This window comes from Temnothorax longispinosus, chromosome 2 (genome assembly GCF_030848805.1).
Source record: "Temnothorax longispinosus isolate EJ_2023e chromosome 2, Tlon_JGU_v1, whole genome shotgun sequence".
Lineage (NCBI taxonomy): Eukaryota > Metazoa > Arthropoda > Insecta > Hymenoptera > Formicidae > Temnothorax > Temnothorax longispinosus.
Window position 1 is genome coordinate 16918319 of NC_092359.1, and position 72089 is coordinate 16990407.

The 72089-nt window shown below is 35.7% G+C and overlaps 5 protein-coding genes, 1 long non-coding RNA gene and 2 pseudogenes across 6 annotated transcripts in view; 6 read left to right on the forward strand and 2 right to left on the reverse strand.

The window, feature by feature from the left end:
* Positions 1-8637: 8637 nt before the first annotated feature.
* Positions 8638-9917, reverse strand: LOC139808142 (uncharacterized; annotated as a pseudogene).
* A 3713-nt stretch (positions 9918-13630) lies between these two features.
* LOC139808330 (uncharacterized) lies at positions 13631-19777 on the forward strand. Its single transcript, XM_071770185.1, has 7 exons — positions 13631-14574; positions 14828-14911; positions 15002-15088; positions 15633-15746; positions 16584-16685; positions 17420-17637; positions 18396-19777. Exons 1-7 carry the CDS (start codon positions 14448-14450, stop codon positions 18513-18515), a joined length of 852 nt encoding a protein of 283 aa, XP_071626286.1. The 5' UTR covers positions 13631-14447; the 3' UTR covers positions 18516-19777.
* A 4921-nt stretch (positions 19778-24698) lies between these two features.
* Positions 24699-26527, forward strand: LOC139808143 (proclotting enzyme-like). The gene is made up of 4 exons (XM_071769806.1): positions 24699-24722; positions 24837-25053; positions 25930-26159; positions 26363-26527. The coding sequence occupies exons 1-4, from the start codon at positions 24699-24701 to the stop codon at positions 26525-26527; spliced, it is 636 nt and encodes a 211-aa protein (XP_071625907.1).
* On the forward strand, positions 25849-31312 carry LOC139808747 (uncharacterized). The gene is made up of 2 exons (XM_071771084.1): positions 25849-26159; positions 26363-31312. Exon 2 carries the CDS (start codon positions 29249-29251, stop codon positions 29666-29668), a length of 420 nt encoding a protein of 139 aa, XP_071627185.1. The 5' UTR covers positions 25849-26159; positions 26363-29248; the 3' UTR covers positions 29669-31312.
* A 7490-nt stretch (positions 31313-38802) lies between these two features.
* On the reverse strand, positions 38803-41746 carry LOC139808144 (T-box protein 2-like; annotated as a pseudogene).
* Positions 41747-50110: 8364 nt separating this feature from the next.
* On the forward strand, positions 50111-51342 carry LOC139808325 (uncharacterized). Its single transcript, XR_011730838.1, has 2 exons — positions 50111-50721; positions 50812-51342. It is a non-coding gene; the product is annotated as an uncharacterized lncRNA (long non-coding RNA).
* Positions 51343-53052: 1710 nt separating this feature from the next.
* Positions 53053-56494, forward strand: LOC139808324 (uncharacterized). The gene is made up of 4 exons (XM_071770169.1): positions 53053-54010; positions 54932-55073; positions 55164-55456; positions 56183-56494. The coding sequence occupies exons 2-4, from the start codon at positions 54932-54934 to the stop codon at positions 56480-56482; spliced, it is 735 nt and encodes a 244-aa protein (XP_071626270.1). The 5' UTR covers positions 53053-54010; the 3' UTR covers positions 56483-56494.
* A 14947-nt stretch (positions 56495-71441) lies between these two features.
* Positions 71442-72089, forward strand: part of LOC139808145 (ABC transporter G family member 23-like) — a 1081-nt gene continuing 433 nt past the window's right edge. The window contains exons 1-2 of the mRNA XM_071769808.1: positions 71442-71592; positions 71804-72036. Coding sequence (XP_071625909.1) covers positions 71473-71592; positions 71804-72036 — 353 coding nt within the window. The 5' untranslated portion in view covers positions 71442-71472. The remainder of the gene's footprint in view (positions 71593-71803; positions 72037-72089) is intronic.

Below are 72089 nucleotides of genomic sequence, written 5' to 3' on the forward strand. Positions count from 1 at the left end.
TTGCCCCCGGAGTAAGAGTGGAGACCTCTGTCGGCCGGTCGGGAATGACGGATTCCGCTTTTCCCAAAGTTTAGCCTAATTAATTAACGAACCTCACTTTACTTATGCTCGTTTTAAATCAGTAAGATCAGCCGCAAGCCGGATTTTGGAAAAAGGATCGAAATAAAATTTATAATAAATGTGCGGGAAACGCGCAGCTAGACACGGGTCAGGTTGGGTCAGCTGCGAGTCCGTATTTTATTTATAATAAATTTTTAAGAGCCAAAATGCAAAATCCGGCTCTGTACCAGCTTGCGGCTGATCTTACTGATTAAAATGAGCCTAATTTTAATGAGATTCATTACGTAATTAGGCTAAACTTTGGGACAAACGATTCTCACTAGTAAGAGCAGCTTATGGGGAATTTCCGTGGTAACAATACTGACAAGGGCTGTGTTCAGAGGTGCCAATGGTGCTGTTTGCCCGCTGCCTGCGCGACCTCTATGAAGTTGGCCGGACAACTTCAACGTATCGAACTTTCATTAATTGGAATCGATTGGTGGTCGTTTGGTGGTGTTTGGTAGTCTAGTCCGATCGTTTGGTGGTTAGTCGTTTTCCTGTAAAATAAAAATGAAATTTCCGGTGTGAAGTTAGCCGGACAATTTTTATTTTTCAACCAATTTAACTTTTTTATAGCTCATTCGATGCGGAATCGTTTGGTGGTCACGAATATCATCGGTAAAACGTTTGGTGGTCAACCGTTTTCCCAGAAAATAAAAAAAATCGTATGCGCATAATGCTGGACATATCACCACTGTGCCATTAGCCGGAAAAATTGTATTTATCACCCAAATTGACTTTGATAGGGCTCAATCGACGCGGAATCGTTTGGTGGTCACGAATATCGTCATTAAAACGTTTGGTGGTCAATCGTTTTCCTAAGAAATAGATAAAACCGTACTCTCACGCCATTGGTCGTATGACTCCGTGACGTTAGCTCGGTAATTTAATGGATAAACATTATTTATCAATCAAATTGACTTTCATACGGCTCAATCGACGCGGAATCGTTTGGTGGTCACGAATAATAAATACAATAAATACAATATAATAAATACAATAATAAATATAATAAATACAATTGTTCCGACTAGTGCCATGGCACAGAGGTGATATGTCCGGCATTATGCGCATACGTTTTTTTCTATTTTCTGGGAAAACGGTTGACCACCAAACGTTTTACTGATTATATTCGTGACCACCAAACGATTCCGCGTCGATTGAGACCTATCAAAGTCAATTTGGGTGATAAATACAATTTTTCCGACTAATGGCACAAAGGTGATATGTCCGCGGCGGCATTATGCGCATACGGTTTTTTCTATTTTCTAGGAAAACGGTTGACCACCAAACGTTTTACTGATTATATTCGTGACCACCAAACGATTCCGCGTCGATTGAGCCGTATGAAAGTCAATTTGACTGATAAATAATGTTTATCCATCAAATTACCGAGCTAACGTCACGAAGTGTCATAGTCTAAGAGCTGGCTACATAAAAATGCAAGGTATAAGGTACATGAAATATTTATAGCTAGAGAGGTTCCATTAGCACTCCCGAACACTGAGTGACCAGTCTGCCTGCGCGCTTAGGAAGATTAAGGCGGGGGTGGACGGTCAAAAGTGGGACAAATTTTAACAATGAAAAAAATGATAAAAGCTCACGGGATAAAAATCATAGGAATGGTTCAGTATTTGTTTGCTACGAAACGCGGAAAATTATTGGCAGACGATTTCGTGGAAGAGAATGGCCGGCAACTGCAACAAAGCGGCGTTAACTTTTGTGAAAAAAAAATGAGAAGGTACATGATTAAAAAATTGTTAGTAATAATTACTAAACTGTTAACGAAGCTATTGTGCTACATGGCAGACGCAAAAACTGAAGACAACATCGAGGCAGATTGTAATGAAGAGCGCGGTTTCGATCGCGCTTATGAGTTAGTTTCGTACGATGCGTTTCCTAACTATTGTTATTTTGTTTATATATATAATATATATATATATATATGAGATATAATATATATATATATATCGATCTATTAATCATGTCGACAATAAGATAACAATTTCTATATTATATATATAATAAGTGCTAAAAGATATGTTTAACATTAGAATAATTTTTTTATTAACAAAAAAATACTATTAAAAATTGTAGAGTTATTCTATTTCGCTGTTTGCATCGGATTCATCGTACTGCATATCTTCTTCGCTTTTGCAATCGATATCATTCTCAGATTCGATTTCGTTGATATCTGCTGAAAAACGACATTAGATGAGGCAATCGATTCGTTATTAGCTACATAAAATAAACAATAAATTAGTTTTATTATTTATCAACAATGTATTGAAAAAGTCATATAAGAATTTATGTACTTACTAGGATCAGACTCCGGTATTGTATTTCCAGACTGCTGTAATTTCACCAATTCACTATAATTGTCAACATACTTTCTTTTAATAGCCGTGAAATTTCTATAACAATTTCCATGATACCTATTGATTTTATCTGGAGTTGTGGGTAAAATAAGTTCATTATACTTTAGCTTGTAGGTCACACGAATTTTTTAAAATCTTCCTGCATTTTTTCCCAAAATTTATAAAAAGTGTGATTTTAGTTTTACTGCTGTGTTGTTACAAAATACACACTTTTGCTCCGAACTCATTTTGCGAATAGTTCACTGACATTTGCAAAATATAAATAATAAATAAAGATTATATAAATAATAAATAATAAATAAACAATAAATAAAGATTCTAAAAGTCATTGAAGAAAAATAAAATTCGGTACAACACACGTTGGACGCCTGTTCATTGTCGAGTTTTCGAGTATATACTGAACTCTCTTATATTTATTATCTTTATTATCATAAATGACCTTCTCCAGCCTCTACTATACAGCTGTTTCTCGGCCGCTTGGTCCCTCTGAACCGTTTCAAACGGTTTTTATACCTGCGTTGAATTTTCGAATATAATTTTCGAATCTCTCAATCTATTAAAACCTTAATATATTATTTTAAAATTTGTAGAAAAATGTTTATATATAGTTTTCAACTGCAGATAAAAAATGTTATGAGATTAATTAGTAACAATTTAGATTCAATATAATAAATAAATATTAATCATTTTATTTTTAACAATAAAAGAATAAATACAAACTGAATCCATTAATGAAAAAAAGAAACACGTAATATATTCATATAAATAACAAAATAACATATCGTAGTAACGCATCGTACAACGAACTACCTCATTAAGCGCGATCGAAACCGCGTTCTTTCTCATTACACATCTGCCTCGATGTTGTCTTCAATTTTTCGTCTGCCATTTAGCACATAGCTTCGTTAACAGTTTTAGTAATTATTACCAATAATTTTTAATCATGTACCTTATCATTTTTTTTTTTCCCAAAAGTTAAAGCCGCTTTGTTGCAGTCTGCCGGCCCTTTCCTCTTCCACGAAATCGTCCTGCCAATAATTTTCCGCGTTTTGTAGCAACAAATACTTAACCTTCCTATAATTTTTATCCCTGAGCTTTATCATTTTTTTTCCTTGTAAAATTTGTCATTTTTGACCGTCCACCCCCGCCTTCATCTTCTTAAAGCGCGCAGGCAGACTGTCACTCAGTGTTCGAGAGTGCTAATGGAACCTCTCTAGCTATAAATATTTCATGTACCTTATACCTTGCATTTTTATGTAGCCAGCTCTCCGTCTATCATACGACCAATGGCGTGAGAGTACGGTTTTATCTATTTCTTAGGAAAACGATTGACCACCAAACGTTTTAATGACGATATGTTATTAATGTAGAAAATAAATTATTGTTAACACAAGAAAAGTGAAATAAAACATTAAATTATATATTGTTTGTTTTAGAAATATTGTTTTGATAGTATAATTACTTCGCTAATGGCAAATACATGTAATATAAAATTTAAAAAAGTAATAAATTATTTGTGCAACAATATGATAAATTTATCGTAATATTTGTTCTCAAATAAATGCATGGACAACGTACATATTGTTGCTCAACGGAAACCGCGAGAAGGTGGTGGTCTCTTCCGTCAAGAGAAATGTAAAAATTGTTTTCTTTAATATTAAAGAAAACAATTCTTTACATTTCCTACGAATACAGATAGAACAAAGAAAGAGAGAGATAGAAAGAGAGATAGAATTGGTATAAAGGATAGACATAAAAAAAATATAAAAGAATAGACAAGAATATACAGGACAGAACATAGAAAAAGAAAAAATATTAAAAGAGTATTAGTTTTAATTTACACGATTTATAATTCACGACAGTTTGTGACAAAATTGCATATATAAAAAAACATTCAAAAAATTAGAGGTATAATACATGTAAAAAAATATATACAGATACAGACATATTTATACATACATACATTAATTATACATCTTCAAATGTTCTCTAGATTACAAAATACAAAACATAACAAATAGAATTATATAATTCTTCTGACGTGAATTATATTAGATTGTCTAAAGTAACCTTTACACTAGAAATACCAAATAATTTTCTACCGTTTCAATTTTTAAAAGTAATGTTACATTAATTATGTTAAACATCGAATAATTTTTTTATTATAATCTACATTTTCTACTTTTACAATAAAAAACAGGATATTAAAAAATAGAAACGGTTGAAAATAGCTTTTGGTATTTCTAGTGTTTAATCGAAAAAAAGTGCACATGTTTTATTTATTATAATACTGAAAATAATAACATATTTATAGCAAAAATATTTCCAAAATCATCCAAACTATTACAACTACAGTCAATTTTTGAAATTAACAAAAGAAATATGTTATAATCACGTGGTTATAATAAAATCAAAATCGATATAAATAATGTTATTACAAAAAAAAAACAGATATAAAACTTAATTTATAACCACGGATTACATACACATATATACATATATGTATTTAATGAAATAATAATATATATATTTCTTCCACATTTTTTACACAATTTAAAATAGAAAAAGTTGTTTGATTTTGCCAAGGGAAACATTCTATAGGAATGTCGTACTTAAAAGTACAATTTTGTGCAAAATTATGTACAGCTGTTTAAAAAAACAACGTTTTAAAGGACTGTCATTCAAAACCCGTTTTTATCTTGAAAAACTAACATGAAATACGTACATTACGTCCGTACATTCAACGTACGTTGAATACCTCGTCAAATAATAATTTATTTTCTTCTTTACCAATGACTATTTTAAACATTTTGTACAATATATTGTAATACAGGCCGTAGAGCTGTGTTCCGAAATTGACTGCCAGTGCTGAAAATCTATAATACATGTGACGTGATCTATAGATTTTTAGTACTGGCAGTTTCGGAACACGACCAAGAGTGACATAATTTATATTATATTATTTATTATATTTCTTTATTTGACAAATACATAAAATATATAAATGTAATATACAATATATATAAAAGCAATATAAAGACTGAAATGATTAATAAAGTGAAAAAAATTATATAATACTGTTTTGGAATTTATATAATAAAAAAATATGATGTAAAACATCATTCATAATTTGTATGGAAATAGGCAAGCAACAAAAAGAAAAGAAAAAAATTATTAGAGGTTCAAGAGATGCAGTAGCTCAATTTATTTATGCTTTCAAATTATTAGTACTTACAATAAACAAATGTATAGTAAGTACTTATAATAAGCAATTTTTTTTCACGTGGGGGAAATCTTCAAAAGGCACCTCCGTTGTCCGGGGTAGTGTGAGATTCTTACTCACTAAAACCCCCACTGTGCACACGTTACCTGCTGCAATATAATGGCGTTGAGTCAGTAGTATCCACGCCTCTCCATTTAAAGTGTTCCGCCTTTTAAATATGGTGACTCCACCTACAACAATAAGCAACTCTATGCTGCGTGCATAGACTAATTATAATAACAATAAAATAAATTATTAATTTATAAATCTGAAAAAAAACAATGAAATTATGTGAATAAACAACACGAATTATAATTCGAGTGGATCGCAATTTAAACTAAGTTAAATGATTGCGTCGCAAAGTGACCTCAACCATATTATGGGAAGTATACTTTATAAAATATTTCTTGTTATTTTACATGCAACTTTGGTTTTGTATTTTGTAATTTGTTTCATATACCTGTTACTATGTATTTTTAAAAATAGTACATTGCAAAACAAAAAAAACCTATCTCATATTAACACTTTACGACGCAATCACCTCAGTTCAAATTGCGATCAGATTTGCAATGCACTATTTTCAAACAAAAGTATAACATAAAATAATTGTCATAATAATATTACATATATGAAATATAGAATGGGCCCCTCCAACGCCCATTCCCGTGAAAACGCAACCAATTTCTTTTATCGTCTCTCCGAAATTTTTATTTGCATGCGAGATACAGTAACAATTACATGTTACTATATGTTCTATACAATGACAATTATTTAGTAATATTTAACAAATGTTAATTTAACAATTATTGAGCAATATTTAGCAATAAAAAGCTTATAAAGATGTGTTAAATAATGAAAAATATTAATTCGGGAAAGGCAATAATTTTTTGTTTTCTAGAATTTTAAATAAATGACGTCTCATGCATTTTACGTCAGTAGAATATTTTTCATTACAAGGATTTCCTTTCAAGGCTACAGTTGTAGCAAAAGCCACAGCATAAATTCCGCAAGAAATGGAATCCTGTTGTTTTATTTGTACTTTTTCACAAATTATATCATATTTCGTTATCTTGGGATAACGAAGGCGAATATATTCTTTCACTTTAGCAGCCAATTTATCATACGTAGTACCAGATAGGCTGTCGTACACATGAAGTTTGGTGCCATCAAAATAAATACATCGCCAATGATCTGTGCAAATTCCGCCAATAATTTGTAAGTTTTTATTGCTACGACTAGCTTCAATTAAGTGCGGGTATTGTAAGTATAACACACTTTGTGTTTCAAAGCAAGAAGTCTCTCTTACAATGCGTAAAAATAGATCTAACGATTCATCATTTAATTTATTATTTATAGACAAAATATTATCCTTCACTAAGCGGAGAGAAGTTATTACATTATCTAACATTTTTTTTTTTACTTTTTATGTCATCCTCAGTTAAATCTCGTATATAATAATCAGTTATAATGCAATCGTCATCTTGCTCTGGAACAGCAACAGTGGTAGTAGTGTTCGACAATAATTGTTTGCTAGCTTCAATACTACTTTCTACTTTTATATCTTTTTTTCTAGCTGCTTCTTGTGCTTCGATGACATACTGCGGTTCCCGAATAGGCATTTTTCGTGCTGCTCTACTATCTATTATTTCAGGAACCAAGCAGTCCTCGTAGAATCGTTTAAGCAGCGATAACATTTTTGTTTCCCAAAATCTGTCATCACGCTCGACAATCGTGTACTTCAATCCAAAGGGTGTCCACAAAGCAAAAATGCAATACTTATTTCTTTGCGTTATGTGGAGTTGTCCCTGCACTTGGAAGTAGTACGCGTGTCTTTGATTCATTTGAGTATTATCTATTTTATCAAATATTGTACGAGTGGAAGCAATCTTATTCAGCATTGCATCGGTGGGAGACACTTGCCGCGCCGCGTAAGGACATTTTATCTCAACGATAGTATCGTCTCCGACAATGCCGTCAGGCATTGCGGCAAGATATGGGATATTATCATCAATAAATATTCCACAATCATTAATTTTTATTCCCAACTCCACCAGCAATTGCTCTCGTGCCACTATTTCTTTTTCTTTACCCCACTCAACAGCCACATTCGTCAATTGAGGAGGGTAACAGATTGCTTTAACAAGATTTTGACACGAAGTTGTTTCTCTTCTACTACAAACTTTTGCAAAGTTTGAAGCAGTGAGAAGATTTCGCCGTACGTTGTGCCACATCGGGTTTTCATGCTGACCCCGTGTAGCACATTCCAATACAACATTATTGCATTGCTGATCTTTAGCATTCGATAATGATTAGATTTCAATTGTTCGTACATATGACCTTCTATATCTGGTCGTTCCGCATTTGGTCCGTAATCTTTATCGGACGTAAATGTTTTAGCAAAATATTTTGATGTACGAACAGAGAACCTAATTCTTTTTGCCGCGTGTGTGCGTTCTTGATAAGTCTCAATTTTTTTAATATTTTGATTTTCTACAACATTTGTACATGCAGGTGGTTCTTTACTCATTACATGACAAGTAGAACTCAATGCTTTCCTACTATTAAATTGTACTACAGAAGCTTTCACGCGCGTTTGATAAGAGCTTCTTCTCGCAAAATGTATACGTTTACCGCCCAATAAATTTACTAATAATTCCATTGCAACTTTCCACGGAATTACTAGTAAATTGATATAATAAACTATTAGCATTGTCTATAACGCGTTTCATTGCAATTTCTAATTTTAAAAATAACCCTGCCTTCTGCAATTGGGGCACAAGATTTATTTCACCGTCTTTTCGTTCGCCAGTACAAAAATATTGAAGGGAAGCGCAATCTTTATGTTCACCAAATACATGGCTCAGTACATTTGTAAATCTGTTATTAAATCTGCGACTTTTTGCTTCCAGGATGCTTTACTATTGCGGCGATACGTTATAGCCTTTACTACAGCGTTACGAATTTTCATCACGCTGTTTGTAACAATTTTTTTAATTTTGCGATATTTCTACCACCACTACTACCCGCTTCGCGAATTTTATTACACAGATTGCGGAGAAGATGATTCGTGCATTCAATCTTCTCCACAACAATATTCGGGTACGGTGGAAAATCTCTCAATTTTTTTGCTACATTACTATCTCCGTCACCGATATATCTATCATAAATTAATCCATGTATTTCTAAGCTAAGCCGGAAGCCTTCGAGGATTATATCGCTTTCCATACTTGTTGAGCTTTGATTATTTCCCCAATTTTTAAAACATTTATGTTCTTTCGGTTTTACAGAAAGTTTTGCTGCTCTTGCGCAAATAACGCAATATTTATTTCTAACGCCAACAAATAAAACTTTTTGCGAATAATGTCCCGTAATAATAGCTGCTCCAGATGAAGAATCATAACTACCGCTGCGGTAGGATCTCTTCATCCACGAGCCGTCTGTTATTACGGGTATATGTGGAACACCATCAATAACATCTCCTCTTTCAATTGCTAAACGTCTTGCCTCTTCTCCAGCCATGCGCATTTCTTCTTCCGCAGCGGCGGCAAAGGCTTCCGACATTTCATTATGAAAACTTATGTACGTTTTATTACTCATGCATAGAACATCCACAGCAGCAAGAAGTTCTTCGAGCTGCTTGTACCAATCCCTGTCAATATAGTATCGGCTACGATACCTCTATTGACATCTAATTTTCTGTCGTCTGTCGGTTCACTCCAAAAGCTACTTCTGTAGTGACACATTCGACATTCTACAATAAATTTGATTTTCAGACCGACACGCTTTATTTTAGTTATGACAAGATCAGTGAAACGACATTCATTGATCCAGTGAGCGGACAGTCTCTGCAATTCAGCAAAAACATGTCCGAAATCGACGAAGCATCGTCCACCAATTTGTGCAGAACATAATCTTCCAGCGTCAATGTTCCCATGTTCAACATGCAAATCATAATTTTCAATATCTTCGACATTTTCGACATTTTCAACGTCTTCGATATCTTGATGAACGTCTTCGACGTCGTTGACGTCTTCGACATCTGCGTTATCTTGGACGTTATCAACGTCTTCGACATGTGCGATATCTTGGACGTTTTCAACGTCTTCGACATGTTCGATATCTTGGACGTTTTCAACGTTTTCGACATCTTCGATATCATCCATTATACTGTTTTGCATTCTGAATTCTTTGATTTCACATTCCGTCACATTCGTAATACAATATTCACGAACGTCTGATAGAGATCCCATTGAATCATTATCATTAAAAATATCTTCTATTGATTGACATTTTTGTGTCACGCATGCATCGACAGATTGCAAAAATGTATCCATAGAAGATAATGTTTGCGATGTCGACGTGTCATCATCAACATTTCTCTCATCCACGCATGCATGTAATGATTACACGTACCTGGGAACTTCCGATCTTCCCTCGATAATTCTTTCTTCATTGATGAAAGACTTCTTATTCAAAATTTGTCGTGCTAAACGCAGTCTCTTTTTCATAGAGATACGTTTTGCCGACCGAATTTTCCGAATATATAAGTATATTTAGACATAATGAGAGTATTATATATAATTTCTCATATGTCTATAAATAATACTAATAAAATTACACTCCAAACAACAGTCAATAATAACAAAACTAAGCGCTAAGAATAAAACACTCCGTACGCTGTACTGTTCTCTAACAGACTGCAGTAAAAACAATATACTCGAGATATATCAATATATATACATATATAAGTCAACAAACCAATGACGACATAAAAGTTCTTGATTGGTCGCGCGGCGCGCGACTACCGCGACTACCTTTATGTTGGTTGTTGGTTGAGTAATGGCGAACCAAGAGCATGGTGAGTAATCGTTTCTTTCATTTATATATATGTATTATGTATTATTATATATGTACATGTACATATGTACATACTAAATACATATTTAGTACATGTAATTTATAAAATGTAATGTAAAGCATTATTTACATACGATATTTAGAATTTCCCATAAACCTAACCCTCAACTTGTCAATTTTTCGATATAGGTATATACTTATATTTATACAAGTGTACACATATAATATTTTGTATGTATTTCATATATTGATACAACATATGAAACATTTTTTTGCAGCAATACCGCTACCGGCCCCGGGACTACCCGTGCCGGTTGATCACGTGCCGAATCAACTGAATGAGATTGCCGTGCCGCACGGCCTCCTTGCACACGGCCTACCGGTTCACGGCCCACCTGTGCATGGCCTACCGATGTACGGCCCACCGGTGCACGGCCTCGCGGTGCGCGGTCTACCGCCCAGGCCGCCATGCATTATTATAATGCCTAGCGCACAACATCAAGCTGTAAGTAATTTGTAGAAACATTTTTTATACTAATATAACTAATATAATAATCAAAATTAAAATAATAAAATAATAATTCATATTATTTTTTGTACAGCTGCCTCAGTCGGAGCGAAGAAGGCGGTATCGCCAACGCCGCCGCGAGCGACGGCTACAACAGCCGCCGCCACCACCGCAGCACCCTCATTGCAACCACCTCCGCCACCCTCATTGCAACCACTTCCGCCACCCTCATTGCAACCACCTCCGCCACCCTCATTGCAACCACCTTCAGCACTATCTCAACTAAGAGGCCGGGGAAGAGGTCGGGAAACAGGTCGCGGAGGAGGAAATAATGGAAAAGTATATGTGTGGAACATATTCTAGCTGGTTACCCGGGGCTTTGCCCGGGCGTCTTTTTTTCATATTATATGTATAATCTTATATGTTCCAATATATAATTCATAAAAACATATTTTCAATAACTTTTTTACATCGCCCATGATCCTCACCGAATTCAATAACAACCTTCCTAATGATACTCCATCTATAAAAAAAATTAGCTCGATATCTCAAAATTTACGGATATTAGAGCAATCACGTAGATTTTTTTTAGACAGAAATCGGTAACACCTTTATTATTAACAATTTTTTGAATTTTATTATATTCCTTAGTTTTTCTACCTCTGTTTTATATATATAATACTTTAAGATTTGGTTGATAAGTTTTTAAGAATAACGTTCAAACATACACCACCCGTAAGAATGTTATATATTAGTACATTATTTCCGAAAAGTTAGACAAATTTTGGCACCAGTTTCCAGTAAATCGGTCCATTAATAAATGAGTAGTTCGCAGTAAGTCAGACAGACAGACAGACATTATGAATATTTTAGAACCGATATCCCAAAAAATCGGTAATGATGCGGTTCTCAAAATACGTCTACGGTCTAAGTTAGAGCATCATAAAATAGTATACCAAATTAGGTTGATTTAATTTCAAAACTGTAGATTTGCATAGCGGACAAACACATACATTCATTTATATAGAGATAGAGATAAAAATATGATTTTATTACAATTATATGTATTTCTTGTGCTAATAATATAATAATTTTTAACAAGTATAATTGCTTATCCATTCTTATTAGTAAGCTTAATTTTTTTTAAATGTATGGATGCAAATTTTTAGTAGCTTCGGTCACTGCTTTTTCTATATACGTCCCAAAATCTTGTGACACATGTGTAGATTTCATACTGGCAATTAACATGGATTTGAATCCTTTAATAGGTCTTTGATTTGCATTAAAAATTTGTAGAACGACATCCATCCAGATTTGTACATTGAATGCATTATAAACCATCTCCTATATAGTTCCTAATAATTTTTTTTTGTTTTTTTTTGTTGCTTGCCTATTTATTTTCATACAAATAAAATGAATTATGTTTTACATCATTCATTTATATTACAAGAAAAAAAATTATTAGAAGTGCAAGAGATGCAGTAACTCTTTACATACATTATATTAGTTATGCAGGAAATGAATGAAAACATAGATGAATTTTGTGTTTTGCTAATATATTTAGAAAATCCACAATAAATTGAATGATTTATTATCAAAATGATTTTATATACAATTTTATATACAATTTTATATACAATTATACATACAGTCGAAGTAATTATAAATTTTCAACACCAAACTCCTTGGCATTATTATCAATGGTAAGATTAAAGTAAATAATGCTATAAATATATCTGTCATATTCTCTGTGATTAAAATATGATGTAACTTGAAAATAATATCTATTTTATATATTATAGGTGAATGAGTTATAAATAAAAATTCCAAAACTACAAAATTTAATATTAGAAAAGCAGTAAACATCAATAAAATATTAAATAGTACCAATGAAGTCGGTATTATATTGGATAAGACTGTGTGCTCTATGCATTAGAAGGTGGCCAGAGAGGTGCAGTATCTCAACATACATGCAAGACATAAATAAAAACCTAAATGAATTTTGTGTTTTGCTGATGTATTTAGAAAATCCACAATAAACTAGAATGATTTATCAAAATGATTTATATCAGCGGTGCACATGTACTTTTGTTGTTAAAATTTTGCAGCAAATATTCAGAGCCTGATGTATTTAAAAATTAGATGGATAATAATGTTGATTAAACACTCCGTTTTTTGTTCTTTTTTTTAATGTTATAAAACTTCATTTCATATTATACGAAAATATTTCACAATAAGTTTGATTTCTGTAATATATTATAAGTAAGTATATATATATACATACTTATTGCAAAGTGTTCTCGTAATAATATGTTTCTAATTCTCATTTATTTAACATTTCTGATATTGTCGTATTTGAGACAGTGATTATAGAAACTATAGCAAGTAAAAAAGTCGTTATTTTATTTTTCTTCTAATTTTTTTCAATACAGAACTGCCTAATTGCGTAGTTTTGTAATAAAATTATTTTAAAAATTATTTAACGAAAAATTGTCACATTACTTGCATGATTGCATCTGTTCCTGCAATCTATGACGAAATCAAGTTTTTTCTTATGCTTCTCTAATTTATTTTTTTATGACTCAATGTAATTTTCATTGAAATAAGTATGTAGTTTAAAATTTTGATCTTATACATTGTCTAATATAGATTATTTATATTGATCCTCTCAGCATATATTGTAAACAAACTTATTTTACAATTGCAGTTGTATCAAAAGATGTCGAGTGATACATTTTATGTTGTGGTCACTGAGGAGTGGGCTGCTGCAGTGCCATCAACGTGGGTACTCCCTGACGTAATGACAGTGTGGTGGCCCAAGGGAGAAGTAGTAACATTGGCTGCATCTAAAAAGCGAAAGCCTGAAAGCTCTTGGAGTAAAACAACGTACCAGTATTTGGTAGGACCTTTTGGTATGTATATTTTTGGTACACTTCAACTATGTATTAATACCCAGATAGAAAAATTCCAGTTATATGTTTGCTGCATGTCTCAGAGAACTATTCAAGAACTATTCTCTATAATGGCTCGCCAAAAGTTGTCTACATTAAGGGAACTCGTGTCATTCGAATAAAAAATGAGGAAGGATAGATGACTGATTTCTCTTAATAAGAAGGTCGTAATCCGGATAAAGGTCAAAGTTTTATGATGGAGCGATTCGCTAGCGTTTGTACACCGTTATCTTTATTGATACAGTTCCCTAAATGTATGCATCACTCTAGGAAAATATACATCCAAATTGGTCGCTTTCACTGTCGACATTTTTGGCTATCTGGGTAACTGTTATTGAATCGGTTTCTTGAAATTATTATTTGTTTCGGATACATATATCGAAGCCCGGAAGATGGAGAAAAAAGCTATTTGCATCAGCACGGATGACGATACCGAAGCATTATTAAGCAAATTTCCGTCAGACAGAAGCAAAAGGGAAAAAAAGGACAATAAACAGGATGATTTTCTGTATGGTTCGGGTAAATTAATTTTCAAGATTTAATTATTATATTACACTTATACAAAATGTATAATCGTATAATACATATGTTTCCAGGATTTTAATTTATTTAATGTCCTACTCAACATAATAATCTCACTTTCTTTTCTACATTTTCTATTCTTTCTTCGACTACTGCTTTTTTCCTCTTCTATCCCCCTTTTCTTTCTTTTACGTCTGTTATTTATAATGCGTTAATGAAAAATACATTAATTTAATGTTTTTAATTTCAGATCTTGCAACAAAATCATCCAGTGATGATAACGATGACGATGATAGCGATGACGATAATGCCGCCCGTCGACCGCAAGTTAAATGTACGTATGGAGTGTGCATATGTGTATCACATACATATAGTGTCACGTTTTATGAATTCTTTTTAAAGAATTTATTATTTATTATTACAGCTTTTGCTTTAAAACCTTTGCCAGAATGTCCGATCGACGATGTTGGTTCTGGTATCTCAACCAACGTCCAATCAACTGAATTGGAAGGTAAATATAATAGACACGTGCATATAAATTTTAAACAATAATGTAAAAATATTGTATCAAATATGAAAGTTTAACGTTTATTTTAAACTAATTTTTTAATACAAATATTATTTCACACTTCTCTAATAAAAAATAGAGATTTTAATTAATTAAAATATATCTATATTTATATCTGAAAGAAATCTTAATATCTATCGATGCATTTCAAATCGATTTAATTCTATTTTTAATCGATATAAATATTCAATAGTTAGCATTTATAATAAAAATATTGTAAATATACATCAATATTGATTAAAAACTAATGGAATTGAATCGATTTGAAATGCAGCGATAGGTGTTAAGATTTAATTTAGAAATAGATCAACTTTAATCGATCGGAATAGCTTTTTTCTACCAACATTATTTGTATATTATTGCATTCTGACAAATACTGTATTACTGTTCCAATTATATAATATACATAATTATTATATAATATTATATAAAAATTGATTAATATTGTTTTCAAACAAGAATTAATTTTGTACTGTGGTTATGTTAGCAGGAACATGTTCGTTGTCGTCTCCTCAGAAACAAACCGATGCATGTACGAGCGACCCACCCTTGCATCGAAAAAGAAAAAGGACACACTCAACCCCGATCAATGATTCTTCTGGTAATGTAAACAAGCCTATGGACCATTTCTGATTTTTCAGTTATCTGTAGAACTTTTTAAAATATCCACAATACATTCAATTCATAATTTTAATGTTGTTGTTTACACATAATGGCCGTTTTCCAAGTACTACGCAATTTATAAATAACGGAAAAAATTAAGGATTATGTGTGTGAGACTCGATAAGTGGTCGGCATTTTCTAATAGAATAAACTAATTGTTGATTAGAAAAAATGTCTGAGACTTCGGGTAACTTCCATGAAGTCTTCCATGAATGATATTCGCCGTTCTCCAGTAAGGAACACTGTGTCATACAAAGGCCTTTTATTGGCCACATATCTAAAGCATCTTCTAATTGTAAGATAATATATAGCTAATAAATTGGCTTTGTAATATAGGCTGCATTCCGATATTCACTGTCAGCAACTTTCAGTACTGAAAATTTATAGTATACGTGACGTAAAATATAGGTTTGCAGTACTGGCACTGAATGCAGCCATAGTGTTCCTTGCTGGATTGCGTAGTACTTGGAACAATTTGCCTGACAACGTATTGCCTTTAAGTTCATTCTATGCTTTTTATTTAAATTATATAGCTTTTATTCTTAAATAGTATTCTCCTTAAATAAGTTTTCTAAAGTTGATTTTGCGATTCTTTGCGACTTATTAACATTATTTTTTATGTGATTTCTATTTGACTTGGTTTTGTTTTAATATTCTATTGTAAAATTGTATTATCTTGAATGTATAACGTCCGTAAATTTTTTAATAAAAAAATAATTTTTGTTCCTATTGAAATAAGAATAATAGTTTTAAAGTTGACTTTTGATTTTAACAGGTTCCTCAAGTTCTACAGCAGCAGAATTCAGCTTGTCAAATTCATGCACAGAAAACGATAGTGAGGATGTTTCAAGAATAGAACACGGCAATTTCTGTTGCGGTATGTAAATAATTATTATATTATGTGGAACATAACTACCGTAGGAAAAAATACTGCGTGGGTGAAGTAATTTCAAGATGAAAATGTTAAATAAATTTTTTTGTCAGGTGAGTAATTTAATTACAATTAATTGCTAATGGACGGTCCCGCTAGCTCACTTCAATACACTGCGGCGTAGGGCTAATCGTGAATATCAAAGTTTACTCGCGTTGACGTCCATTATCAATTAATTGTAACTAAACTACTTACCTGATGGAAAAGTTTATTTAACATTTTCGTAGTGAAATTACCTCACCTAGTCACAATATTTTTCCTACAGTAGTTATGTTCCACCTAGTATATTGATATTGTAATTATTATATAATTTTCATACTCATTCCCTTGATTTCATCTCATAGACATAAAAGAATACAAATGACCCTGATTAAAACGAATACAGTTTTTCTAATAGGTCTTTTTAGATAACTTTGTAAAGCTATTTTTATCCCTACAACTTTTCCAACTTCTAGATATGCATGTTTGGAACTACATTCGTATGTACTAGGAAATCTAGACCGGTATTCATAGTCAATTTTTATATTTGAGACCGTGTTAAATACAATCTTAAGATGTTATAGACCAATCACAGAGCCATTCTAACATCTTAAGACAGTCTTGAAATAAAATCCGACTATGAATACCGACTCTAATGTGCTTCTTTCAAGTTGTAAAATACTCAATATTATTATTTACAGCTGGATGCCGGCAAATAATTACTCTTCGGCTCAAGACTCTAGAGCGCCAACTTACTGGACTCGCTTTACTGCTACAAAATAATGATAATGAAGTCAACACAAACAGCGCAGCAAGCAAAAAGATTCCACATGTAACAGAATTACCAGTACAGACATTGCTACAATTCACAGAGTTTGAGAAGAAATTAAAAAAGGATATTCAATTACGACATGACTTTGTAAGTAAAATTTTATTTTGTACGTTTGTAATTTTTTTGGAGGAGCTCCATCTGATGGTGGAAATAAATACCTGCAATCTCCCTTGAAGTTATATGACGTCCTGTTAATTCCTTAAAACCTTTTTACACGATTCTTTCTTCATCGTGAATGTTCTGTTGTTTGGAATTTGCTTGCTTATTGCATCATTCTTTCACTTATTAATGCATAGCTTCTACAACTACTTCACTTATACTCTCACTTGCATGGTTTGTTTGCATTGCTTGAATTTTAGGAAGGCATGGTACTTCGAGTTGGTGGAGAAACAGCCATCAAACACTTGAAAAATGTACTAAAATATACTTTCTCAGATAAAATGAGAAATACACTGTGCTGGTCAGGTCAGAAGGGTCGCGTAGGAGTTAAAACTAGTCTCGCAGCAAAAGTCATAATTGGTATAAATATTAAAAATGTTTTGGTGCGTTATGCTAAGGATATGTTCCGATTTTAGTTTGAAGTATTGACAGTACTAGAAACGGCTGATTTCGCCTTATGCTTATCACAGTGACAGCTAGAAGAGCTGAACCAGTCAAATCAACAGATTTCGGAACATAGCCTAAATACGGTCCTGCAACGGATGGAAAGTGGGGGAACACTTTCTCCAGCTGCAGACCGTATCATAAGTCTCTTTTGGACTGTATCGTGGGTTGGACTCTATCGTAGGTTTGACTGTATTTCCGTAATAGCATAACAAATTTAACTATTTGTATTATTATTTCAGAGAACGTGTCGAAGAAGTTTCCAAACTCTACTGTTAGAGAACTTGAGGTGTCATTTCAAGAATGGTTACGTCGAGGTGGAGATCAAATTCGCAGTATTCAGAGATCTGCAAGTAGGTTAAAAGCACACTCAACATAAAACACGGTTTTAGTATTATATAGGGTGAATTTAATGGATGTCCCATTCACAATTGTCATCTGCCAATTTGTCTCAATTTTCTTTTATATATATAAAAAAATTTTCCATTTTGTAACGAAGACGTAAAGTTTAACAATTATTCTATATAAGTGAAGTGCTCTTTATCAAAAAAAGGATGCTCGATGAAGTATTGATGGTAAAAGGATGGGACATCCATTAAAATTCACCCTGTATAAGTATTGTATAAGTATAATTGTAACATACAAAAAACTATGACTTATACAAACATTTCATGTAAAGACTACAAGAACATTTTTAAAAATAACGTTAAGATGATTAGAAGTATATAATAGGCGATTTGCACAACCATCTCTTTGTCTTGCCCAACATTTAAAAAAGAATTTTCTAAGATTCCAAGTCTGTGGTTCGATTCCGGCCCGGCTTTTATCCCATCACATATATCTCGTTTAAGAGCTGGAATGCTCATTTAATGGGAAGTTAAGGATTAAAGTTCCATATCGATTAATAATCGTGAACATATGCGCCTCAAATTGCTATCGCTCCTTCTCCTATTTTTTCTGGACGATTCCAAAATTTTCCATGATCGTGCCACATAGCCACATAGCCATAGCTAAGCGAAACAGATTGCTGTGCAATATTTTTGTTTACGATGTAATGCATTACCTGATTTTTTTTTTTATTAAGGGAAGAAACATGAATGTTTTTTTATTTACAACAATATTCGCAATTAATTGCAACTTGGAAATTAAAAATTATTTTTTTTCCACGTCTACATACCAAGGTGTTTTTTAAAGACCGCCCACTAACTAGATAGCGTTATTTCTTTTCAAAAATTGAGTCGAAAAGTCCTGAGCCATTTTTTTTCTATAATACTTGTAATTATTGAGTAAAGTCAGTCCACTCAGTGCTGCCCTTTAGCTGGTCATATCAGTGAACTGCGCGCCTAGTAGTATGCGTGAGCGCCCGACTAAAAGACAGTGCTGATTGGATTAACTTTAACTCAATAATTACTGCTTCATTAAGCATTATAGAAAAAAATGGCTCTCTCTGAACTTTTCGACTCAATTTTTGATAAGAAATAACGTTATGTACTTACAATGGGCGGTCTTTAAGAAACACTCTGTTTATCTCTGCAAATTAATAATTAGAATTCTAGTAATGCAACATACCTTTATTTGTCGATTTTCTTTTATGATGTGATTTGTAAAAATAATTTTGTAGACATTTTCCATATAAATATATAAAATTTATATAAATATATGAAATAATTATTTTCATTCATTGCAATAGTTTTCCACATAACCCATGAGGTACTACTGTTGATGCGTTTTTTTTTAAGTGGTATCCCCAGGAGGCCTAGTCCACTGAATAATTAGAGGAATAATTAACAAAAAGAGAAAGGTGTCTGATAGATATTTAAAGAATCATTTTTGTGTTTTGAAACAACTTTTACGTTTGTGATTATTAAAAAAAAGTAAAAAATGTCAAAAGTAAATTTCAATTTAGTAAAGAGAGTGTGAAACGGACTAAGTAAGAGCCAAGCGCTGTTGACGGTGCACAAAGGTTAATATTCCTTTATTTATGATAATAATTAAATTTTAAAACCGTACGTTTCGGTCCGAATTTTGGACCATCTTTAGCGAAACTATAAAAAAAAGTGTGCAAGTAGAAACTTGCACATTGCTTCCTCATAGTTTTTAAGTGTGCAAGTAGAAACTTGCACATTGCTTCTTTATAGTTTTTAAGTGTGAAAGTAGAAACCTTCGCTCACAAAGCTCTTCTATGAGTAAGCTTTTATTTTATTTAATGTATAATTATTAGTATTTATTTTTTTGGCTTCCTCATAAAGGAAGCTGTGCCTAGATTTATCGTTTCGCACTGTTTTTTACCAAACAGCTTTCAACTTTGCAGTTGATCGTTCAAATCCATAAACCAGTAAAGTGACTGCTCATAAATACCGATGTCTAACGGATAATGTATATTTTATATAAAATGTTTTTGTTGTAAGAGAACGGATTGACATAATGAACCTATTAACATACATTTGTTACTAAAAACGTGCTATTTTGGCTTCCATCCAAATTAGATGATTCAATAGTTTTCAGGTAACGGTCCGACCATGATAATTTAGATTTTATATGATCGATTACCATCCAAGTTCTACTTGCACACTTAAAATATTTCAAAATTTAAAGCCCAATATTTCAAAATTTGCAAAAGTTATAGCAACGGACATTTCTAAAAAATTCAAAAAAAAATTTTTTTAAAAGAACCCCTTTACCGATCATCGCCAAATTCAATACCAACCTTCCTTGAACGATACTCTATCGATTAAAAAAAAAAACAGCCCGATATCTCAATATTTGCGGAAGTTAGAGCAACCACAGATATTTCTAAAAAAATTGAAAATTTTTTTAAAAAAGAACCCCTTTACCGATTATCGCCAAATTCAATACCAACCTTCCTTGAACGATACTCTATCGATTAAAAAAAAACAGCCCGATATCTCAATATTTGCGGAAGTTAGAGCAACGACACATCAAATGTGCACATACACACACACACACATACATACACACATACGGACATTTTTTTTAAGGCGATATTTCGACGTTTTACAACGATCTGAACATATTGGCAGAAAAAACTCAAAAACCAATCTCTTCGTTGGTTTCTTCTACCCCTATTTCATATATAAATCACTTAAATTTGGTTGACTAGATCCAACTTTATACGCAATCAAAGGTTCATATACGAAAATCACGAAAACAAAGCTTCCTCTATGAGGAAGCAAAAATCAATAACAAAATGCATGAAATAGTTAAAATTAAACGTATATACAAAAAATAAATTAGTTTTTGAGGGGCCAACGTCCTAAGGCCAGCTCAGTTGCTCCAACGAACAAACATGTTTCCTATTCGCCCCCTAGAACTTATGCCGAGGCCTTGAAAACGTCTAACGAACACATTAACAATAATAACATGAGTGACTTTGCAAACTCAGGTGACATGGCAGATTTTAACGGATTAATCCTCGAAATAAAAAACTGAGTAAATTAGTTAATATAAAATCAATGTTCAATATCATAAGAGATCTTAATAAAAAACTTGCTACGTGTACAGATGGTCTCAGTAAGCTACAGATGTTCGTTGAAGCAGCTGATCTTATAAATTAAAATGTTCCCTTCTACCTCACCTCTAAAGATCTGCTTGTGGAATATCACTAGCATTAATAACAAAGAAATGTTATTACATCATTTTATTTGCTCTAATAATATTGACATTGCTCTTATTACGGAAACGTGGTTACATCCTGACACCTAAATTTTTCCGGTTTTGATTTTATTCGCTTGGATGCTGCTCCTGTTAAGGCTGGCGGTGTTGCGATTATAATTAGCACTTGGCTCTTACTTACAAGTAACACTACCCAAGTGTAAATTGCCGATTTGGATAATGTTTTAATATGTTTTAGTAGACGTAAAAATAAGACATACGTATTTTTTTTTATCTGCGGAAAACCATATTTAGGGTTTGAAACACCCCTTTGAATTTATGGGTATCGATTTAATTGTTTTGTATATAAGGATTCAGTATTTTCGGCCCGAACCAAATAAAATAGTTGCATTATCAAGAGATATGAAAAATGAAAAATTTTTGATTCGGTTCGATCATTTTTAGGGGGTAAACCACCCCCTGTATTTGAAACAAAAATTTAAAAAATGCCCAGATAATTGCAAATTTCATTCAAAAATTTTGAAAAAAATATATGTTACACTCGCATCCAAAACAAAAGTGAGACTGTTTGAGGATTTAAGGGTGACCACCCTTTTATCGAATTTCTTACGTAACATTTAAATTTATCCCGAAATAATGGTAAACAGTTTCATTTATCGTCAAATTAATTAATATTTACAAATTAGTCTGATCAACCCTTCAATTCTATAAGGGGGTGAGGGAAAACCTACTTTCCCTCACCCCCTTATAGAATTGAAGGGTTGATCAGACTAATTTGTAAATATTAATTAATTTGACGATAAATGAAACTGTTTACCATTATTTCGGGATAAATTTAAATGTTACGTAAGAAATTCGATAAAAGGGTGGTCACCCTTAAATCCTCAAACAGTCTCACTTTTGTTTTGAATGCGAGTGTAACATATATTTTTTTCAAAATTTTTGAATGAAATTTGCAATTATCTGGGCATTTTTTAAATTTTTGTTTCAAATACAGGGGGTGGTTTACCCCCTAAAAATGATCGAACCGAGTCAAAAATTTTTCATTTTTCATATCTCTTGATAATGCAACTATTTTATTTGGTTCGGGCCGAAAATACTGAATCCTTATATACAAAACAATTAAATCGATACCCATAAATTCAAAGGGGTGTTTCACACCCTAAATATGGTTTTCCGCAGATAAAAAAAAATACGTATGTCTTATTTTTACGTCTACTAAAACATATTAAAACATTATCCAAATCGGCGATTTACACTTGGGTAGTGTTACTTGTTAGCCCGTTCCACACTCTCTTTGATTTTCACCAGAGCCTTTACACGGATTCAATTTAGTAATTAACATGTAATAATGGAAGGATTAGATAAGATGCACAGTCGATTTTTAATGGAATAAGAAAACCTTTGTTTTGTATCGATGAAACTGGCCACATTTCTAAATTATCTGATAAATTTTTGACAACAAAGATATGTAATTTTGAGGAATCACATGGATAATTTCGCAAACTTGACATGCTCATAAACTTTCTACCAAGAATCACATCATCTTCATGGAAATACCCTATACTTTGTATACAAACAATCTTTATGGAATTATTTTCTTTGATGTAACAGTAATTATTATATTCTTTGGTTGTTAATGTAAATGCTGGAAATTTAATTCGAGTATGCGCGTTGGTACATCCCATTTGTAATAATTCATTGCTTTTTTGTAATAATTGAGGACCCTCAAGATTATTAGATGAGTGTTCAATTTTATTTGAAACTAAATTAGATTGTTCACTCAAACGATTGTATATTTGCTGAAGTGGTTTTTCGAACTTTCTAAGCAATTTCTTAATTTTAAATAAAAAATTTTCTAAAGGAAAAGCACTGAATGTATCGAGAGGTCCGAAATTTTTAGCATCTGCTGCTAGGTGAATCAAATTATGAAGATTATATGTTACACTCTCTGCTGTATATAAATGTTCCATATTGTTCGGGATTCCCGCAATCTATTGTCGTGAAAACGTATATCTAACCGTCAGATGTACTGCGAGATACTTTTCGTTTGCTTCTCACGCAAAAATTCTCGATTAGTTCGGCACCGCCGGAAGGAGCCGATCCGCGCCGAAGGCGAGCGCGCGTCAGCATCCCCACGCGGCTCGCCCGACCGCCGGCCTCCCTTCCAACGAACCCGCCGCGCCCGCGGTATATAAGCCGGCGCTCCGAGTCGGAGCCTCCGACAGGAGCCAGCACTTCGTCTTAGCTCCGGCTCTCTGCTGCCTTCGACGAAGCCTACCCCATCCAATATCCCAGGGTATACGCAAAAGGAGGTCCGGTGTTCCGAGCCTCTACTGAGAGTTCTCAGAGTATTCCCGAACTCCATCCAACTCACTCCCGACGGCCATGGTTCAGCGAGGTCGAGTGTACTCAGCCTCGTAACGAGGGTTCTCGTAGCCATCGCCCCGGGTATTCGCACATACCGATCGCGTTTCCGCCCGCGTGCAAATACAACATCACGGACCGCGCCGAAGGAGTATAAAATAGAATAAAACCGCGTTTCGGGAAATTCGCACTTTATGTAAAACCGCGCTTCAAAACGATAAGGCACAGCGCGCCGAGTACATTCGCACTACGTTACCTGTATACCTCGCGTTTCGTCAGATTCATTTGTTATATCGAATAAAGTTTATATGTATTATAAATCAATTGCTGTCTTTTGGGCCTTCCACTCAAGTTCCTAACAAGCGATCGAGTCCGCGTTCAACAGAAACCCCGGTCGCCTTATAGTTAAAGGGCTGAACGAAGCTATTCGTACTGATCTCGCGTTCTCGCGGAACGGATTCGGCGATTCGTTCGGCGCGTTTATTGCGCGCCCGAACACATATTTTGGACAAAATTACGAAGGAGATCGTTTGCATAGTCGTAGTATGTATCGCAAGAATCATCAGCACGTAAACATCGTAAGGAATTTGGTTGATCGGGCGATTCTTTTGTCCGACGCGCGGTTTCACAATTCTAATATTAGTGAAATAAAAAAGATTCTTATTAATAATTGTTACCCGAAGAAAATTGTTGATAAATATGTCAATGTCCGACTTGGCGAATTGCGAAATCGTAACAACAATGATCCTGTCAGTAGCGAAGTGGCCCAAGATCCTCGAAGGTGCATTACTGTACCTTACATAAAGGGCCTTAGCGAGAATGTTAGCCGTACAATGCGAGACATGAACTTTAGAGTTCTTCACACCATCCCGAAGAGATTGGATTGTGTCATTAGGAAGGGTAAGGACGCGTTGCCGAGTCTCAGTCAGACTGAGTTAGTTTATAAGATTGATTGTGCAAATTGCGATGCGGTATATATTGGCCAGACAAAAAGGCATTTAGAAACACGCATCAAAGAACATCGATGTGATATTAGGAAAAATGTAGGTAATCATTCCGTTGTGAGCAAACATCGCCTTACACACAATCATGATTTCAAGTGGCAACATCCGAAAATTTTATACAAAGAAAAACATTTCAAAAAAAGAGAAATATCGGAAATGTTTTTCATTAAAAAACATGATTGCACAGTCAATTTACAAAACGATACTGAGAGCCTGCCATCTATTTATAACCGTGTCATAGGTATCACTTAGTCGGCCCTGTATATTCGGTTCTGCTCGTTTTTCCATCAGAGCGCCGTTTGCTATCCGCGGATTACGCTTGACAACTTCATTTCGACTTTAACTGTCTTACTGTTCGGACGTTGTGCCTCGATATGGCTGGTGACGTTTTGATTTCACCGTTTGTTTTGGAACGCATAAGAATTGTAAGCTTTTAACTAATTTTTACAGTGTTAATTAATTTTATTGTTTTTGACCAGCGTGATATTGTAACGATTTTGTATAGTTTTTCTATTGTTAAATGTATTATTTTCTCTTTTGTTTAGTTTTGCGTTTGTTTTGACGTTGTCAGGACACCACGTCAACGATGCAATTTGTTATGCGGATCGGTGTAACTTAAATTAATAGCACTTGATAAGGACCGGAATTCGGTCGAAACGTCGTGCAATATTGTTTTAATTGGCCAGTTGAGTCGAAAATAAAACGACTTATTTTAAATTATTTGCTGGCGACGGAAATTGTTTTGTTTAAATATAATATTTCTCTATTTTAGATAATATTCAGCCAGTAAAATTCGCATATTACGAGAGCTTCGTGAACAAATATGCGTATGTGGTCGGTTGGAAAAAAAATAACACGGCTAGCGAAATTATGTGGCATACAATGAAACTTAAGTACGCCACGTTGCCGATTATAGAAAATAATATATGCAGGCAATACTGGCCCATCAACGACAATCACATTTGCACTGCCGCAGAATTTGGAAAATTCGCTTGTCCCAAGGTAAAACATAATTACAAATAATAAAGTTATTGTTTATGACAATATATACTACAAAAATTGCAAGTATAAGTGCAATATTCTAATTCGCGCAGCATAAATAATATTATATCGTTTTAGTCTGCAGCTTTAATAAATAAAATTCGAAAGTTTCTCTCTTTTCGTAACAGTTATTTAATATTCGTTAAATAATATTTTATTTTTAGAAAAACAGCAGTGATCCTCTCATCGTAAGAAAAAATGGCCAGGACTTTCAAATAGGTATTATGACTTACGGAGACCAATCTTGTCCTGACAACTTACCTGGAGTGTATATTAAGGTTTCTGCATATATAGAATGGATTCGCGAAGTTATGAAGCGACAGAGTTGAGAAGTAACTCGTTACAAAAAGCTCTAATAGACGTCTACTAGACGTCCATCATGGAGATTAAAAACCTCCATTAAACATCCATGTAACTTCCCATGGACGTCTATTTAGCATCCATAGTTCCGCATTTCACACCTCCATTGGACCTCCATTAGACGTATTGATAGATCTCTTTTAGACGTCATATAGATCAACGATAGATGTTTCATAGAGCTTCGATGGATAATTAAAATATTTTAACTAAACGTTTTATAAATTCTTTATGGATATACGCCTTGTTTATAAAGATTACAACAAATTAGATAATTATTTATAAGTTGTATCCAACAAATTATCAAAAATTGCTTCGCAGACCTTTGCTATGTGATACCAGAGGTATTATACTTCAGATGATCTGCAGCAAAGAATTATCGCAGTCAGACAGGCAGTCGTGCATCACCGATATTAAAAAAAAAAGAAGTTAATTTTCGCAAGTTTGCACCCAAAATTTAAGTTGAATTGGATTAAGTTAAAATGGTGAAGAAAAGAAACTTGCTAAAAATTATTTAAAAGACCTATTAGGCATATTCGTTCTATTGAGAATTCCCCAAATTTAAGTAAAAAACTCCATGATCATGATGACTTTTTTGCCTTTAGCCAACAAACAAAAGAAGTCGAGTCCGCACAAGAAGAATTGTATCGATTCTTATAAGGTAGTTAGTCCGTAATAATAATGTCAAAAAGTTAATAATAGACAAATGACATGTAGTATTTGGCTGGAATTGTCCGCGTTATGCATGTGTGTGTAAAAATTTCATATGTACATATATATTAGAAACTAATGTGTGCTATTAGATTAGGTTCACTTCAAAGCTAATTTCAAAGGTTAGCTGTCATATGCGTCCACCGTTAGTATCAGAAATTGTGTGTGAACTTTAAGTATCAATTACTTCGAAACTAGATGGTCAAAGGTCTTGTATATTTGTAAGTATATTTTTACAAGTCTCTTCTATCGTCTTCTTGTTTTTCATAAAAGTCGCAAGAGTAGTTTAATCGCTTCAATTAGAAACATGATGTTGGAAGACGTTTTTGTACCTATATAATACATGTAAAACCTGTAATACATGTAAAAAGTATGATTTCAATTATCTCAACTTCGATACGGTTAATTTTTTCTAATTGCACAGATTTGTAAATCGTGTTTACATTAATATATACTGTTAAAATTTTATGAGGTTTCAAAGAAAATGAGTTTACGGACTAACTACCTTAAAATCGAATAATAGCAATATTGGCTTGTTAAATGATTATACTGCAATTAAGAAACTCTTTTTTAAGTATAGGGTAACTTCAGTATTTACGCCGCGCGTAGATTTACGCCGCAAAAGTAAGAAAAAATAGAAAGAATAAAGATACTTGCTCGCAATCACACTGTTATATGTCTTTATGCCGTATTAGTATTGTGTTGTAATTTCAGTTCTTTACTATTAATATTAATGAAACCGTCGTGAGTTGAATCAATTTCTTATCATACAAAGTAACGCGATCATATATTATGACCTACGTAAAATAATTATTGTAGGGAATGTAAAAGGTTTAATGGTTATTTTATGATACATAAGTGTAGAGGGATAGTAAAGGATGGAATATAGCAAAATACAAGCATAGCTCTTGTATTTTTTGTTTAGCTTGATATCTTGTATATTTCTTCTGTTTAGGATATACGGCATTTTTAGCATGCGGGATTTACGCACACAGTACAGACACTCTATAAAAATCGAAATCTTTTACGTGTTCTTTTTCTTTCTTTTTCTTGGATCGCATACTAATAACCTTTAATGCATCTATCGTTCTTCTATTTTCTTTTTAAAATCTTTTAGTTTTATAATTTGTTTATTATTCTTACATCTTAATAAACTTCTTACACACATTTTATAACTATTATGACATTTTGACGTAGAACTACGTCTTTCTCGGGGGGTATGGGGGTATGACTGCAACGTTTTCTTGCAACGTTTTCATGCAACGTTTTCTTTTTCTCAAAAAGTATTAAAGAAAAATATACTTTATTATATAGTTTTTGAAAGCTCTCGATGTAAGCTAAATGTTTTCGTGGTTAATTTTTCGATATGGGTTTGTTCTCGAAAAGTATTAAAGGAAAATATACTTTATTATATAGTTTTTGAAAGATTTCGATGTAAGCTAAATGTTTTTGCAATTTAATAAATCGACGAAGTATCAAGAGAACATTTTTAGAGGGGCGAAACGAAGATTTTCCCCTCCAACAAAAAAAAATAAAAAGAAAACAAAAAAAAACAAGCACAGTAACAACTGTGCCGCAATTAATAACGCTCAAGTGAACCAGCAAGGCGACAATCCAACCAATCTAAAGCAAATCAAGAGAAAAAGAGGAAGAAATCGAATACTCCTCAGACTGACGATCTTTTCGCAAAAATTCATGCTATCATGAAAAAACACAAAAATAAATTTTTCGTTATTAGGTTGCACAATAACGCTCAAAGTGTAAAGAGTTTGCCAGTAAGGTTTTTTTTATATTTTACAGATTTTTCTTATCTCTGAAAGCTTCGTTTATGCGATTATTAATAATTCTTATCTAAATCTTCAGCCTATCCGAGATCCCGATCCCGCAATTGAGTGTGACCTAATAGACGGCCCTGACGCATTTCTCACAAGAGAGAGGAATTACGAGTTCTCCTGAGAAGAGCCAAATTCAGTACAAAGTCCATGCTGTACGAATTACATAAACTATTGAAGCCCATTGCGGCTACGAGGCTCACCGGACCTGTAGCCGCAATGCAGGCTGAACAACAGACGTCGGACGTTGACGTCAGCACATCGAATTTGCCGACACCCGGGGCACAAACGCCTCCCGCTCATGTCCTACAGCTACCTGTGGTGAAGCAGGTACAAAATGAACCAGCAAGGCGACAAGCACTGCAACAACAGACGCATCAGCAACAACCTGGTCAGCATGGTGGGGCTATCGATGGCCAACCTGATTTGCAAATGGAGTGTTCATGTGAATGTAGTCCGCGAATCACAATGATCGAGAACTTTCTGCTCGCGCTGTGCAAGACCATAGACGACCAACAGCAGCAATTAACAGCTGCAATTCGCGCTCGCGCAGCGAAAATGAAACCCTGACAACGCTCGTGTAATCAAGTTTCGTTGAGTGATTGAGCCTGACACGCTTGAGGGCTGAACCCCCTTAGGGCCGCAAAATAATTTTTGATTACGCGATGTGTGTGTGTCTCGCGGAAAACTCCTCTAAGTCAATACTGTCACGTAGATCGAGAGAACATAATTGTGATACTCAGTGACTCGCACTATCTACTAGGATCGACTTTTTATATTGCGATTAATCAAAAACGCACCTAAGTCCGAGGTGCACCGAAAATAGGCGAGAGAACTACTTAACTTTTGCACTACACTTATTAATCGTAATATGAATTAGCCGTCGTACCGTCTCGTAGCTTTTATCTGAAATATTAGATACATATTATTGCGGAATAGAGAAAGAGAGAATACGTATTCTTTAGCGCTGTCAGACCGGATGAGTCTTACGCATTCACTATTTTTCAATACAATTTAATTTAATACATATTACCATCTCTTCCGCAATGTATATATACACATATGACACAATTTTTAATTGATTACATAAACGCACATTCAATTTTAGCCATCGATATGTTAATTACTTGTTAAGACATTAGACAGCGTATTGTTTGTTAATATATGATGTAGAATTAGTTCTAAGAGAAAAAATGTGCCAAAATTTCGGTCAATTAATAATAAACGTCGTTCATTGTTCATTTCGCCGGAACAAACTGCTCTCGATTTGTTCCTTTCCGGAATCTACATATCACATGCTTAAAATCTTTTTCAACACAATATTGTATTTTTTATCGGAATATTCCCGAGATTCGTGGATGCTTTTAATCAAAACAAATAATTAATCTTGTACTCGTACAAGTACTGGTTTATTAAAGGACGTGTATCGCATGACTTCTTATGACTTGTGTAAAAAAATTGAACGGGAGTATATATATATATATATATATATATATATATATATATATATAACGTTCAAAATAGTCCGAGCTCTTTGAGAAGCACTTTTGCGCCGTGGGCGTCAGCGTTGAAAAATAATTGAGTAATTGATTAAGCGCCTACTTGGCTCATCTGACCTCGCACCTGACATGTCAAGCAATGTCCAAGCTTCCCTCGTCAGAGCGAAATAGAAACTTGCGATTTTTCCCTCAGAGAAATGTATCTAGTTTCGTAGAATTATATTATGTATCGCTTTATCCTATTCGAATATATGATAGTACAATAATTGTATTGGCGTTGTAATAATAGAAAATGATGAACTCCCAGGGGATTGCTGGAGATAACAATTTATTATATAGTAATACGATAAATATCTAAAAAGATACAGTTTTCGTTTCGTGAATCGTAATAGTTAATATACATCGAAATTTTGAGCAATTGTATAATAAAAGATTCGTGAATAATCGACAAACTTCAATATTTTGATATCGCAATCATACAGTTTATTCCAGTACACGGTAAATCTTAGTACTGATAGCAAGTAAAATTCATTTACATAAAAATTGTGTAATAATAATTGCAATTCTTTATACATAACAAACCAAAGTATATACGTATATGAGTTTCGGAATAGGGAGAGGTGTGTTTTAAAAATTAACTTTTTATTTAAATTTCAAATTATCATAAATGAATATTATAGATGGATTAAAGCATTTTTAATTTTGAGGAAATTGACCTTGATTAACCGAAAGCTACTAGAATGAAAAGGTACAATAAACGTAAATCTAATGTAACGATATTGCAAGCACATTATTTTAAAAACTTTATAAGAGTTAATTATATATATATATATATATATATATATATATATATATATAATATAATGGATATACATCTGTTCTAGGGAATACGCTACACCAGAGAAAAGAATTCTTCTCTCTGCTGCAACATTATAAGTTCGTTTGATGAATATTAATGATGATGCATCGCGAACTTGACCAAATTCAACCACGCAGAGATACAAGCTTCCTCTAATGAAATTGTCATTATAATTAACTAGGATATGTACTGTACAGAGTGTTTCGGAATTACCGGATGTCTTTTTAATTATATAGCCTGTGGCTAATAGTAGAAATATCGAGAGAAATTGTCATTAGCCGCTACTTTCTAGTTTCTAACATTACGAATAAATTTTAAATTAAATTTTTTGATAATTTGTCATACGACGCTCCTTTTTGCTGAGAAAGAAATCGACTCTATATTGGTCGGAGAATTAAAATTGTAATTTACTCATAAATCTGTCAAGAATTCTAAAACACTCTGCATCTAGGATTTTTTTCAAATGTTTCAGTTCTCCATTACGAAATTAATCGAACGGCGAGGAAAAAAGGCCATTGGCATTTGGTTCCCGCGTGTCGGATGTACGTTCGAAGAGCGTGTCATTGATGAACCGTGCGGATCTGCTCGTCGATTAGAAATTTTATAGAAATCACCGCGGGCAGTCTTGGCGAGAGGAGATTCCTCATGCGATTCTCTTCCTCTCCAGGATATTTGCACTTCGGCTGGCCGTTACAGCGGGCGGCGATTTCCGCTCAATTTCCACCGTTCTCGTGGGAAAGTATTCTTATTCCGGTCGTGATGCAGATGTATCCGCGCGGGACGATTCGCGTGTAACGATGCGCTGTGCGGCGAAGAGGCACAATCACGGATTGCAATATTTATTCTGTTTCGCTTGACAGCGTTCTAGTCCACTAATAAAATACAGAACCTGCAGTTTTCCAAAAGAATAAAAAAATTCATAGGTATAAAAACTGTATATCCATATAAATATTACAACTGTTTCATGATACAAAATAAGCCAGATAAACATTAGAGACATAAAAGATACATGATATAACTTACAAAACATAATTTGAAAAATTAGAAATTATTGTTTACAAAGAGTATCTTCTTCTCCAAGAATTCTAGCCAGTAACGTTGGCTGGACCACTGTGTAATGATGAAATATCTGATCCGCTACAAAAGCCGGAAGCGGATGTTCGGGAAGCGTATTGAGCGAGTCGTCGGTCGGAAACCAAAAGAGAATCCTGCGGAAAGAGCGATGAGTGATCGTGACACGTCTATCAATTTGTATTTTCCTCTTGACGGTCTTGCCGCTTTGCTGACTTCGCATAGGGCAAGCTCTGGAAATATTTCCCGTTCCGTTTCGAGTGGCCGTCCCGCGAAAGTGCAGCCGTGCTCGAGACACAACGAGGATTCGAGTGCGTTTGCGTGTATGAAGGCTTTCGTTACGACGACGTCACAGGAAAAGAAGTCCGTGAAAGGCACTGGTCTTTCATTCAGAAATGGAAAGAGCCTCCTCGTCATTATTTCGATCCGTATAATAGCCTAGACGCGTGAGATGCGTGTCAACTGAATGCTAATTATAGTCGGTATGTGTGGGAAAAATTCTATTCTTTTAACATCTCAGTCAGGAATTGTACACCAATAAAAGTGTCATCTTTTGCCTCTTTAAAAATTTTCCTCAAAGATTCAAAAGCCAATATTTCAATAATTCATAAAGTATATGTCCTTGCCAATTTCTTTTTCGTTTTTCCTTATATATTATTCTGTAATTCCGTGGTTCCTTGCGGAGGAAGGAAGCTATCGATCGTCGAACCAGATTTTCACCTGAACGTTCCATCGAACATGTCAGGACGACGTGCCAGAGGCAGCTTCTAATTTATGCAGCTAGCGTGTGCTCTTGATAATTTGATAACAAAATTTCATACGCTGATATTTGGTTTTCGAGAAGGTGCGCTGTTAATTACAGTCTGTTAATTAGTAAGTTGCTGCAATATAACATATTTCATTAATAAATAATTACGCGCACGCACGCGCACGCACACGCACACGCACACACACACACAGACATTTTTTAAAATTGCAATTTTTCGACGTTTTAGAACATTCTGAACACATTCAGAGAAACAAAAAAATTTTTTGTTTACGATAACAAAGCTTCCTCTATGAGGAAGCAAAAGAGAGAGAAAGAGAAAAGAAAAAAGATAGATTGGTGTTGAATAATTGGCAATGATCGGTGAAGGGGTTACCAATTTTTGCCTAAAAAGTGTACAAATCACACACGTAATCTTATATATAAGGTATCATTAAAGGGAGGTTGTTTTAAATTTGGCGAAGATTAGTGAAAGGGTTACCGATTTCTGCCTAAAAAATGTATAGGGTAGACCGAGGCAAATCGGATTACTAATTAGGACAATAAAATAACTCGTTTAAAATAAAACACTAACGAAAATTGTCTTAAAACTTATATTAATCCGATTCGCCTCAATCTACCCTAAGTTATTTGATGGATAACCGATCCTCAAAACCGATCCTCAAAAAATTTAAATTCGACGCTTTCGAACATAAGCAACACATTGGCATCGAAAATTCAAAAAACAATTTTTACTTCGGTCTTTTCTACCCCTATTTCATATATAACTCTTTTAAATTCGGTTGATTAGACTTAGCTTTATATGCGATCAAAATTATGGACCTTTGATCGCGTATAAAGCTGGTCTAATCAACCAATGGCATCGAAAACTCAAAAAACAATTTTTACTTCGGTGTTTTCTACCCTTATTTCATATATAATTCATTTCATAACAACAAGACTTTATATGTTTACAAATACTGCACCAAGCTCTCAGAGGTGTTCGAGAAAGCGATAGACCCCGTGATGCAGGACCTTGGGTATTGTTGTGGCAGAAAATATACATTCAAACCGCAGGTACTGTATTGCTGCCGCAACGACTGTAGGATACCTAAGGATACAAGTTATTTCTCGTATCAAAACAGCGATCCAAAAAAAATTGGTCTTTCCGACAGATACATCTTGTGTTGGAAATGTTATTATAAGAAGTCTTCTGATGACAATAAAGTGATGATAGGTCTAAACTCAACATATTTCTTGTTTAACAACATTATTTATAAACAAAAATTCGGTGCTCCAATGGGCTCTCCGCTGTCTCCGGTCGCCGCCGACATGGTGATGCAGGATTTGGAGAACAGGGCAGACATTAGGCTTTAATTTACCTTTTTATTGTAGGTATGTAGACAATGTGGCAATGGCGGCACCAAAGAAATCAATTGACACAATACTTAATGTTTTTAATTCTTACCACCCTAGATTACAATTCACGATTGAAATCGGGGGTGATAAGCTCAATTTTTTAGATGTAACTATCATTAATAATAATAATGTTTTAGAATTTGACTGATTTCACAAACCTACTTTCTCAGGCCGGTATCTTAATTTTATGTCGCAACGCCCTGTTTCCCAAAAAAGAGGCACAATAATAAGCATGGTAGATAGAGCGTTTCTCTTATCACATCCAAAATTTCATTTTAAAAATATAAAATTTATTATTGACACACTTTTAGAGAATGACTATCCGCTGTCTTTTATTTTTAATACAATTAATATTAGAATTAAGTCTCTCCTTAATAGAAGCACACGCAGGCAAAATGAATCTTCACCGATTACTGATAGTGAAGAACAACGCATTTGGTTTACTATTCCTTACGTCCCTAACATCGCGGATAAATTTAAAAACGTCACTAAAGACTTGAATGTCAATCTTTCGTTTTTCAGCTTAAATAAAATGCGTAACTTTATTCGAGTACAGAAGAACGTTCTCCCAATCCAATCCAATAAAAATGTAGATCCAATAAGATCTCATGTAAAAATTGTGATGCCTCATACGTGGGTCAAACAATGAGACAATTAAAAACCAAGATCTCTGAACATAGAAACCACATTCGAAGAAATACTACAACTCAATCCGTCATTACGGAACATAGGATTAATTTTGACCATGAATTCGATTGGGAGAACGTTGAGATACTAGACAAAGAGAGATTTCTATCTAAAAGACGAATTTCGGAAATGGCGCACATTAAGTTACAGAAGAACAGTCTGAATTTACAAACTGATACAGAATTTCTTCACCACGCTTATGTATCTATACTAGACAAATTGTAAACCATGCTTATTGTTGCTGTACGTATTGTGCCGGGAGGTACCACTGCATTTAGTTTTTGAATGTTTATAGTGGCGACCCTTCATGTTTCCATATTTTATTTGTTACGGTTGGTTATTGTGAACGTGACATGACGAAATTGACGTTAGAATTTTTCCGTCCGCCTTCTTGACATGTTCGTTTGATTTCGTCTCCGCATAGAATGTTATATCTTTTCGGAAGACTCGTTATATATACTCTGTATGGCTTTGTAATACTCTCGTTCTTTTTGGCTATCGGGTGAGTTTAACCACATCTCGTTAATTGACTTGAATTAAGATACTGACAGAAATATTGAATATCATTGTTCGTTTTGGATCTGTTACAGACAGTAATTCGAAAGTCAATGTTGTCTTTTGGGATTTTTCAATCTCGAAACTCACCGTCCAACAAGGAGAATGGGAATAACTATTAACTTTTCTATATATTTCACTGAAGATGGCTCAATCCCGAGCCGAAACGTTTGAATATATATTCGATTGATGAAATCGCTTTAGTTATTTGTGTAACAAGTGCGGGAAGTTGAGAATTGGACACAAGTGCGTCCACTCCGCACGCGTGTCCAATTCTCAACCCGCACGTGTTACACACACTATTTTATATCACAAGTGCGTCTAAAGTTTAAAAAAGGACTTGCAGGGGCGAGGGGGGGGCGAAGCGCTTCGGGGGGGGGAAGGGCTTCGCCCCCCCTCGCCCTTAAAGAAGGACTTGCGGGGAGCTATTTCTCCCAACGAGGGGGGGGCGAAGCGTATACTTGGCGCGAGACACTACCGTGTCTCTTGATATTTGCCTAAGTTAGAGCAACCACGGACATCAAATCTGTACATACACACACACAAACACACACACACGCACACACACATACGGACATGCGATTTTAATGCGATATTTCGACATTTTAGAACACTCTGAACATATTGGCATCAAAAACTCAAAAGACAATCTTTTCTTTGGTTTCTTCTACCCCTATTTCATATATAATTCATTTAAATTTGGTTGACTAGACCCAACTTTATACGCAATCAAAGGTTCATATACGAAATTCATGAAAACAAAGCTTCCTCTATGAAATACGCGTCCGTTATAGTTACTTAGTTAATTATATCCGTAATTAATTTTCCTTTTTTTATTCTATTATTTCTAATTAAAAATAAAACATTGTTAGAAATCTGTTGACGCTAATTATCAATTAATCTTGTTTAATCAAATAAGGTTGATCGTTTATTTTCCCCTTGCCTCGTCAACATTTATAACGGCTTCCACAAACATCTAAAATCAGGAGAAACATCCGATCAACAAAAACAAATCTTTGCCTAAGCTAAACAGCTAATTATTTTTATGATCATCGAAACAGGTCACGCATTGACATCTCTCGCGAGCATTTTTAAACCATTTAGAAAAGTTAAGTTATAAAACGTCCGAACTTTGCATCCTCGGCTGCAATCGTTAATTTAGTTCACATAACTACATAATGGTCTCTTAGTTGTATTTTTATTAATTCTAACGTTTGGTTGTTTAGTTTCCTGTGGGTTCACAATCCGCTAACATAATCAAATATTTGAATAAATTTTTTTAGCATTAAATAAAAGACTTTTCAGTTAAAAATGAAATGCTAACTTCACACCCAACTTCAAGACCGAATAGTTCTAAATAGCTCATCTGAACCATTTTGACGAGTACTAGAGTTTCTGATAAAAGAAAAAAATTTTTTAATTTTTTTTTCTGAAAAAAAAAAATAGAAAAGTTTGATTTAAAGTCAGAATAGTTCTAAGTAGCTCATTTTATTCCTTTAAAAAAGTTCTAGAGTTCCTGATAAATAAAAAATTGCAAAATTTTAAAATTATTTTTAAAAATCATCATCAAAACGCAAATAACATTCACGACAGACCTTCGAAGTCGAATATCTTCTTAAAACTCCCATCAAAACGCCTGCAACTCTACCACTAACTAGTGGCGATCCGCCCACTATAATGAAGATATTCGAAGATGCAACGGATGACATTCGACTTAAGCCCCGTTTCACACGTATCCGACACTGGACTACTGACGCCGGGTATCGGATCGCAAAATGTATGGATTAATATGGGAGCATTTACACGTTTTTCCGATAGCCGATTTGTGAAAATAAAGAAAATCGATCGGATACCCGGCATTGGTAGTCCGGTGCCGGATACCTACGTGTGAAACGAGTCTAAAACTTTCAGTCCGTAAACGGTACGGGCACGGCACGGTTATGTCTAAATCGACCTTAAATCGGAGATATATTCACGGAGGGAGTTCGTTATACGAGTAATATTGATATAAATCTCGCAGCATCGATATATACGCCTATATAATCGATTAAAGATGCAACGGTAATTATCGTAAATAATATCAACGAGTAAAACGCATAATTTAATGCATCGAGTACAGACATTCGTGGCGTATTAAAAAGTTGAAAAAAGTTACGTGCAACGTGCGTAACTTACTTTAAAAAAGAAATGTATAATATTTTATAAAATAATGAAAAATTCTTTTTCTATACGGCTAATTCACTGCAAATCCAAGTGTGTTATTTTAACTAAAGCTCTTCTTACACATTTCTTGTCGTTTTGAATGATGCCATTTAACACGGTTGAACATATTAATACGATTAAACGTGTTGATTTCACACGCAACAAAACATGTAAAACGAGCTTCAGTCAAATGTTCTATTTTTAAACGTTTATACATGTATAAATAACACAATTGGATTTACAGTGTATGATAAAACGGCTCGCAATTACGATTAATTACAAAGTATTCTATACATATAATCATTAGTCTATATACTCTATATAAATAAAAAATGGTATAGTTACTATAATTGTCCCTACGCTATTAAATATCAAAAGATAAAACTTAAACCAATACCTTGAGTTAAATAACATTTTGTTCTTTTTAATTACCATGTGTCAAAATTTATTATTTTAACACAAATAATGTTATTTTAACTCCATTGATTAGTCAAATTAATAATTAAATTAACATTGTTTTAGTTAAATTAACCCTTTAGGAGCCACACATTGATCCCGTTAGAGTAAAATGTTATAATTTATAAAATAGTCTTAAAAGACGTCCCTGATAAGTTTTTTAGTTTTTTTGTTTTTTTTTGTTTTGTTTTGTTTTTTATATTTTTTTGCGTTTTTGTTTTTTTGTTTTTTTTTTGTTTTTTTTCTTTTTTGTTGTTTTTTTATGTACATAATTATGTACATTAAAACAAAAAAATAATTATGTACACAGGCCCCTGAAGGGTTAACGACATATTGAGTAGCAGAGATGATCTTACTTCGCGTGGCCCTAATACTAGAAGCAAGTTCACGCCGGCGAAACTGGAAACGATTCGCGTATACACGTACTCGTCCTCTCGAACCTACTACCGGTTATCACGCTGGCCACGGCGGCCTCGCTCCCGTCCGCGTTGCGAACAACGGCAAGACTATATTACCTTTTGTAAATCTTGGCAAAAAGGAACGTGAAAAAAAGTGGCGAATCCGTGTTAGAATCCAAAAATTCAAGTGGCCTGAAAACTACGGTGGTGCGAGCACTGTCGTTTTGTATCGAAAGAGTCAGGCTGTTTTTAAGCCATTGATTCTCTGCACGAGTCTCTTTGGGCCTGGAGTCAGAGTCAGTTTCTGGTCTGGTGATGCGAATATATAGCCTCTCCTAGTCAAGTCATGCGCTGCAACACCTCCAGTGGTCTCGCTGAACCGCTGCAATGGGGCTGTTCCGATTCAGTACGGCTCGGTCGCAAGATCTGATGTCGGCTGGCCAGCGCGTTCTGCAGTAACCAAGTGGCGTCAATGGCGAATAGACTGCGCCTCTAAGAGCCTGTAGTGATACGGGCCCGAGTATCGCTAGTGAGTTGCGGAGCCAAGGAAAAGCACGGTTATCTGGAAAGCTCTCGGCTGTCAATCCGTTTGCTCCACAACACATGGTAAATAAGAAGAAGTTAAGAATGAATCTTCACGCCCGGGTTCTCGGATGGTCCGGGCACTGCACGCACGATGCGAGATTGATGACTCGGTTAGTGCGGAAACACCCAGTGACTCCGTAGCTGGCTCCTCGAGAGTAGGCGCTAGTTATCGGGTATAGAAACGATTACGCCTGTTGACGCACGAGACTCATGCCACGAGTAACCGTGGCCCTCAATAGCCTTCTTCTTCCTTCTTCTTCTTCTTCTTCTTCGTAAATTTTATGGCACCTAATCTTCCTCAAGATCACATAACGGCCAAGAACAAATCGAATATAATAAATACAGACTCAAAAGATTCAATCCAAACTCGGCGCTGATTGAATCAGCAATCTTCAAAAATTATTCAGAACAAAACACGTCCGAACATGTCCACGGTCTCGACGAGACTTGCCTCCAGTAGCCGTGTCAAATTAAAATAGAAATAAATAGTAATTAGTTATTTCGTGAATGGATATCCATATGTGTCAAACGCAGTGCACGGGCACTGCGTTTCAAGCATGCCCGGCGCCGGGGATCGACTCGCAACGGTGGCGGGATTCGCGTCCGCTTCTCCCACGTTGCAAGGCCGGCCAACTTCGACTCCCCGGCTAAAGTAAAAAATAATCGCATGCTTTAATGGGCTTGGAACCCTTAAGGGGGGGGGGGGTCGTTCGGCTGATTCGATTCGGAGTCGTAGGTCAATGAGACCCCTTCGGGACTGGAATACGATTGGGTCTGATGATCGATCGAATGATGCTTTCGCTTGAACCGTGACTGACCCATCTCGCGAAAACCCTTCGTGAATGGATTGTTATTGATTTTCAACTTAGTAATGTTCTCGTTTTGGTATGCCGTCACCGCGATAAATTCCGTCTCCTTAAAAGCGAACAACGCGGTTGAATGAGTAAAGAGCTCGTTGTAGTTCTTCGCATCGAAGCAACGAACTATCCAGATCCTAGAAACGTATTTGTGCATCGATGTTAATACCACGTTATTATTGGGGTCGTTGATGTTGTACGTGAGCTTCAATTTATTGAAACTGATCGGATTGTCCATCCAGTGGCTCCCTGTTGCCGGACTCTTGGGATGCTTATAAATCCTATAGCCAAAGGGCTGTTGCGGCTCTGCCGACCCCACGAAACTCCAGCCACCCATATTGCTGTTCTCGCCCCCGTTCTGGTATCCACAGTACTTGTGGCGGCGATCGGAGTCCGGTGCTATCTTCATGAGGACATAATAATTCTCACGTTTCTCCAAACCGTTTACGTTTATTTGAACAGACGGGAACATGCACCGACCGCTCTTGGTAATTATCATTTCCGTATTATTCTCATAAAATTGCTGCCAGAGGTTTCGATTAAGCAGCTCCACGTTGACTCCGCGCAGCAGTGGGGGTTGAAATACCCATTCGCTTGAATGCATCTTCTCACCTAATTTACGTTATAGAGCGATCGATGACTGCGCGAAGAGTGGCGATGCCAGTTGCATATTCAGTTCCAGGAGCATCAATGCGTTGTTTGGATCCTGAAGAAACACCTCCGATGATCGACGTTTCTCCTCCGACACCGTCGGTGTAAGGTATAAGGCAAACACGAAAATGGTCAGAACAAACGTCGAAATCACGTGCAGTTGTAGAATAAAACTGGGACGACCGGTTCTCGCCTACCAGTGACCTACCACAAAACGGGATCAGTGCAATCCGCCGAAACTAGGCGAACTATATGTGTCGTCGGTCGTTCGGCGCCAACACATGACACAACTATGTGTCCATGAACCTTTTGTCCTTTCTGCTGCGATTCACAAAAAGTAATGTATAAAGTAACAAATAACGTCCACATGATAATTTTAAATGCCATAATCACACTAATCTACTGAGCCAGTTAAAATAAATATTAACTTATTACGCGTTGTTATAATCCATTAATCGTAACTTTCTTTTTCTTTAATCCTTTAAGGGCCACATGTCAATCCCGTTGGAGTAAAATGTTATAATTTATAAGGTAGTCTTAAAAGACGTCCCTGATAAGTTTTTATTTTTATTTTTTTTGTGGATAATTTATGTACACAGGCCCCTAAAGGATTAAAAATGTTCAGATACTGTCTGTTCCTTTTCCGGGTAATCTCAGTAGACATCCTGCACTTCTTCAAGCTTCTCATATATTATATATATTTGCCTTTCCGCTGAATCTCGATCAGTCGAACTCAAGATATTAAGATTCTCTAATGATTCGATAATATTCCAACTACGTTCAGACGAGGAAGTTATTAGATTAATGTGTGTACAAATGGTAACAACTGGCTTCTTTTATGTACATTTTACATTAGTGATATATATTAGCGATATTTAGACCCCGATAAAAATATGTGCACGGAAAGAACGGTTTTGCTGAAGTATCTAAAAATTTAGCTAAATATACAGATCTGAAAATAATTTTGTTACACCATTAGAATAATTATAGTAAGTCGCTGAAATATGATAATTCTGTAAAAAATTTTGACATTTTAACAATCAGTTTAAGTTCTACATAATTATTTTGATGGGCCAACAAAATTATTTTCAGATCTGTATTTAGCTAAATTTTGCGATACTTTGGGTACAAAATTCGATTTTGTGAAGCGCGAACGAAAGCCAGAGGCTTGCATCAGAGTTTCTTATTCACGCATCATGGAAATGCACGCCCTTAATTTACACATACGGAAAGAACGGTTTTCTGTTTAAAAATAATTTTGTTGCACCATTAAAATAATTATAGTAGGTCGCTGAAGCATGATAATAATGCGGTAAAAATTTCGATATTTTAGTAATCAGTTTGATTGTTTTACATAATTATTTTGATGATGCAACAAAGTTATTTTCAGATCTGTATCTAGCTAAATTTTTTGATACTTCAGCAAAACCGTTCTTTCCGTGCACCATTCTTCTGTACACTCTTTACAAATATAGAAAGAGAATATCGAAAAATAAAAATACGTTAAGTCATTATACAATGTTAAATTTACGTAAAAATCCATGTACACGGGGAATCTCGAAATTTTTCTCTTTTTCTCTCTCTCTCTCTGCGGTAACGAAAACTCACGCGTTTTCACGTCAAACCGCGTGTTACAATATCGTATTAAAACTTATAATAAACGGCTGTTTCGGCCGAACTTCAACCGATGACGTAATGTGCGCCTTTAAATATCAAAATAAAAATACATAATTATACTCAATGTATACAAAATAGAAAACAATAGACGTTTAGCTTGTACACGTAAGTGAATCTCGCGTATCTCGCGTATAATGTATATATTATAAATGTGTACTTAACGCCTTTTTTTGCCTTTTTTGAAAATTACATTTACGTGGTATCATTAACAAAACGATATTTTCACAAGCTCGGACTATTCAGTATATCCGCTGTAATCTAATTTTTATTAAAAAGTACTCTTTTGTGAACTATTCGTTATCATATACTGTAGGTACCAATAAATTCTAGATTTAATAAAAACACAAGATAAATGCTATCATTTATCAAAACTCATTTAACCAATAAGCTTAAAGATGCAATTAATTATATGGATTTAATTTTATTGTCGTATACAAATTATCAAATTCTCTAATAAAAATTCAACAAATTTAGATTTTGTATTAATCATTATGTCCAATACAAAATCTAAATTTGTAGAATATAAAGTTTATCTTTATTTTGCATATAACAGAAAAAAGAAAATATCTTATTAATTATTTCGGTTCGTGTGGAGGGATATTATTTAATTTTCAGATCCAATTAAGGTATAAAGGTACTAATACCCGGATCCTTAAAACTAGGTAAAAGTACCAATGCCTGGACACGTATCTATGTCTGGATACCTTTAAAAAAATATAAATTTATAGAAATAAACGTTTGGATACCATATAACTGAAGTTTCAAACTACAAAAAAATATATTTTTGTCTTTGATTTTAATTCGCGTTATACTTATAAATAATAAAGGTGTCCAGATATAGGTACATGTCCGGGTATTGGTATTTTTAACTTAATTTCTAAATGTTGAGCAAGACATAATATATTAACTTCTTAATGGCCAGTTAAGAAAATATTCGACTTCGAGGATGCAACGCGTAAAATTCGACTAACCGCATAAAAAATTTTTTAAAAGTTTTAGACGTTTTGATAGGAGTTCCGTTTTTAGTAGAACTCTAAGAATTCTAAAAGGAATTTCTATGATCAAAAACGATCCGGTCACTAGTTAAGAAGACATTCGACTTCGAAGATCTGCCGTAAACGTCATTTACGTAAGTTTTAATAATTTTTTTCAATGGATTTTTTTGGCACAATTACCAGAACTATCGCTAAAAAGTATCAGGAATTATAGAACTCGACTGTATGCGAGAAGAACTCTCTTTTATTCTTTATCTGCTAGAAAATGATCTGCTACGGGAAGTTAGCAGATAATTTTTTCGATCGACTGTTTTTTGGGTAAAATCATCAGAACTATTACTAAAAAGTATCAGGAACTATAAAACTCGACTGCATGCGACAAGAACTCCCTTTTATTTTTGATCTGCTGGAAAATGATATAACTTCAAAGCAAGTCATATAAATCAAAAAGATATATTTCGTACATCATACAATCAGTAGAATAATGCGTATAACATGTAACAACACAGTCTTAAGAAGAAACAGATGACATTAGCGTTACACATCGACGTCATAAATGGACATAAAAAATTAGAAAACCAATAAAATGCAGAAGTGAAAAAAATCACAAATAGTTTAAAAAAATTTAAACTAGACTTAAGTCTATCGTTCGTTGTTAGGTGCTTCTTAAGTGTGTTAATTTTTAGGAGAAAAAGCCGGTTATCTTTATATAAATTCAAATAAGTTAAAACTAAAAAAAAATAACAATTTTTTAAATCTGACGATAGAATCATTAGTTATTTATATTTCTGAAAAAGTATTTCTAGAAGATTTTCCTTAATATTTTATTACTTATATGTTTTCTTTATATTTATTTATACACATGTTATTTTCTTAAAGAAAAAGGAACACATATGTACGAGTCAAGAAATATCATTTCATACGAGAGCGTTTCATAGACTAAACTGATTTGTAATTTTTACCATATATCTAACTAACTTCAACATTTTTAATTGTCATACGCGCTGCGTGTTTTAACTTAAAAATAAGTTTAAATTTAGTAGTCGAAGGAAGAAAATAGAGCCGTACGACATGATATGTTGGGTAAAAAATTAGACGTATATCCACATTTACATACATCCAAAAAAAGTTTAAGTAATAAATAAAGTAAATAAACCATCCCTCTCTCTTTGTTTTGCTGAGCAGTTTTTCAAACGCTTAACGCTTAACGCGATTTCTGTACCGCGCTTAGTATTTAATCGTCTACAATAGAAGACGGAAATAATTGTAACAATCGTTATAACAGATAAATCAGAAATATCGAACTGGTTTAAAGCAAATGAAGCCGAAAGCGAAGCAACGTGCGACGTATATGTAATAAAAAATTTAAGTTATTTGTTTGAAGTCAACGTATAAAGAGAGAGAGAGATTGTATAAGTACAGCCATCTATGGCGTTCGTCGTGCGGTAGGTCGGAACGCGCGAATGTTTATGCGCAAAATAGGTCCCGACCGCGTAGTAATCCAGGCGTTCGAGAACGGCCGAGCGCGGGCTTCCCGCGCGCTTGCGTGAGCATGTTGGGAGGGGCGCGCAGCCCGGACGAGCGAGCAATGAGCATTCGTCTCCCAGACATGATACCTGTATGATATCTCGTGCGTGATACTTAAATTTCGATACGTAATTGCGTCATCCTTTTGCAGTAAATTTGTGCGGTCGCTGAAAACTGCCTCTTCGTGTGCAGTAATAATATTACTATTTATCGTATAAAATCGACGAAAGATACGGACAACTACGATCGTCACCGAGAGGAAGCCAGTGAGATACGTTTCGGCGAGCCATGCCGGCACGTGGAACGAAGGAAGGCAGCCATTTTCTGGAACGTTCAAGAAAGCCTTTTCGACAGGAATTAAAACGCCCTTTCTAAGTCTTGGATAAACGAGAGAGATAAGGCTTGGGAATTTCGATATATACTCGTTGTGTGAACATCCTGTGTGATGTTATCGTCAATCAAAAGGTAACCTGTTTAAATATACTCGAGTGAAAACGTTAGACTCTCCGTTACAGAGAGTGAACGTTAGACATTCGTCTACCGTTACGAGAGAGATAATCAATCCTCTCAAGGGTATTCTCTGCTATTACAGCTTGCAGAGTGTTAGAAAGTGCGTACAAGAATTCGGAGCGCGACACATGTGCGACACATGTGCGACGGATGGCACGCGCGGGATTCCAGAGCGCGAAGCGTAAACAAGGAGTGGGGGGCGAAAAAGCCTCGATCGTGATGCGCGACCGAATAGACAAGTCAGTCGTTCACAATATCTGAAAACGAGCGGACATATCACGGAGTCAGCGTGTTACAAACGGGCAATAAGAATCGTGAAGAGATTGTGTATACGAACATTGCGGAAGTAAGTGGCAATTCGGTAGAATGCTCACAGATGGCATCGGTATTACAGTTCCCTAGTTATCTTTAACGTTCGGTGTTTCGCGAGCGCTGCGATGATCACGTTGCGCCCAGCGTCGGGAAAAGGCACGGACCGACGATACTGCGCAAGCGTGAGTGTGTCGAGACGGGCGTGAAGCCCGCCGAACAAGCAATCGTCTTCCGGCTAGCGAGGCGTAGAGTTACGTTCTTTACATCGGCGTCGTATAATTGCTACGCGACTGAAATCCGCCAGACTATTGAGTCTGAGACAGATCACCAGGACGTCTCCGTAATACCAGAGGAAGCATTGCAGCCCTGATCAGAGGAGATTGAAACAACCTCGCTCGATACGACGGAAGGACGGATGAACATAGCCATTGCGACGTGGCCTCGTTGGAACGGAACGAAACGGCCATCTTGGACATTGCATCGTGGCATCGTCATAAAGGAACGAAGCGGCCATCCTATCTATCGGAAAAGGTTCTTACGGTTTTGGTCGTTGACCATCATTACAATTATCAACGGCGGATGTAACCAGGTAACTTACGGTTTTGGTCGATGACCATCATTACAATTATCACCGGCGGACGCAATCGGGTAAAATATCGAACTCGTGTAACGTAAAGATCACAAGCGGGATTAATCGGCAATTATCGGTCGGATTATAATGAACGCAAGGTCATCATAAAACGCGTTGGATATCGTCCTCGAATTAGGCACGGAGCGTTGGATATCGTCCTCGCATTTGGCACGGAGCGTTGGATATCGTCCTCGCATTTGGCACGGAGCGAAGGATATCGTCCTCGCATTTGGCACGGATCGAAGGATATCGTCCTCGCATAAGACACAGCGCGATGGATATCGTCCTAGCATAAAACACGGGATAACGGATTGAATGAAATCACTGGACTGTTTCTCTGTTCGAAATACAAATAACGGAAATCTTAGTTCTTACAATCATTTATGATGAGAGATTAACTTCTTGTAGTGACAAATGAGAAAAGATTATGCATTTATAATTCAACATTATCTTCTTTTGTATTGATACTATGTGTTCTCTGTACAACATTTATTACAATATATTCATAGATTATAACATAACGGCCTTGGAAATACACAATCTCTTTACCGACGTTACAACAAGAAAAGTGTCGTTCCCTATTCTATAAATCTTGAGCTCAGGCTCCTGCGCGAGCTTGTGCGTTTCAAACACAGAGATTACGAGAGCAAGTGAGAGGACGATTTCCTCGCCTTTTGAAAGGACATTAAAAAATTCAGTTCGAGTCTAATTATAATACTGAGCTCAGTCTAAAGTAAAGTAAATAATTAATCCTTCGGTTGCAACCATTTTCGTGACAAGTAAAAAACCTTTATTTCTTTCTTTTGTGCGTATATTTCATTATAATTGATTATACAATATTCTTTATCGTTTATGAAGTTAAGTTGATGGCATTCGTTACATTCACTTGTATTATAGACTAAATGAGAATGCGTTCATTGCGGATTATATTAATCGTTTCTTGCGTTGTAATAAAACTATCGAGTAAGCGTTTCCGTGCGTTGCTATAAAGTTCTTACTCAATTACTTTATAATATCGAGTAACTGTTTCCCTGCGTTACTATAAAAATTCTTATTCAATTACTTTATAATCTTCTAATAATTATATTGCGAATTACGAGTTGTCTAGTATTACGTTCATGCTAAAGTGAATTAATGTGTCAATTGAAAACCGAAGGCCTATGAACATGAGAAATCAAGAAATTCTTATAGTTTATTTTCTTTTACTTACTATATAATTTTGCTGAAAATGAGTCATTCGTTCAAGAACAAACAGTCTATACTGTAAATCGTAAGAGGCCAATTAAGATTAATTATTATTAAAACTCAAAGATTGATACATTACTTCAATGACTATTTAAATTATGTTTGCATTGAATTTTATATGCTAAATGATTTGCGTGAATAATTGAATAATCCTTTCTTGATATTACGTTATCTGTTTCATTTTGACTACGTCAAGAGAAAATATGAGCTTACCTATTATTACCATTCTTTTGATAACGAACCTGATTACATAACAAAGAACTGCTTCAGTGAATGCAAATATATTTTGCCATAATTAAAAAGAAAGGACTGTTCTCTAATAACCATTTATTTGTTTCCTTTTATGTATTTGATACATTTATTGTATCTCTATTGTTTTTTTATATTATCTATGTACAATTTTGTTCACGAATACTGGGAAGGTTTTAGGGCAGTTTCCCTTCTCCTATGCAACAAATGTTGGTATTCTTTGTATAGTTCTGCCCATTCTAAACTTCTTATTTTGAATTACATATAAATTACGAAACGCAATCTCTCTCTCAATAAACGGATCTTTATTATTTGTTCCTTCCTCATCTAATTCTCGAGATCAGGCTTGTGCGCAGGCTTGTGCAAACATTATTAAAAAAAAATAGGACACGTGATTTCAGATCACATATAAAATAAGCAGAAAACAGTAACCCTTTCACCAATCTTCGTCAATGTCAAAACAACCTTCTTTTAATGTTGTCTGGGTAGACATACTAAAATCAAACCAGTCATTCTTGACCGTTTTATGACTTTCCTTTGAGAGTTTGAGAGATTCAGTATGCTCGTCATCTCACGATAACATGCAAACACCTGACACAGTTCCACTTAATGTAAAGTGGCCGGACTACACTCGTTGGTTCTTCGGTGGAATAAGTCAGTAGGCTTAGTCCTCTTAACCCTTTCAGTCCCATAATTAAGGGAATAGCCAAATATCTACAAAACGCATTGAGTATATGGTTTTCGGGGTCGCTGATTACCAATCTGAAATCAGATTTTTAAAATTCAAAAGGGCGAATCCAATATGGCGCACGAATTTGTAAAAATTAACCGGATTCTCTTGAAACTTGTTACTCGGAAGTTTTCGGGGTCGCTGATTAGAAATCTGAAATCAGATTTTCAAAATTCAAAATGGCAAATCCAATATGGCGGACGAATTTGTAAAAATCAACCGGATTAATTTTGCCCATCTATATATCACGCCGGATGGCGCCGATCTATATATCACATGTCTATTGTTTTGTGTACAACGATTTTAATGTGCGCCAGTGCGCACTAGTGCGCCCAATTGAATTCGCTATTAGTAATATAGAAGAACAACTGTTAGAAACTGTAAGAGACAGATATTATATGTTATTGCTTGATTACAGGTAGTAGATGAAATCTGTCGTCTCTTGACAATTCTTTTAAAATGGATGTATGCACATAAAAAAATTTTATTCTACTGCCAAGAAAAGCGAATACTCGGTTTACTTTTTCCCTCGTAATAAGTAATGATTATTTTCAATAAAGAATACTTTCTTGGTAATAGCCTTAAAATATACTTGTCACAAATTTTAGAAAAACTCGTATAGTTAAAAAAAGAATTTATATTTTCTCGAAGAATATTATATAAAAATAAATTTAAAAAAAGTCAAAGTAAAAAAAGTAAAGAAGTCAAAGTAATAAGTAAATCAAATTCTTACTGAATTTAATATTCTTCACTGAAGTATTAAGATTTAGAATATATTTTGAATGAATTTGTTACTTATGACAAACTTACGATAAGATTGTGGATATATAAACTAATAAATTATTTAAAATAAGTGATACTTACCTATTTAATTTAAGTACACATTTTTTTTGTGTACAAAAATTTATTCTAACAAAGTAAAATTTACTTATTTCAAGTAAATGATGAGTGCATTTTTAGACTATTCATCAATGAAAAATTTTTTGGTGGTATACAATAAAAAAATTGTTAGTATACAATATATGTCTTATAGAGTATTAATATCTACACACACACACACACACACACACACACACACACACACACACACACACACACACACACACACACACACACACACATTTGGACTTGAACTTGTTTGAAAGCGCGATGAGACATTGAGGAGAAGAGGGTGAATGTTGCCATCTATGATGTTTCATAGAAAGCACTAGCGATTTTGTAAACTCACTTCAGTTGGCGAATCTAGTTCCCTAGAGAAATTGTATAGCGTAAAGCGCGAGAGGCGCGACGTATCGATATTCAATTCATGTAATTGCCGCGTGAAGAAGAAAGCGCGCGTGCATGCACAAGCTTGCGGCCCGGGCAACCGGCGTTATTCGTTTCTTGTTTGTCTAACAGTGAAGACATTTTTCTGACCTTCTGCCGTAATAATCTGAATTCGGTATTATATTGAATCCGAGTCATTGTAAACGACGAGCGTGATACTTTAAGTAACTGATTGAGAAGTCTGAGAGGATCCGAGGGACTGTAATGAGAAGTACGAGGAGATCCGAGGGACTGTAATTGACGCACGGCAGGACCAGGGCTCGATTCATTCGCCAACGTGTGAGAGATCGACGCCATTACTCCGTTTCTTGATGATGAGGATGACGGCATAAGATTGACGCCGTTACTCCGTTTCTTGATGATGACTGATATGGATAAACGGAAAGGAAACGACTCTTCTAGAAGTGCCTCCACACACGGTGGACACTAGTAATCAGGTAACTCTTAGATTTCTGATAGAAGCCATTGATCACGACTAAGAAAAGATTGTCGGAAAAGTCTACAATCTACTCGATCCTTGGTTTCAGAAATCTCGAGAGATCTACCGTCCAGTAAAGGACGTTGGAAAGGCTTCCGCGCTCTAGCGAAGCATTTATAGACAGGAACGATAATCGTTCTTCTCCCTTGAGTACTCAAGTTTTTATTTACGGGTTGCAACCATTATTCAATTATTCATTCGTGTTATTTCATTGTGGCCAAGTAAAGTAAAATATTTCAGATTACGACACGTTTAATGCTATTTTCTGTGATAGTTAATTCACATAATTTTGATACATATTGCGAAGTGATTCATTTGTTTAGTCAATACGAACGAATGCATAAAATGTTTACGATAAGATATATATTGCCTCAATTGTTTTTGAACAAGATTCGTCATAAAGTTAACGTTCATTTATTAGAAATTATATTCAACGGTGTGACACACAAAATGTTGATTCATGTGAAATACTTAAAGACTGCGTTGCGTTTTTCACGAATCGTTGTGAATTAATGTGTTATTAACGGCTATTATTTAACGCATTATTCACTTATAAATATTTATATATAAGATTATTTTGGTTCATTATTAATTATAATATCAGCTTCTTGTTATGTCTAATAGTCTTTTCAGTGATTAAATAATTGGAAGATATTTTCAAGTTATCATATCATAGTGATTCTTTAATTATAATTACCTTGTGAAATATTGTTATTTTACGTTCCAAGTTTCAAACGGAGATTATACGTTTGACTAATAACTTATATGTTCTCTTCATTGAACGGACTATTACAATGTGAATTATATATATTATTTTTTGATTCATGGGATTATTGAATTTCGCTATAATGACTTATAAATGTTATTAAATTTATTCTGCTATATTCTATAAATATATTATATATTTTGTCAACGATTAAAGATTAGTGTTTCCTTCACCGCCATAGCCCACAATCTGAAGAGGTTGTGTACAAACTTATTGAGGGGAGTGTAATTATGGCTCTATATGTTGTATCTTACATGCTATATTGTACCTAAGAATGTTCAGAAATTCATTCTTGTAATAAACATTTTAGCATCTTTCGTATTCCCTTTGTGTATAGTTTTACATTGTACTTTTCAGATTCCTAGTGATGTGTCTAAACTTAGGGAAGATTACATTAAACAGTGTAAGGAACTGAAAGTGACTATTCAGCCGTACGTGATCGTTGTTGGACCCACACTGCACGAAATAAGCACATCTTACGTATGCATCAACGACGTTTTATACAACACTTCTTCCACCCTAGAAGCCATCGACGTTTGTTTTAAAACGTTTCACGTGCTTCAGCTGCAGTACCCTACGGCAAGTGAACATTTGTGGTTCATAATACAAAAATGTTTATATAATTTTGTAACCAAGTGGGACATAGTAATTCCTAGTACGGAACACGTTATAAAGATTTTACATGAAAAAAATCAGTCGTGTGCAAGCACAACTGACTGTACTGAATAAATTTCAGGGAATAAAAACTGACTGAATTTTTTACTGTTAAAAAATTTTAACATTGGTATATGTATTATACGTATTATATGTTTCACTCTATAACAATTTAGAGTTTAAATTTTACATTTCAACACTGAATTAAGAATCAATGAAATTCGACTAGCTGGCCATTATTTTTTTATAGTTTTATTCCCAGTAATTTAGAAAGTGCAAAAAATTACCTAACTTAATAACTTTCATTTTTTTTGCATTTGCATTTTTTTATTTAGACTCGATATTTCATTTAAGAATTAATTGCACAGAGTGTGATTACATATATCGTATGTCATTAATATACAAAATACACTAAATCAATATATAATATAAAAATGTAATCTGGCAATTTTTAAGCTATGTATAATACAATATACATTTATATGAAATATATCTGTAATGAGTATATTTTCTAACAATATGATTTTTGAAATAAACATGTCTCACAAAAAGTTTTAAGTATTTTTTCTACCATTGAACGAAATATATCCTTTACAACCTAGTTCTATTTAATAACGCACCAAAGCTATAAATCTACATTGATACTAGTAAATAGTTTCTTTGGTTCTTACAGACATTTCTTTCTCCCAACGAAATATTTTTTTTTTTAACCAAAACTAGTTAAAAAAACAGCAAATTGAGTTATCTCGCCAGTAAGTGAAAAAAATTCAGCTTTGGTGTATTTTATTCGACCCAACTGGCCAACTTTATTAAATAGCACGCTACGTTTCGACCTCGGGTTTAAGTCCTTTTCAATCGTAGATTGAAGAAAATATAGGAAAATTGAAGGAAAATATATTTGCTTTAAGGCTCCTGGATGGTCAGCCGAGAACTCTGCGTTGACGGTGGCGCCGCCACTCTCTCCTCTCACTCTCTCTAATGGAGAATTCTGTCTTGTGACATGTTGACAACCTATTTTGTCGTCCTTGCTATTTCTTTATTACTCGCTCTGTGCTTGTGCTCTAACGTTTAACGTATTCGTGAAAATCGTAAAATTGACCGAAAAGTAAGATTTGCATGCGGAAGTAACGTTTTCACCTCCTTTCGATAGTCGTTAAACGGCTGTTTTTCCCGTATGTTTAGGCTTTGTTTTATGGCTGTTTGTTTATTGTCGAGGGAAAAGGGTAGTTTTCGGTCAATTTCGGAAGTGTTCTGAAACGATCTATAGTGATGTTTTATTGAAATGTCTCTTTATTTGAAAATGGTACGGACGACAAAATTGGGTGTTTTCCTCGCCTCAATAGTGAGAATTCAATATGGCCGCGGTGACCATCCAGGAGCCTTAAGTAAGGAAATATTTACTACTATCAATGTATGAGAAGCTGGGCTTTGAACGAGCGATGTGCTCCCGCCCTTCTAGAGGGCAGCTCCCGTGTGGCGCGAGCCTCGGGGCGCCACGCTTACGTGCGGTCTTTGTCTGCGTTGCGGTCGTCTCGGTCGTGTACAGAAGAGCTCGTAGTGTCGTAGAGTCAAGACGTGTTTAAGTGTACAGAGAACAAATATATATATAGAGTATTCGAGAAATCCTTGTGTTTTCCTGTTCACCTCGTCAAGCATACAGTCGCCGTTATCGAATATCCTACAGGTTATGGGCCCAGGGCACGATTCCCCTGCGTGAAGAACGAAGCACGAAAACATCTAGTTGAACGTGTAACGCGAAGTGTGTGAGACGCCGGCGAAGGGCATCGGGAAGACGAAAAGCATTTAGAAGAATCTAGAAGATTAGAGGGTAAGTAAATAATATTCCTCGTTGCTGACGAGCAAAACGAGAGAATTCTCAGCAAATAAGAACGTTCGTTCGATAAATGCTGTTAGAAGGAGATAGATGTCTTGAGAGATAGAAATAGAGGCAACAGTGACAATAAGAGAATTAGAGATAGATGTATAAAGAGATAGATGTGTGAGATATAAAGAGATAGATGTGTGAGATATAAAGAGATAGATGTGTGAGATAGAAAGAGATAGATGTGTGAGATAGAAAGAGATAGATATATGCCGCTTGGTAACAAGCTGGCGGGAAAAGCGATGTGCCTGTGCAAGTCCGATCGTGAACGGCGAGAGTCATTTTTTGGCGCGCGAAAGTCCGATCGTGAAAAGTGAGTCATTATTTTGGCGCGAAGGACGCGTTGCCGGGCACGCGCTGACGCATGATCGATTTGAAAAACATAGCATCGATGCGACGCCATAACACATATATATATATATATATATATATATATATATATATATATATATACAGGCATGTGTATGGAATTAATTTTCAAAATCGACATGTATCGGGTCGGTAATTGAGCATGACTAGCTGTGCGGTGTAGCTTGATTACTGTACAGGGAGGCCGCGTAAATTTGTATGGGCCCCGTGCGCGTGCGTGATCAACCCGAGCTCCCATAGATCTTTTCAGCAGTGCTGGAGATCGCAACGGACAGTGGTGTGCGCGTGCGGATAGCCCTGCAGAGGCGCGTGGTTTTCTCGCTTTGGGGTTATTGTGAATTGCAGTGCGTTCTATATAGCCTCATAAGCATTAAATTTTTATCGCTGAAAGAGATCTAGTGATAGAAATTGTAAATTATTATCGGTCAATATAAATGTTGGTTTATCTTGTCAAAAGAGGAATGCTAATGTTCAATTGATATTTGAATCCCGATTTAGATGGAAGAAGATAAGACGAAAAATCTTCCGATGGATGAGGAAGAAAACCAGGATTCACTGGTTGACTACGATAGTGACAGCAGCGTGGTCACAGTGGTAGAGAAAGAAAGAGGTAGCAATAAAACAATAAGTAAAGATGAAGGTAAGAGAGTATTTTTTTTTAAATAAAACAATCAAGAAGGATAATATACTTGTGTATTCAGAGATAGAGTAATTTAAAAATTTTGTTTAGAAGAAAAAGAGAACAAAAAGGAGACTGAAGCAAAGGGTGCAATCCCGAAACGCAGCAAACCAAAAATAATAGAAAACATAGATGTAAATAGAGAATGGGCTGAAAATCGTCCTGTACTACCTATAGGGACAAAGATGCTTTACGAGAAACAAGAAAAGATGGTTGAGAAAATGGAATCGGTAATAAAGATGTTGGATAAGGTCATGACCCAAGCAACCTCCATGATGGAAAATATGGTAGAAGTCGCCCACGTAAATTTAGAGAAAGAGAAACTAAAGATTAGACGTTTAGAGGTAAATAAACAGAATACGCAAAGTAAAGTAGAAAACGGTATACAAACGGTTAAAGAATCAGAAGTAGAGCCTAAAAAGAAAAAGTTAGATGAAACAGTCTGTTCAGTCGAGAAAAATAGAAGTTTAGAGACAATTAAGAGTGCTTTAGAGGTAGAATTAAACAGTCAAAGGTTGCATATTAGAAGAGAATATAAGCTGACGCAAAAATCCAACTTTGATCTTTGGATGGATTATTTAAAATCCGAATTAATGAATAACGAGTTATTAGATGTAATAGATTTAAACATTGATAGTCCAGAAAATCTTTCCGAATTAAAAGTTGCTAAGAGAAAAAGTCTAGTTAGAGATATAATAATCAATCATTTAGATGAAAATTATCATAAAAGGATTTTACATGAGAAAGATCCAAAAGAAATTTTGAAGAAATTAAGAGGTTATAAAAAGAGTGAAGTAAACGTTACTCATGCATCGGTACGAACTAAACTCTATCAAATTAAAATGAGAAAAGACGAAAAAGTAAGTGATTTTTGCGAACGCTTTGATTCAATAATTAGAGAATATGAATCATGCGAAGATGCGGTACCTCTCACAGAACAAGAAATGAGATCTGCATTGTATCAAGCTGTGTCAATTAATGTGCCAGAACTGAGAAATGTAGATTTAATTAGAAGACAAACTAATCTTAAAGAAATGAATGTAGATGAAATAAAATCTTTCATGATGCAGTTAGAGGCAGAGACTAAGAGTGAAGTTAGAGAGAAGCTAGAGAAACCAGAAGTTAGAGTGCAGAGGGCTACCGCAGAAGAGCACAAAGAAGTAAAGTGCTACCGATGCAACAAATTGGGTCACATGGCGAAGGACTGCCCACTAGCGGGATCAGAGGCCTGGTTCTGTTATTACTGCCAGGAGATTAGAGGACACAAGGGTGATAGCTGTCCTAATGCCGGAGCCCAGACGAACAGATTTAGAGGAAAAAGGTATACAAATAAAACCGTTAATAAAAATATAAAGAAAAAGAGTAGATAATAAAGGGAAGTATCCGAAAATTTACTATCTTTAAGAAAGCTGGCTGATGCAGGGTTCAGTATTTATTTAGATGATAAAGTGTTTAAAGTTCACAATAAACTAACAAATAAAATTGTTTTCGAAGGAATTTATGAGAAACCAAATTGGATTATGCAATTTGAGGTTAAAAACAATAATATAGAGGACAATGAAAGTATAGAATGTGCTGTGTATAGATGTAGAGCAGAAATTGTTCCACATTGTGAGTTTCCTGAACAATCGCAAGCAAACATTCAGACCAGTGAATTATCAATTTCGGAGGGAGAATTAGACGAAAGAGACAATGTTGGCTCTGCGATTGGGAGGGAGAATGAAGGAGAACTCACAAATGTGAACAAAAATATAGAACACAATAATGCTGAACTCGATCAAGTCATTAAGTTAGAAGATATACAAACATTAGAGAATATAGAAGAAATGTGTGAAAGCTCAGTAATTGAAAAAGTAAAGAAATTAGAGAAAATAAATGAGGCGATGTTATGGCATGTTAGATTAGGTCATGCGTCGTTAAACTATTTAAGACAGCTACAAAAAGTAGAAAAGAGATTAGAGACAGTTAAGTTTGATAACTCCATATTAGAGTGTGAAGTATAATGGCAAAGATGGCAAAATTGCCGTTTAAAGAAAACAGAAATAGAGCACAGAGACTACTACAAGTGATACATACGGATATCATGGGTCCAATAAAACCTACATTTTATCCAGGACGAAAGAGGTTTATAATAACCTTTATAGACGATTATTCTAGATTAGCGAAAGCTTACTCCTTGAAGACGAAAGATGAATCAGGAGAGGCTCTAGAGAAATACCTAATATCCGCCAGAAATCTACTAGGAAAAGAAGAAAAGCTATGCTATGTGAAGTCAGATCAAGGCAAAGAATTTACGGGAGGTGCTTTTAAAGAAGTGTTAAAAAGAGAAAATATAGAAGCCATATATGCACCACCGTACACTCCGGAACATAATGGAGTTGCAGAAAGGTTCAACAGAACGATGCAAGAGAAAATAAGAACATATATGTTTGACTCGGGATTACCAAAGAGTATGTGGGAGTTGGCAGTTGACGCTGCTGTGCATGCGTACAACAGATCTCCACATAAGACTATAGAGTATGAGATCCCCTTGAAGAAGTTCTCATCAGAAACAAGTTGTCATTTCGAGCAAATAAAGAGATTTGGATGCATTGGATATGCAAGAGTACCAAAGCCTACGTCGAAATTTGACAAGAGAGCTATTAGAGGTGTGTTGGTAGGATATACTGACACTGGATACATACTCTGGCATCCAAGCACAAGAAAATTTATAGAGTCCCGACACATTAGATTTAATGAAAAGATAACATATAAAAATGTATATCAAAACAGTCAAATAGAAGAAGAAAAAGACTTAGATGAAAATTGGATGAAAGAATTTGTAGAGGATGAGGAAAAGGGAGAACAAAAACTAGAGATTCCTGAGAAAAGGAAAAGAGGTAGACCGAGAAAACAAACAACACAACTAGACGAACAGAAGCAGAAGGACGCACGAAAGGAAAGTGAAGCTCCAATGACTAGAAGTAAAACTAAAAGAAAACTAGAAGATAATGGAGACACTGATGTGCGGAGAAAAATAGAAGATGTTAGCTTTGCTAATTATATTAATGTGAAAAACATTCAACGGAATATAGAGAATGAAGATGAATTACATCAATGCCTTATGGCATCGTTAAATTGAGAGCCTGTTACTTATGAAGAAGCTATATCAAGTAACGAAAAAGAGAATTGGAAAATTGCAGTCAAAGAGGAACTTGAATCTATGTATGCTAATCAAGTGTGGGAACTTGTCGATAGACCATTAGAGAAATTAGATGGAAGACGACCTAATATAATAGATTCAAGATGGGTATTTAAGAGGAAATTAGAAGCAGATGGATCAACCAGATATAAAGCGAGACTGGTGATAAGAGGATGTAAAGACAAAAATGTGTATGATCTAAAAGAGACATATGCACCGGTTTCAAGACTGTCACTGGTTAGATCTATATTAGCAATAATAAATAAATATAACTTATACGCTAGTCAGCTAGATGTTAAGACTGCGTTTTTAAATGGAGTTCTAGAAGAAAAAGATGAAATATATATGGAAATTCCAGAGGGAGTAGAACTGGATGAAAACACCAAGAAAACTAAGGTGTGTAGATTGAATAGAGCTTTGTACGGATTGAAGATAAGTCCGAAAAGATGGAATAAGAGATTTTCAGAAGAGGCTAAGAAACTTGGATTAGAGAACGACCTACATGAGCCATGCCTGTTCACGGAGGAAAGAAGGCAAAATAGTGATCGTATTACTTTATGTAGAGGATATGTTGGTTGCAAGTAATGATCAGAAGAAATTAGAAGAAATCAAAAAGAAGTTGAGTGAAACATTTGAGACGAAGGATCTTGGGGAACCAAAGAACTTTCTGGGAATAACAATAGAGAGAAACAAAGAAGAAAGTTGTATGTATATTCATCAGATGCGATATACTGAGAGCATATTAGAAAAGTTTCATATGAATGAATGCAAGCCTCAGAACACTCCTATGGTCACCAGAAAAGTGAGCAATAAAAACAGAAAATTAGAAGAAAAGAGTATTAGAGAAGAAACTAAAAGAGTACCTTATAGAGAAGCTATAGGAAGCTTAATGTATCTGGCAAATGCTACACGACCTGATATAGCCTTTGCAGTAAACTATTTAGCAAGAAGACAATTAGAGCCCACGGAAGAAGACTGGCAAGATGTAAAAAGAGTCTTCAGATATCTTAGAGGAACTGCAAATAGAGGATTGATGTTTAAAGGTAAAACAGATGAGTTAGAGTCGCTGACAGACGCTAGTTTCAGAGATTGCATTGATTCTACATCCACTGGAGGATATATAATCAAAATATTTGGAGATGTGATAGCATGGAGAAGTCATAAACAGACATATGTCACACTCTCTACCTGTCAAGCAGAGTATCTAGCAATGAGTGAGGCCTGTCAAGAAGTAATCTCATTAGACAAGTCGCTCAGATATGTTGTTGGAAAAAACATTCTTGCCTGCAACAATCTGGTGTGATAACAGAGCAGCAGGAAACTGCACTAAGAAGGATGGAAGTCACAAACTTAAAATGTTTGATGATAACTTAGAAGAAATAAAGAAAAACTTAGAAGAAAGAGAAGAAACTGGAAACAGAAAACATATGGCTGACACTCATGGAGACTTTATCAAACAGTGTGTTGATCAAGGGAAGGTGAAAGTCGAATGGATTGAGACCAAAGAGAACTTGGCAGACATTATGACAAAACCTTTACCTTTAGAAGCATTTGCATATCTAAGAGACAATATAATGAATGTAGAGTTTGAACAGAGTTAGAGATCAATTTTACTCGATAACTGATTTTTGATATGTTACAGATAAAAAAGAAAATTAGACGAACACGGATCGCTCGCACAAAGGGAGGGAGTATGAGAAGCTGGGCTTTGAACGAGCGATGTGCTCCCGCCCTTCTAGAGGGCAGCTCCCGTGTGGCGCGAGCCTCGGGGCGCCACGCTTACGTGCGGTCTTTGTCTGCGTTGCGGTCGTCTCGGTCGTGTACAGAAGAGCTCGTAGTGTCGTAGAGTCAAGACGTGTTTAAGTGTACAGAGAACAAATATATATATAGAGTATTCGAGAAATCCTTGTGTTTTCCTGTTCACCTCGCCAAGCATACAGTCGCCGTTATCGAATATCCTACACAATGCAAATATTTACTGCAATCAACTAAATACTTATTTAGATATGTCAAATGGGCGCCGGCTACAAAAGAAATATTTTGTAGATTGAAGGAAATATTTGCTTTAAGTAAGGACATATATTTACTACTATCAATGCAAATATTTACTACGATCAACTAAATATTTATTTTGATGTGTCGAATGGGTTTCCGCTACGAAATAAATATTTCGTAGAAAGAAGAAAATGTTTGAATTAAATAAAATTATATTTACTATTATCAATGCAGATATTTACTACAGTTAACCAAATATTTATTTATAAGTGTTAACTAGTTTTCAGCTTAGGTGTATTTTATTCGACCCAACTGGCCAACTTTATTAAATAGCACGCTACATTCGACCTCGGGTTTAGGTCCTTTTCAAGCGTTAAGAGTACAAACTATTAATTAGTTAGGCATAATGCCTGCTACGCCACATCTAAAAAATAATTTGTTCGTTGATAATTAAATATATAGAAGACCGTTGACACGGTATATTCGATCGTTCGTGAAGAACTTGTCGAGTCGGCGATGTTACTGTTAATAGTTTATGTTACTAATTAATAATGCGCGCGCGCGCGCGCGCGCACGCACGCACGCACGCACGCACGCACGCACGCACGCACGCACGCACGCACGCACGCACGCACACACACACACACACACACACACACACACACACACACACACACACACACACACACACACACCCATCAGTAAGTAACATTACAAAAAACCCCGCACACTTCTTATGAAGAACCGGCTTCTGTCAGATTGTCTAAATTTTTTATATGTGATTGCTTTTATGATGCTAATCAAAAGTCACAACTTTCACGGTTACTAATTAATGACCTGGATATAATAAGCATACAGCAAATATAAAAATTGTACGCACTTATTGTTGCCTAATCGAACGTCGGTTGCCGGTATAATTTACATAAAAAATGTAAAGTTTTGCAAGTGCAGTTTATCCTTTTCCCATCTCATAATTGCATGGTAATAAAATAAATGATTCTGTTAATTTAACAATGAGATGCTTCAAGAGTTACATGTAAAAGAAGTCATAAAAATGGTCATAAATGAGTAATATATGTTTCACATTGTGCGCAAATAGGCGAAAAAACTTGAGTTCAAAAGGGATCAACGCATTAAATTATAAATCCAGTAAAATTGTTTCTAAATCATTCCGGGAAACGACTTTAATTTGAAATCTAAACTATTAAATATATAACGATAAACAAATGTACGCTGCAGAGCCATTGCAAACGGACGCCTGTAATGTTGCATACTACGCAGTATGCTTCACCATAAAATTATTATATAGTACTTGCATTTGTTTCAGGTATCAATCATATACTGACTTAGACTGTGTTTCACTTATCGCTCACAATGCTCGCGAGCATCATTTCGTCCTTATTTAACATTTGACAAACAACAAAGATGAAATGATTCCTTAGATGCGCGCGTATACAGAGTGGCTACGTATACACCCAGCGACCTGACCGCGGCCTGACCTATATCGTGACCCGAAGTAGGTCTAGTCATCATTCGTTTACACCGAAAGAGACCTAATAATTGACGTCCTAATAATGAAAAACATAAAAAAATGCTAAAGATTTTTCTGCTTGCGCTAAGTGCAAGGGCTTATTTTGCAAAAAGCACAATTCGTCATCATTCTCGAAGTTGCTTTGGAAAAAAAATTGCAAAAAATAAATGTATTATGGTTATGGGTATATAAGACGTAAATAGACTTTAAAGTATCTAAATTGTTTTCTCTCTTGATATCCTTTAGATGTTTTTTAAATGTACACCGGGCTTCTCTTTTATTCGAAATTAAATTTAATTAATTTTACGAAAATCTCGAAGCTTCATAAAATAATTTACCTTTCTCCGGAAAAGAAAGCAACCTCTGTCATCATTATTGGGCGGTGTATGGTTTATCAATAAGTCTGGGGTGGGCGTGTTATTAGGACCTAATACGTTCATATGGAGTTTATATGAGGATGTACGCGATGGAGTGGCCATATGCAACTATTGTGGTGAAACACAAAACCCGAATAGACAATCTTCAATGATAACTGTATTAACATCGCATATAAGATCACATAAAATAATTAATGAATCAACTAAGTTAATATACTTACCGTATAAGGTGCGAAAATTGTTTACAATTGATATAAACGGTACGACGGCGAGGTGCAAGTTCTGCCCGTATTTAAAGACAATTTTGATAGGAGATCAAAAAGCTTAGCTAAACACATAGAAACAAACCATCCTAAAATAGCAAAATGGAAAAATCAATAAGTAAGAGACAAAATTCATATATAATTAATATATTTATCACACATTTCATTGCAGGATTTCATTGCTAGAATTACCGAGCATACCGGTATCATCGGCTGTATCGGTACCGTCCGGATGTGCTTCCGTGTGCACTAGCACTAATTATATTACTTCTCCGAAGAGCACCGTCTCGACTCCGAGTATGCGAGACATGATCCAGGGTGATCCGACGCCGAGCGTACCTCAGGGATATCTCTACTCTCATCAATATCCGAGATACGACTACAGCAATCCACGATCTCGCTATCATCCCTATGGCACTAACTTCCCCGCCGGCGTTCCACTTGACACGGCAAATCGCACCAGTAGAGTGCCAGTAGACACGACGACGCCTCAGCCGGACCTAGGCAAGTTTTTTCAACAACAAGCAAGGAGACGTTGCAAAGGGCCATATGGTCCGCCTGGACATCCACAAGGGTCATCTTTGCCGCCGCCTAATCAAAATACTTACAAAATAATTTATACTTACCGTATAAAGTGCGAAAATTGTTTACAATTGATATAAACGGTACGACGGCGAGGTGCAAGTTCTGCCCGTATTTTAAAGACAATTTTGATAGGAGATCAAAAAGCTTAGATAAACACATAGAAACAAACCATCCTAAAATGGCAAAATGGAAAAATCAGTAAGTAAGAGACAAAATTCATATATAATTATATATATTTATCACACATTTCATTGCAGGATTTCATTTCTAGAATTACCGAGCATACCGGTATCATCGGGTATACTAATTATGGTTACAGAAAAATTGCATGTAGATTACATCCATCCGCAAATGAAATTTTAAGGAAAACTGTTTTTCCTATCATGCGGGAAGATGAAGGTGACTCGTGCTATAAGATATGACGAACTGTTAATTTTGTATGCAAATAAATTGTGCATAAAATATAAGTCACAACATCACCACGATATGATTCGTGCCAGATTACGCCTTATTGGTCGTTTTTTTTTTTGCGATGAAAGATATAAATACAAACATTGAAAACTTCGAATCAATTTATGATCCCAAAGTATATGATAACCGCATCTGCGCGATTAATAAAGTCGCAAAATTTAATTCGGAAGAAAAAATGTATGAAACTCCTGCGGTAGCATCAAGTTTATCAACATTGATCAAACACATTGAAAATATCCTTATTACTGAATATATAAAAAGAGAAAACGAAAAAAAGAAGAAACAATTCAAAGATTTTTTAAAACTACTAATTGTCGACATCGGAAAAAGTATTAATACAACTGTTAACTTAGAAACACAGTCGGCTCACAAAAGGCATAAAGTTAACTTTCCATCAGTAGAAGATACTCGGAAATTATACAGACATTTAGAAAAAAAAACGAACTGAAGCGTTTCAGGCATTACACCAATCGTTCTCTTATTGCCACTGGATTTCTTTGGCTGAAGCAACATTAGTGCGATAAATGATGCGCGAAAGTTTTATTTATAGTTTTATTTTACATATTTTCCAACTTTTTTAATATCCTATATCAAAAGTCCTTCAGATTAAATTAGATGCATCGAATATTCTTAAAAGAAGACACTTCTGGGAAAAAATATTCAATAAAGAAGTTTCAACATTTTTAGATTTACCCATAAACATTGTAGAAGAAAGTAAAACCGATAAAAAAGAATTTTTTGACATCGTGAAAAAAAATTAGAAGGCAAGATAGCAGAGCGCTCGAAAAAACAACCGTGTTACACAGGTAAGGAAACGCTTCTCTTTAAGACTCCTTATGCAATTTTATAGTATTCGTACTAATACTAAATCTTTTGAAAAATATGTAGTGTACCTCTGGAAGAAAACTAGTAGGTTAATGTATATCTTCTGAAAGACAAAAATATTTCAACTGTAGTCAGATGGACTCGAACCCGGAGTCCTCGCAGTTATGAGTCACCTTTGTCACTAGACCACACTGCTTCCCTACGAAGACGAAATGATGAAAAATACTATTAAATTATCAACAATCCATAAACCATTATGGAATCATCCGATTCGACGGCAGACAGTGAAACTAGTAGATTGCCATAAATAAGCCTTTGGACCTCACGACACACTCAAGAAGGAAGGCGACCAGAGAGTTTAAATCATCCGTTGCTGCGCTGAAGGCAATGGTGGACAATTTCGCGCACTCTAAACCCATTATAAAACAGTTCGCAGAGACAGTGACTGCAAAGAGAGGACGAAAAGAAGCAGACCTGCAGAGCTCACCACCAGAAACATTCAGCCCAAGGAAGAGTGCCAGACCAACCACTCTGGATGATCAGGAAATCAGTATCAGAAACAGACTGAGGAACAAGCCCACATACAACCAACCCACAACAACCAAAGGTAAACAAAAGAAAGAAGAACCAAGAAAGACCAAAGACACACAATCCCGCCTCCATCAAACCCAAAGTGTAAGCACACTTGAAAGTACTTCCTCTGAACTATCCTCCAAAACTCCAGAAGAATCTGCAAGCACTACAAGCACTTTATCAACAAAATCAGATAACCCCACTGAACAACCCATCCTGAACCCAATTCATCCTGGACCTTCAGACATCTTTTATACTGTAGAGAATTCACTAATTGAATATTTAACAGGAATCACCTCCATTCGCCCAAAAGGATTTTCCCAGACTATGAAACTTTGGTACATAGATACATGGGAACATCTAGAAAACCCTCCTTTGGAATTAACAAATACAATGTTCGTATTCTGTCTTCCATTACATTTATCCAATGTGGAAAAATCCTTAGTATTAATGAAGGCAAGTAACAATCTATCAACTGCCCGATTAATTAGGGACGCTAATATGCCTGGATCTTCATTAGTCACCAAAGATACAACTGACTGGCTGCCATATCCACAATTGTTAACACCAAGTCCTCAATTAACACAAGATCCAGAAGAGAAGTTATTGAGAAGTCAATTTTTAGAAGCAACCAAAGACTTATTGGATGTAACAAAGGTGCTTCAGAGGGATATAGACAGACATGGATACTTGTTTAGGACAGTCTGCACAGACACTACACAAGGGCTTAGAGAGAGGCGTATGCGTGCGTTTTGATATATAGTGAAAAACATAAGTTGTTTCCTCTTCAACGTTTCTTCCGTTATTGCCTGGCCGTCCGCACAGGGCACATTTTAATAGCGTGATACTGCGAATGTGAAAGTTTCTCCAAGGTTTCGCACCGTTGTTTATAAACATCTTAAAACTTTTACACTCGCAGTATCACGTTCCTGCCTGCTGTTGTCAGAACGACATTGGTCGAACGATAAATTATCTGTGGCTCGCAAGGATATAAATGCCGATAGATTCCAGTTCTTTATATAAAATTTATTCAGCAAAATACTGTCTTATCTGTCTTATCGAGGATAACGTTGAAGAAAAAAGTAGCCAAAAGAATGGCAGACCATAAATTAAGCATTAATTCAATTTTGGGCATGGGGGCCTCCGGGTCAGAGATCTCCAGAGGCCTCCAACCAGGCTCGCAGCAAGCAGCGGCAGCGGTAAGTAGAACGCCCTTTCCGCCTTGAGCCGGCGTCCGGTACGGATTATTTAATCAATTAATTCAAAATTAATCTCGCAGAGACAACAGCCAGCGTGCACAATAACAGCACAACAACAAGAAATCTCGCAGGAAGTCTCGCAATGGCTAAGTAACATACGAGATGCTACAAATGTCGCATCGGAAGCGTGGCGGAAGAATGATTATCGTGCATTTGACGAAGAACTGAAAACCATTAAAATTGACTTATGAAAACTGATCGATGCCGCCCAACAAATGCCGCGACCGCCTGCACCTGATGACAGAGAATAATTCTCGATTACCTGCAGGTGGTTACGTTAAGACGCACAAATGTTCCTCGGTTATTCGTGCGCTTTTAAGATTTTTACCATTTTTTATAAATCATCGACGAGGAGATGTGCAATGAAGAAACGTTTGTAGAATATATTTTGATACGTATCGCGAGCACACGTGGTAAAACGAATATTATGATGTCCTCTAGACGTATTTTCTAAGTATAAGTCTAGTTCAAACTCGTGTTGACAAGATTTGTATATATAATTATTATATTCGGTAATTTTTCAATAATTCATTCACTCTGTGCGAAACCGCATAAATAACCGAGAAATATTAAATCGTGTTTTTTATACTTAAGAAATGTGTAACGATGCGCCCTTACGACAAGGCATCGTCCCCGGCTACCACCCGCCGGGAGCCGCCCGACCGATCTCCGTCGGGCGAGGACAGGGCGCGGTGCGCCCACATTTTTTTAAACACTTGAAACGCACCGTGTGCGCGGGAAATCCGCCGCACCGGTGCCTTCCCGCACGACGCCGACGAGCGCCAAAGCGAGCCGATCCCCGCCGAAGCGAACACGCGGGATCGCGCCGCTCCCACCACCGCACCGTGTCGCCTGACGATCGGCCTCCCTCCTGCCAAGCTCACCGCGCCGCGCGGTATAAAAAGCCGGCGCGCTCGACGAAGAAGACACTTCGTCTTTACCACGGCTTTCCGCTATTCCTGACGAAGCTACCTTCCGAATCCTAGGGCAACACGCACAACGAGGTCCAGAGTTCTGGTTCTCGACTGAGGGTTCTCAGAGTGTTTCCGAGCTCCCTGATACTTGCCCCGACGACCACGGTACCGTGGGGTCGAGCGTGCTCGGCCTCGCCGCGAGAGTTCTCACAACCGTGATCCCGGGATTCCGCCATCCTCCGATGCAATATACCGCGCTATCTTACCCGTGCATCATATACAGCGTTCTGATAGCTGTAGCCGCGTTCCGTATGTAATATACCGCGCTCCGTATGTAATATACCGCGTTCCGTATGTAATATACCGCGTTTCGTTATCGTCGTATGCCTTCATTCGGTTCATATAGCATAGCTACTGCGTTCTGATATCTGTAGCCGCGTTCCATATGTGATATACCGCGTTCCGTTATCATCTTATATCTTATTTTATGTATTAATCTGTAGCCGCGTTCCGTATGTAACATACCGCGTTCCGTTATCATCGTCTTAGCCCTTTATACCGCAACGAACTCCGTTCTGTAAAATACCGCGCTGCGTTATTCCCTCCTCTGCGTACCGCATCTCGAGGCGAAGACTCGAGTCCCGATATTTCGTATATCGCGTCGCGTGCACCGGCACTACCGACTACCGACCACTGTAATTTACCGCGTCCAGTTTGTGTGTAATACCGAATCCCGAGTATTTTATATTATAGTTATAATATAGGTCATATTATAGTTTTGAATAAAGTGCATGTTCACATGGCAAATTGATTACTGTTTCTGGGCCTTTCATCGAACTCCCGATCCCGTAAACCAGTCCGCGTTCGATAAAGTCAGGCCATTACAAATGTAAAATTGATCTAGCATATTTTATGCATAAAAGCAATCACAATCAAATGTTATAATTTGATGGTTACAAGATAGATATAAGTACTTCCTTTTTGTCGATTGGATGTTGGAAAAAACTCAACGTACCGCGCAGTTCTAATACACATCGTAAAATCCAACTTTGGGCACTGCAGGGTACGTATTACAGAACTTTTATATTCAAAATAGATTCGGATCAGAATTTTCTTTCTTTTATCTTCAATATTTCTTTATTTCACCCGAATGTTTCCGGTCATTTCTCGCTGGGTACGATCTGGTAGTCAGAAAAATTTAAATAACATATTTATTATCAAGGATAAAGCTCTCGATAACAATAAATAAACTAACAAAGGCAAATGAGAGCCCGTTCGCACGATTTGCCTTTGTCCCAGTAAATAAACCGTGCTTCTCTTTTCGACCTTTCTGAGCAGTTATTTCAAACGCGTGTTGAGGTAATTTCACATGTAGTAACGAAGTGTCTGTCGTATAAGACGAATCAATATAATGGAGCGTGAAAATCCGCGAAAATTAATCACACTTCAAAAGATGCACGGTTTATTCGAACCAATTCCATCAGAGAATACGAAGATAAAGTTAAAAAAGTGTACACGTTGCAACGAAATTCTTGAAAGATACTAAATGTAGTAGTGTTGCGAATGCATATAGAACAAAAAATCTTAAAGAATTTTAGCATTAAATGAGTTATTATTACAGTATAGAACAATGCCATATACAATAACAAATATGTCTCCTGCGGAAATGTTCTCAACAGAAAACTATGCACTAGATTAGATCTAATGTTACCTATCATATAAAATAAAACTGTCAGAAGCTTTCGGTTGACTGACTACATTTTTCTCGCTTTCGAACAACGAAAAGTGTTAAATTTAATAACTTCTGACTGAGTTAATTCCTTTTGTGTTTCGACAAAAACTAGCACAATAAATCCAAACTCTTATTAGTAATACAAACACGTTAAGTACAAATTTCTCGTGCGGAGAAAAAGTAGCCTGGGAATTATTCGAAAGACAAAAAATGGAAATTCGATAGAATTACAGATCGATTGAGAAAGTTGCATTATAAGATGTAGTTCGATGATGGCTGTTCCTGGATAAGACATGTAAGTCAAATGCGTTCCATAGAAAGTAAACACTCCTGTAGAGTCTCAAACCAATTATTATTACTAGAGTTTTAAATCGCACGATTGAATTGAACAAGACGATGTTTTCAAGAGACATGCCAAACAATCTCGAAACAAAACACAAATTAATATCCGCGTTTCTCTACAGACAGAACCTAATCATCTTTTTGATCAAGCGCTCTCTCTCTCTCTCTCTCTCTCTCTCTCTCTCTCTCTCTCTCTCTCTCTCTCTCTCTCTCTCTCTCTCTCTCTCTCTCTCTCTCTCTCTCTCTCTCTCTCTCTCTCTCTCTCTCTCCCTCCCTCTCCCTCTCCCTCTCTCTCCCTCTCTCTCTCTCTCTCTCTACTGGAGAGCCGCATCGGCCGCACCTACTGGAGCCTGATGGGGAAAAAAAATTTGTGACAATGTTGCAAACTGCTGCAAGGGTAGTTTGTATGAAAATCGGGGAGCCTCGGTTATTTGATGGAAATTCTTTTTTTAAACTGAATGTAAATATTAAAAAATTCTTTAATGACAATAAGAATTTAAAATTCATAAGTTATCATACCTAATCGTTGAAACGTAATGTATGGTCAAATAAAGAAGATTGCGGAAATCGACATTGGGGTTTTAACACAATGCGTGAAAGCTTAAACATTCGACAGAATACTCAGTTACGACAATTCGCAACACGAAATAACGAAACATACCGTTGCAAAAAACATTTTATTAAAAATAAATGTAAAATTGAATGGCGTTAATCATACGCTTCTTGATGTTCGGGGCAACGCATGCGAGGAGGACGGCGAACACGAGGAAGAAAGCGAGAAGCGGCTTCACACTCCGTTATCTGAGTTCTGACCGTAGAAGACAGCGGGAATTACGGCGTTCAGTTTTGTATGCTCACGTTCAGCACCGGGGTTCCCATCGGAAAATTTTCTCTCCTGGCTTTCGCCCACGTTCCCTGGTCCCGCCATGCGCCCACCGCGGCCGGTCCTTTATGTCCTTTTATTCTCCCTTTTCTCTCAAGCCTCTCCACCCACGAGCGATTTACGAGCCGGGTGAAAGACACGCGCCCGCCCGTTTTATACCGCGACCGGTCGAGTGGGCACGACACTCCGCTTTACATACGGAATTTCTCGATCGCTGCACCTCGATTCTGATCCGCCAAGGATTAGGGATACTTATGATACTTCCATACTACCGGAGAAAACATCTGGGAGGGAAAATTGGCTAATCTAGCGCGAAATAGCGCACATGTGCGATGATAAGCTCAAGTATTAAAGCTGACGTATGCGTCGATATTCCTTTATGTACGAGGCCAGATTTGTCTTTATCAACGTATTATTTTCGAAATATACTTTTTATTTACGAGACGGAGTTGTTTCTGTGACCGTCTAATATTCATATTGTTGATTACAGCTCGAAGCAAAACATAAATTAGGATTTTGTTAAACTAAAATTACTTAGCGCTCGTTAAAGAATGAGAGGATTTATTTTCTGTTTTACGTACCCCACGAAGCTTAATTTAGCGAAATTATTCATCAAGTTATTCCATTTAATTCTAGCGACGGGAAGCGTAATATAGAGAGACGGGTAGAAGAAAAGTAATAAACTGTGCGTCGTTCTTCAAATGTCAGGACTTTGTGCTTAAATGTGACCTGAAAGGACGTAAATTTATGGATTTTTAGATCCAACAACCGAGGCACATCTAATAATCTATTAACCGATAAATCATCTATAAAACTAGCAATCTACGGATTTATGTATCCGTAGAATCTGGCAGTCTATGAATCCATAGATTTATAAATTGACGGGTGGATACACACGGATCAAATATATAAGCAACCTGTTGCTGTAAGTAGATCAGTAAATTTAGTAGTTCACACTTTTAATGGATGATCACTTTCCGCCCTAGGGAAGAAAGTGACCACTTTCGTCCCTGTTTGGCAGGAGGAAAGTAACAACTTGATTACTTTCGTACCTGTAACAGGGACGAAAGTAACAACTTTCCTCCCTGGCGTGAAAATGGCCACTTTCGACCCTCTCTACAAGCATGGAAAGTCGAACTTTCCGTACAGGTTGTTGTGAAAAATGGTGATTAAAAAGTGATTAAAAATATTTTATTATATTAATTTTCGCTTTTGTATTTAAACAATGCATAGGTGTGTGGACATCATCAGGTACGAGGATACCTTGTACTGCGCCTCCCGGGATTTTAATTACTAGTGTTCCTGAACATTTTATTTTCATATCATCATTTAATAATCAATTAATTATACATGAGTATCTGCCTACTTATTGCGGTCGACCGGGTTCCAAGGGGTCCGGTGTGCCCGGTCCCCGCCGCGGGTCGGCTACATGCCGCAGAAGATCGCGCTCTACAGCGAGTTCTCCATTCGGGAAACGTTCATCTACTTCGGCTGGTGTGCCGGTATGACGACAGAACAGGTGGATGAAAAGCTGACTTTTCTGATTAAGGTGAGAGGTTTTCGGCAATCGCGGAAAGTCGGGATTTCGAGGCGAGGGCTTTTCATCATATTTAATATACCATTCAATTCTCTCACTAATAAAATTCTAGAAAGAGAAGATCTCTTTGTCCGAAGTATCTAATTTTCGTCTCGTTTTATCGTAAATATCTTTATTGTAGATTATCGCAGGGCTCAGTAATATCTATGTTCTCTGATTACAGTTTTTAGAACTACCGCCTGAAAATCGTTTCGTTAAGAATCTATCAGGTGGACAGCAAAGGAGAGTATCCTTCGCGGCTGCCATTTTAGCCGAGCCCGAACTCTTGATTCTGGACGAGCCGACAGTTGGAGTGGATCCTATTCTCCGTCAGAATATCTGGGATCACCTGGTGCAAATCACCAAGAATGGCACCAGGACCATCATCATCACTACGCACTACATCGAGGAGACTAGGCAAGTCGGCCACATAATTATTATATTTCTTATCGTTATACCTATATTCTAAC

Coding starts and splice junctions, on each gene's coding strand:
- LOC139808330 (XM_071770185.1), top strand. CDS start 14,448: ATGGAGAAAAAAGCTATTTGCATCAGCACGGATGACGATACCGAAGCA. Junction 15,747..16,583: donor CCCGATCAATGATTCTTCTG/GTAATGTAAACA, acceptor TGATTTTAACAG/GTTCCTCAAGTTCTACAGCA. Junction 17,638..18,395: donor TTCAATTACGACATGACTTT/GTAAGTAAAATT, acceptor TTATTATTTCAG/AGAACGTGTCGAAGAAGTTT.
- LOC139808143 (XM_071769806.1), top strand. CDS start 24,699: ATGTATCGCAAGAATCATCAGCAC. Junction 24,723..24,836: donor ATCGCAAGAATCATCAGCAC/GTAAACATCGTA, acceptor TGTTACCCGAAG/AAAATTGTTGATAAATATGT. Junction 26,160..26,362: donor GAAAATTCGCTTGTCCCAAG/GTAAAACATAAT, acceptor TTTTATTTTTAG/AAAAACAGCAGTGATCCTCT.
- LOC139808747 (XM_071771084.1), top strand. CDS start 29,249: ATGCTGTACGAATTACATAAACTATTGAAGCCCATTGCGGCTACGAGG.
- LOC139808324 (XM_071770169.1), top strand. CDS start 54,932: ATGGAAGAAGATAAGACGAAAAATCTTCCGATGGATGAGGAAGAAAAC. Junction 55,074..55,163: donor AACAATAAGTAAAGATGAAG/GTAAGAGAGTAT, acceptor AATTTTGTTTAG/AAGAAAAAGAGAACAAAAAG. Junction 55,457..56,182: donor TAAAGATTAGACGTTTAGAG/GTAAATAAACAG, acceptor TTCATGATGCAG/TTAGAGGCAGAGACTAAGAG.